Source organism: Populus alba, chromosome 11 (genome assembly GCF_005239225.2).
Source record: "Populus alba chromosome 11, ASM523922v2, whole genome shotgun sequence".
Lineage (NCBI taxonomy): Eukaryota > Viridiplantae > Streptophyta > Magnoliopsida > Malpighiales > Salicaceae > Populus > Populus alba.
In genome coordinates, this window is record NC_133294.1 from 17,157,009 (window position 1) to 17,221,764 (window position 64,756).

Sequence of the window (64,756 nt, forward strand, 5' to 3'; positions counted from 1 at the left end):
CAATAACATTTTTTTGAAGGTTTTAATCCTAGAGTTTTGATTTTTAAGCAAAACCCTTTTTGAAAAAATCATGTTAATTCTTTGATAATCAAAGTGAATAGATGCTAGATTATGGATCCTTGTATGAATTTGAATGAAACCTTGCCTTTAATTGCATGGAAACTTGTCTAGATAGAGATTTGTGTTTGTTGGGTTCTTGATGAATGTTTATTGTGTTCTTCACAATTTGAGTGCTTGATCTGTTTTTCTATGAAAATTCTTATGTTTTGTGATAATTTTCAACTTTTTTTTTTCCAGTTTAAACCTTTGTTATGGTTTAGTTTTTAGGTCAAACCTTGGTTTTTGATTCGGTTCATAGTTGAATCAGCTTCTTTGGGTCAACCTGTTTGGTTTTGTTTTGAGTTAAGTGCTTAAGGTTTTGTTTGTTTGGACAACTTTTTGTTAAAGGATTTTTTTTTCCTAAGAGGGTGTTAGGAAAACACACCATTAAGTTTATTTTGGAAAATTTATGGGGAAATAAAAGATGGTTTTGCCAAACATGGCCTTACATAAACAAATAATAAAAATAAAATCAAAAATGTTTTTTTGCTTGTTGCGTAGAACAAAATCCTTACAAAAAAAATTGCATTTTATTTTATATAAAGGAGATAAAATATTTTTAGCATTGTTTTAGAAATTTTTTGTGTTTTATTTTTTTTAGCATTTTTTTTAAAATTTATAGTAAGTTTATAAAATTCTTTAAGGATTTGGCCAATATTTCAATAACCCTAAGTATTTTAATTCCTGAAAATTAAAGGTCAATATTGTAGTATAAATATTGAACCTACTAGTAGGCTGATATTTAAGTAATAGGAGTTGACTAGAAAATTCTTAAAATTATTTTAGATATTTACCAATTTTCAATTATGAGTATTTTTCATCATAATATACAAGTTGTGGAAAGTATTTTTGTCTTCCAGGATATGTGAACCTTGTTAGAGCACCTATATGAATTCTTCTTATAAGAATTTACTTGGACATATGAGTCCGTAATAAATTCAAAATGTCAGATTTATTAACGAGCGTAAATCTTTGATCTAACCTATAAACAAACTACCGATTAGGAATCTATCAAGACTTTTAAACCTTATCTAGATCACACAATGTCGTTTACCTTAGGTATAGTATGCTAGGGGTGCTAATAAATTTCCTAGCCACAACAGTCTATTACCTTGGAATTTCATATAAGACCAGTCCATCCGGGTCTCTTAGTGACTCTAAACCGAACAACTAAATGATGACTCCTTAATCGTGACGCCGCATCACCGCACACACTCGTGCGCCAAGTTTGGTTCAAGAAAGTTTTAAGAAACAAATAAGTATCTCTCTCTTTTGTTATTTTTTATTAGGAAATTATTTGTGGAAGGATAAAGGAAGAATCAAGATTTTATTAAGACTTGATGATTGAATGATTTAAATTGATGTTTATGGTGCTAGTCCTACTTAAAATCAGTTTGATATGTTGTCTAGATTATGGGTTTTTGAAGAACAAAGGTTTTTTTTTTTTTTTTTGGATCTGCAGATTTGAAGACTAGCAAATCGGGATTCTAGAAATCCCAGTCAACTAGTTGGGTTGAACCGGCCGCCTAGTTGGTTGGTTATTCCCAGTCCACTGGTTGATCTAAACCAACTAACTTGTTGGCCTGTGTTAATGGTCGACTAGTTGGTAATTTCGGTCAATAGGTTGACCCAACAATAAAGTTTTTTCAGGTCTGTTAGGTTTGATCAATTTAAGTTATGTTCAGAATCGATCAGGTTAATCAATTCCACTTTATATTTATGTTTTGATCTCTAAGCTTAATGTTTTAATCTTTATGTTATTTTCTTTGAGTTATTCTTTAAGTATTTTTCATATCTGTTATAGGTTTCGTTGACATTTCTTATAACGGTCCTTAATAGTCTTTGATTCTGCATCTATTTGTCTTTTGCTTTTATTTTTGGATGAGTGAGATAATCTTTTAATATACATGTAATATAAATAAATATGTATGTTGATTATATGACGAGTACAACTAATTAAGTTTTTGAATATTTATATTTGTTGCTTTAGTTTTTGAGTACTCATCCATTATAGAATTTTCACTTGCATTATATTGAACTAAATTTTATTCGATACTATATACATTGCTTTGATAATTATATGAGTATCTATTATATCATAATATTGGTATACTTGTTAGTAACTTCATGCTAACGAAGAGTAGTTATTTTATGAGCACATAATATTTTATATACCTAGCTGGTGAGAGAGACATCAGTCTGTGACAACTGATCCTCCCACAATGGTCATTTTCGGGTGTCATATGATTTGTGACATGTATTCCACAACTTTATATTAATAAACTTATCATGTATATTTATATCAAGATATATCAACTTACAAACTATTAATATCTAAAAAGTGTGTTAAATGTTACAAACTATATCATCTAAGAATTCACCCCTCTATTTTTTTAAAATATTTTTTTAGGTTTGTAGTTTCTGTTACTTTGTTAAGTATTCATGCTTTTTCAGTTTTGGTCTTTATGCCTTGCTTGTTCCGCGAAGCTTTATTACATTGTTTTAATTAAGTTTGGATTTTGACAATTTAATAAGTATTATGAACTATTTGTTTTGCTTTATTTAATGATGATAACTTTTGAAGTGTTATTTGAATTTATTAGTTTGGAGGAATATAATATTTTAAAGGATTTTGACACGCTATAAAATTCTTATATAATTTGTTTTATGATTAATATCAATGAGTTGTTTTTATAACATCATTTCTATATTGTCGGTCATTTATCCGAAATGCATATCATGGTATGAAATGTCCATAGCATAAAGCAATCTTTTTCTATGCATAACAAAAACTAATTCCAAGAAGAAGCGTACAATGTTATGTATTCACAGAAATTTGTCAAGTCGGAATGTAGGATTCATCACCATCAGAACAGAACACAAGGCTAGCAAACCTCTTAACGTAAAGAAGCATAGACAAGTCGAAAACCTTGCTCTCCGATGCAGGAGAAATTATCCTTCCTCGAATTTTGACATTGTTATCTCATCTGTGGAAAATGCATATACTTCTTTAGGCTGAACAGTTGTTTTCAGTCAGATTTGTTAGGTAGACGTGGGGTTCTTCTAGAAGTGGAAGCTCTACTTCACTGCCTATTCCTCCATGGAAACTATAGCTTCCATCATCGGCCCACCTGCAACCTGTCCTTGTACATATTGAAGCCTGATTTGAAGAGAATCAGGAGTGGATGCTTGATCTCTCAACAATCTTAAACTAAATAAAATTCTAAAATCTAATTAAAAAAATCCAAAAGTAACTAGAAAGATTAAAAAAAAAAAAAAACAACTTCTTGTATGCTTAATTTAAGCTATAATTATTATTATTATTTCTAACATTTCAAATCTCACTTGCTATATATATATATATATCCTTGAAAGGAGGAGGAAGGCAGTTCGTGAAGTTAAATAATAATTGATAGAAGATGAGAAGGGACTAAAATATAATTTGAAGAAAAAAGGGACTAACTTACAACATCATCGAAATGACAGGGACTTGGTTATAATTTACTTAAAAAGGAAAGTCCCATAGGCCTGCGGAATTAACGTATTCCTTCACCAATGCAAAGTAAAACTCCTGAAGTTGTCCTGGTTATTTTCTGATTACTTTTCTAATTAGATTTTAAAATTTTATTTGGATTTGGATTTCCTAAGTTAGATTGATTTAGCTACTATATAAATAATTCTTATTAAGAATCAGTGAACTTTAAATTTATAAGTTAGAGTTTTCTTACGCTAGGATCACCATGAAGAGCCACGGAGGAAGAAGATATAGAGCCAAGCATGGTGGCAACCAAGCTCAAGATGCAGACTGGTCAATGTCTGTGCTTCCGGACGATATAACCGCAGACATTCTCTTGCAACTCCCCTTGAAAAGCAAAATTCAATATAGGTGTGTATGCAGGACCTGGCGCAATTTACTCTCGGACTCGTACTTATCTGAATTTCAACGTGAAAGAGCTCAGTCCATGCTTGTCCTTCGCTCGCCACCGTCATGTGTTTCCAGGAAAGCTGCAGCCCTTGCTCCGAACGATTTTTACGTGGTTGAGCTCGAATCAGGTTCAGTTCGCAATAACGTCATGAAGTTAAACACCAAAAACAATCTCCCTACCTGTCATGTCGAACTGGTGGGCTCATGCAACGGCTTGCTTTGTTTGTTTGATAAAAATTCGAAGAAAGTTTTTTACCTTTGTAATCCAGTGACGGGTGAACATGTCAGGACTCCTGCGAACTGCAAGAAGGAAAAACAGAGAGGGCAAACGATATTGGATGTGGTTTTTGGGTTTGGATTTAGTCCTGAAAGCAATCATTACATGGTTTTAAGAATAACCCGTAAGAAACTTACTTATCCTACTTCTATTCTGCGTTCAGAAGGTGAAATTTGCATATTTGGAGACAGTGAGTGGAAAAGTATTGGGGAGATTCCATTCCCAGATTGTAAGAAATTCTTTGGTGTTTCTCTGAATGGAGCTCTTCATTGGATTCTTAACCTTGATGACTATGGAGATGCTGATTTGATATGTGCTTTAGATATCGACAGCAAAAAGATTAGGCCAATGTCGCCACCGAATGGCTTCAGGAGGGATACTACAGAGATGACCTTGGGAGTCCTAAGAGATTGTCTCTTTATATGTGACAGTATGACTTTGTATAATCTTGACATATGGGTGATGAAAGAATATGGAGTCAAGGATTCTTGGACTAAAGAGATTGTAATTGCGAAGACCTCGCTTCCTTCGAATCTGCAAAATTCCTTTCTCCAGCCAATTATGGTTTCTAAGGACGGAGAGGTTTTGATTTCAAGTGATTCCAACGTTTTTGTTTGGTATGATCCAGGAAGTAAAAGTTTCAGAAAAGTAACTCTACCCAGCAGGGTTGGGTCCGAAGTCGAAGCAGTTTGTTCTGTTGCAAGCTTTGATTCGCTATCTGCCATCATGAAGAAAGAATGCAGAAGGGATCAATGCTCCACAGCAAGATAAGTGATCAGAAGATTATGAAACTTTGCTTTCATCAAACAAAATCTAAACCATGCTAGTGAATATCAGTATTTTTCGCTGTATCAACTATTTTCGTTTAATTCTTGCTTTGAGTTAGATTTTAGTGTTAGTGACTTTATATCTGGGATTTTACATGAATGACTTGTTGTCCAATGAAACAACTTGCATTAATGATTTTTAGACGAATTCTTGAACTTCTAGTTGCAATGAATATTCAATCTAGTAGAATAAAATATTTATAAATGTTTCCAGTCTATGATTTACACCTGAGAATTTTCAACTTTCTCTAGGCCACAAATATAGAATTTCCTATGATGAAACATTCTTAAGTAGGTAGGAAGATCTATCAGCTTAAAATATCCTTTGTTTTATATACAGGTGATGAATAATTTACATTTAAAAAGTGGTAAGGATTGCTGTCTGATTTGAACACATGATTGATTGGCCACAGTATTTTTGGTGACAGTTTCTGCTTGTGAAAGTGCTCTTGGCTTAAGCCTGTAACTAGCCTGCTCTCAATCCACAACCTCGTTGCTTATGGTTGAAATTTCTCCCTAGGAACATAGAAAAAGTTGGATTAAAACAAACCCTAGTATCAATTTATAAAGAATAAAGAGTAGTTTTGTTTTTGTACGAAGTTGATTAATAAGTGACCTATACATGGACTCTGTTTTTCAGCTGAACTAACTTTATAGACATGTGAAAAAAGCAATAAAAAACAACAGAAAGAGAAACACTGTAATCATCTGCCTGCTACCATTGAAACTGTCAAGTCATTCGACGAAGTGATTTCTTGTGCTTCCATAAAAGTTTCTGTATCTGTAGAGGCTCTGACAGAAGTAAAAGTGGGTTCCTTAGGCAATGGAATGCTTGTTGTGCTGCTCTCCAGCATGAGTACAACAGATGCCATTTTTGGTCTATGAAGTGCAGAATCTTGCACACACAACATACCGAGTTGTATGCATCTCAACACTTCGTTTTCGTTACATGAATCTCGGATGGAAGGATCAACCATCTCCATCGCTTTACCTTCACTCCAAAGATCCCATGCCTGCAATCCATCAGAAATTGGATCAGATAAGGGGAGAATTAGCAGTCAAAAACGTTCTGGTTCTGGTGAATCTCATTGTAAATGAACTTACATAAGCAAGAAGGATAACGTGATCTGTCATACGGAAGCTAGTATTCCTTCGGCCACTGACAATCTCTAGGAGTAATACTCCAAAGCTATAAACATCAGACTTCACAGAGAATAGGCCTTCCATGGCGTATTCGGGTGCCATATAACCGCTGCAAGATAAAACAAACGGTCAGAAAAATCATATTGTTGATTAGAGTAGAATACAGTTCATCTCATGGATTTAAAACTTACTATGTGCCAACAACTCTGTTTGTGTTTATTTCATTTTGGTTTGCCCCAAATATTCTGGCCATGCCAAAGTCTGAAATCTTTGGGTTCATTCCCTCGTCCAACAAAATGTTACTAGCCTTCAGGTCCCGGTGAATGATTCGTAGTCTTGAATCTCTATGGAGATAAAGAAGGCCTCTGGCGATCCCTTCAATTATTTCGAAACGTTTATTCCACTCTAATAGCCCTTGCTTCTCAGGGTCTGCCATTGTCATCATAGGAAATCAGAAACAATTAACGAGCCTGGTATAGATCATTATTCGGTGCTTTAACTAGCCTTTTCATTTAAGCACTTAATGTCAAGAGAAACTCACCAAAAAGGAAGTAATCCAGGCTTTTATTTGGCATATATTCATAAATCAGCATCTTCTCATCACCCTGAATGCTGCATCCCAATAATCGAACAAGATTTCTATGCTGCAATTTGGCAATCAGAATAATTTCATTCTTGAACTCCTGCAAGCCTTGGCCAGAGATTTTTGAAAGCCTCTTTACTGCTATTTCCTCTCCTCCAGGAAGCTTGCCCTGGTAATCAATACGAAGAATAGCAAGCTTTAGCACTAGAATTCATCTTCTCTTGTATTCTGATACATGTATAACATAAAATATTCACCTTGTAAACAGGGCCAAATCCCCCCTGCCCAAGCTTGTTTTCTTCAGAAAAATTGTTTGTTGCAGCTGCAACACAGTTGAAATTGAACATTGGCAAATCTGGACCATTTACTTGGCTCCCTTCTATAACAAGGTCACCAGGTCCAGAAAGATCTGTTGGATACTCTTTACTTCTGCTCAAATCATAAACTTGTAATTCATGATTTGTCGACATTGAAGTTGGGGTAGCTGTTGGCAAAACTGAAGAGTAAAATTCAGAAGTAAGAAACTCATATCTTGATCAAGATGCGAAGATATCTTAATTATAATTCTGGATTTCTTGAGAATCTTACCTTTGAGTTTCTTTTTGAGCATCCACAGTAGCCATATACAGATGGCTAGGAAGGCCAGTCCAGCCAAAACTATCAGTACTATCACATACGTAGACATCCTGCTGTGATCTATATTGAGGAAACAAATCAGAAGATAAATATATGATGTAACTTAAATAAAATCTTTCAAGATTGCACATGCTTTTTCTTCATCTGATTTTATTATATCCGTTGTGATGACAAACAAGTTTTACTATATGCCTAACTATAAGGATGACTCTGCATCTTAACCTTTTCGTGACCATGTTCCTGCATGTTGTGGGGTTTTTCTTTAGACAGAATGATGATCAGAAGAAGTACAGAAACTTGGATCATGTGTTGCAATTTAGTGCTGTCTTGGGGCCACCCACCATTGTGTTGCTAAACCCAGAAAGGGCTCATAGATCAGTCGATAGGCCTTGTTTGTTTGGAATGATAACAATATAATTGAAACTATAATTCTATCTTCATCTCTGTGAATTCTGACTATAAACTACAAAAATAAAGAAACAGCAAAATGAGAGAGTTCACTCTACCAAATTCAGAATATGCGAGGCGCATGTACAGGGTGTTCCCACTTTGGATATGATTCTGGACATCAGTCAAGTCCCCATTCCATATCATGCATTGAATCCCAGTGACGTGCGCATACGCCTTACACGAACAGTTATTCTGGCACCTTTTTTTGCAATCATCCGAGGAGAGTTGATACACATCTGCAAAATCAGGCAACTTCATGCACCTTACTGCTTTGAACCTATCTTCTCCACCATTACTAGTGTTCCTCGGGCACTGTAAAGGAGACCTTCTTTCACATCCTCCTGACCAATTTCCTAGTCTCCACTGATCTGGATGCCTTGGCTGAAACCCTTCTAGACATCTGCAGTTGGGAGATCCCGATGGAGTACAGACTCCAAAATTGCCACAGCGATTGTACTTCTCACACTCTTCAGAAGGCTGTGATTGTATTACTTGCCACGCCTTTGTACTTTTATTCCACCTTTTCTGCTCTTCAAACCCATTCCAAGTTAATTGAAACTTCATCAATTCAGAAGGATCTGATGGATTGTATGTCAAATAAAGCTTTCCATCGTTTTCACGAGTGGTCTTAAATCCATATCGGTAAGTGGTTAAAGCCGCCATTGATGGCACACCTGAGAATATCAGCCCATTCCAATGCCCACTTCTCCACCTTCTTCTCGATTGCTCCCAAACCACTATTTGTGGTGCTCCGCGAGGATCAATTCCCATGGTGAAGTTTCCTGGTGAAGGATCGCTTGTAGATTTCCATGAAGTGAAGGCATGAATCTCTGCAGAACCTATAAGCACTTTCATGTCTGGCAGATATGTATCGGTAGGATTATTGAAGCTTTGCCAATAGGCCTTATCTGTGTCACCAATACTATCATTGCTTGAGAGAATAAGATTGCCTGTAGTGTCAAGCATTAATGCTGTGTTACTAGACACAACTAAAGCATTACTTGACCAAACTGAACTTCCATTTCCATCTACAACCAACAAATCCCCATCTTCACCGATCCTCAAGACTCCATCAGTACCAGATATTGGATTGTCTCTATTAGCAACCCAGATGACAGCCTGGTCCTCAATCTTGGAATACCTAACACCAACATATCTTGAAGTGGAATTTCCAGGGCTAAAGAATCCCAACTCAAAGTTTTCATCAACTGATATCAAGGTTTCACCATCTTTAATCGATTGGCCTTTGGTTAGCGTATTATTCGCAGCATGGCAAGAGGGAGCTAGAAACAACAAGAAATAGGACAAGGAGAAGAAAAAAACAATAACAGGGCTCCTGCTCATGGTGATCATTCCTTACAACCTTTGAGAACTACAAAGAGCACGAGAAAATAAAGAACTAGAAACTTAGAAGAAGAAGAAACACACAGATTTTTTGTCATGGGCTTTTAAATTCACGGGAGGAGAATCCCCAGAAGGCAAAACATCTAGCTAGTGGTTTTGGTGGAAGCTGACTATAGCAAAGCTACCTAGGCTGACAGGTTAGACTTTAAAAACCTTTGACATGTGGAGCACCGTTGACCCTACAGAAACAATGTACCTTCATAGCAGAGATCGTTCCAATCTTTGACCTAGAAAGGAGGAGAATATTGGGAGGTATAATAGTCAAGAAAGTTCAATGCCACGTGCCATTGACATTAGTGGAGAATGACGACTACTTGCAAGGACACAATATTTCTTTTTTATTTCTTTTTAACTACCTCACGTGGTAGATGATAATTAATTATGATTCGGAATAATATATATATATATATCCTAAGTTCACATTTGATTTTCTTCTCCTTGTTTTGCATCAATAATATAAGATTTTGAGGGCAAGTTCACATTTGCTAAATTAATTAGAAATAGAATGTAACTTTGCACCAAACTTTACCTACCGTAAATAATAATTCAACATCCTCTTTAAAGATCCTTGCAATTTCCGACTTATAAAATACATATAATAGGATTTTTTTCATAGCCAAAAATTAAAAGATCGGAAAATATATCGTCAAGGATTTTGTATTTTGACCAGAAGACATTGCTGCCAAAGCCAGAGCCTCAAAGTGGACGGTTTCTTCCTTTCTTGGGTTAATCCTTCAGAAGTGAAGCTCATGGTACCGTCAAGTTGATGATGAAAGAAAAAGAAACCGAAAAAGAAAAGGTTTCTTTAGCAAATCCCCACCTGAAATATTTTTGTCGCCGGCGACATTATGAACGAAGCAAGCTTTGGCGGCTGAGGAGTGTTTATTAATTAGTTAAATATCTTGGGTATTAGGAGAATAAAGTTGTGGAGTCCATCGCAATTAATGCCCCTAGATTTGGAATGTAATGCATGGAAGCGAACCTACATGAGGAATATGTGGGTCCATATTCATCATGACCATGAAGTTTCCACGAAATACCTAACTTTCTTTATTTAAAAAAAATAAAAAAATAAAAAATAAATCAAGATTGGTTAAGTTAAAAAAACGGGAGATCTTATTTTCAAATGTTATTAAACTTCATCCAACATCTAAAAATAATTTTATTTTGATATTTTAAAAAAATTAAATCAAAATCATTTTATTTTATTTTTAAAAATCAAAACCAGATCAACTAGATATTTTTAAAATCCAATCTAGATTGGGTTCATAAATAACTTAATTTATTTGTCAAGTCAGGTAAAATTTAATGAATGAAAAAGAAAAGAAAAAGTAAAGTGTAATTTCCCCATTTTTCTCATGAAATTTTTATGAATTCCCCCCCTACACGATGTCATTTCATTGTATGGAATATCGATTTAAGTGGACGGAAAACAACAATAAACATACATGCGAGTCAATCGTGGATGCTTTTGAATCCAATTGAGAAAATTGATCATTTTTAGATCCATATGTTTTTTTTTTTTTTGCCTTTTGTTTTAAAAGTTGGTGGGGGAGGCATCCATTCTTCAACTTGTGTCGCCGATGCAACAAGGCATAGTTGAATTCGCAGGCGGACAACATTGGATTGAAAACAAACACGTCTTGGGAAAGACAATCAAATATGGGCAGCTTGTGTTCTATAAGTTGTAGGAGAGAGGAAAAAAAGTGTTGACCATCAGAAGCTTCCAAGTCGCTGCTGTATTATATTCTCAGAAGAGGATAAACTATTCTATTTTAATATACTAATATATACTTTAAAGAAATAATATTTACTATTCTTTCAAACAAATACTAATACTTTTAACCATATTACCACCAAATCCCAAATTAATCCTCCAAAAGTTTTGGAGATCAAAACCATTTCAAGTGGGTGTGTTGAAGCGATTGAAGTTACTTTTTGCTTTCATGTTATTTTTAAGTTGTTTTTTTTTTTATATTATATTAATTTTTTTAATATGTTTTTTTTTATATATAATTTTACCTAAGATGGTCTAATTCATGCTTACATTTACGTAATATTACGTAAGATTTCTTTAGTTGAAAGTAGACATATTTATGATTTTTGAGGTGTTTAAGAGTTTTAAAGTTTTTTTAAAAAAAATATATTAAAAAATATATTTTTATTTTTAAAAATTATTTTTTTAATCAGTATGTTAAAATAATTTCCTAATCATAAATTCATATTCCAAATTCCGAAGCCAGAAGACAGGATATTCCTCGAAGATGGCGTTTGAAGGCACACATGTTTTTCCAGGGTCTCCATGTCCACTACTTCAAGTCCAGAATTAGGCAGGGCATCTAAAACGTGTTTGCCACTATTTTTAAAAAAATTTAATAATTTTTATCTTGTTTTTTCTTTGAATTAATATATTTTTGATGTTTTTAAATTATTTTGATGTTTTAATCTCAAAAATAATTTTTAAAAAATTAAAAAATATTATTTGTATATTTTTTTGAGTGAAAAATACTTTAAAAAACAATTATAACTACACTTTCAGATACACTACTAACCCGACTAACAGCTACAATTTTTCTTAAACTTTTGAAGATAAATTTGGCGTTATTCATAATGGGAACCCCACCTTGTGCTCAATTCTGAGTCAAATCAGTAGGGAATTTGGAAACTAAAGCAGCGTTTGGGAACGCGGTGCAAACCGTGTTCCCACTAAATTTGATTTTTTTTTTTGCTAAAATAAAATATGATTTGTACTTTTTGGATCGTTTTGATGTGTTGATGTCAAAAATAATTTTTAAAAAATAAAAAAACATCATTGACATGCATTTTGACACGAAAAGTTATTTGAAAAGCAACTGCTACCACACTGCCAAACATGCTCAAAAACACCCAAAAACGTTTAGAGTTTGGAGATTGGTAAAATCTCAGTAACTGCTAATGTGATTCATGTGAGGGAGGGCAGGAGTGTCTAATTCAATGCTTCCATTTACGTAATTTTACCAAAGATTTCTATAGATGAAAGTATATATATTTCTGATTAAAAAGTATGTTAACATGTTTAAGAGTGTAATTGTGATTATTTTTTAAAATGTTTTTCTCTTAAAAATTTTTACCAATATTGTTTTTAAAAAATTATTTCAGAAATCAACACATCAAATTAAATAATTTGAAAATATTAAAAATATATTAATTTAAAATAAAAAATTTGATATTTTTTAAAAATATTTTTAAGACACAATATCAAACTAAAAGACAAAATATTCCTCGAAGATTGTGTTTCAAGGCATACATATCTTCCAGAGTCTCCATGTCCACTACTTCAAGTCCAGAATTAGGCGGTGGCATCTAACCCAACTAACAGCTACAATTTTTCCTAAACTTTTGAAGATAAATTTGGCGTTATTCATAATGGGAACCCCACCTCGTGCTCTATTCCGAGTCAAATCAGTAGGGAATTTGGAAACTAAGACACCCAAAAACGTTTAGAGCTTGGAGATTGGTAAAATCTCAGTAGCTGCTAATGTGATTCATGTGAGGGATGGCTCTGCTATCACGACTTTCCTATCCTACACATGTCGCTCCAAGGAAAAACACCAAACAGGTGGGAATCTCGGAATCGAGACGAGTACTCAGAAAGACTACAAGAAAGTTCAGAGTTCAGAGAAACTTTTGCTAGAGACAAACGTGATAAATGTTGGGGGAGGGCAAGAGTAGAGTTTGAGCATTTCTGATTCGGTCGGTTTTGGGTCAAAATAAATAACCAAATAAAAGTTTTTTTTTTAATTTTTTTTTGAACTGAACTAAACCGAAAACTGGTTCAAATCGACCAGTTTTCGGTTTGATTCGGTTTAGTTTTTTTCCTTTTAAACTGGTCAGTTCGGTTTGCTAGCTTGAAAATCTATGAAATGATGTTGTTTCTGTACAAGCTAAAATACACAACTTTCTCCCTTAAAAGTATGAAATCTAGGGATTGATTCTAGCTTCAAGACGAAGCAGAAGAAGTAGTTGCTACCGCTTCGTGGGCTTCTTCTTTTTCTTTTGAGTTTGCTTGAAACGTAACTTGAGAGTAGAAAGAACTTGAATAAAGCATGACAGATAGAACCGGTAGCTTTGAGCTTTCGATGACCGGGAGAAGGAAAATGAAATCAGGATTTGGCTAAGCCCACTGTCTCATTCTGAAGTTTTCCTCTATGTCGATGCAGCAAGACAGGGAGATTGTATCGAAAAAACTGATTTTCCTCTCCTCCCTAATTGAAGTATCAGATGAAAGCCTGGCTAGAGTGAATAGAAAGAGTGGATTATTAAACTCACTACCCGTCCCCCCTTTCCTTTCAGTAGCTGTTTGTGTGTGTGCCTCAGTGCCTGTATGGAGGGCTGTTGGTTAAGAATCTTAAAATTAGAGAAGGAGAGATGCAGAAAGCAAAACAAATGGAGGGGTTACTGTTATGTGTTTAGGGAATGCTCCTTTAGGTTTAGGGTTAGAAAAAGCTATCTATTTATATTGTTTTTTTTTTTTTTTAAAGCATGACTTGGTTGAACCGGTTCGGTTTGGTTCAATCGGCTTCAAACTTTCAAAACCGAAACCGAACCGAACTGGAATTTTTTATGATTTTTTAATCGGTTAATTCGGTTTTATTTTGTTCGGTTTTTTCAGTTATTTTTTTTTATTTTCTTGGTTTAATCGGTTTATCGGTTTTTTTGCTCACCCCTAAACAAGAATGTCAATGGAGGACAGAGAAAACTAGTGTGCAAGCCAAGTCTTCAAAACAGAGACAATAAATCATGTAACAACATAATAACAACATCAACAACAACAACAACAACATAATAATAATAATAATAATAAACAAGCAAAGTAAAATCATTATTCATGTAACAATGTAATTATCATTTCACATTTAAAAAAAAAAATCAATTGGAAATCTGTTTGCTATATATATATATATATATATATATATAAGGGTAGTTAAAAATTCAGGTAACCCAGCAAAACCCCGTTAAAAATCCAATTGGAATCTGTTTGCTATATATATTTACCAAAACGATAATACATTTAGCACTTTCTCATCGTTGGTTTCGTATAGATATTATCGGCTTAGTCATTCCATCTTGTCTCCTCGAGACCATATCGGCTTTGGCAAGAGACTATATTAATAACATTGAATCTACTTGCCTCATTGTGTAACCTCTCAGAGGAATAAAATATTTTGCTACTACTGGCCCTCTCTTAATTTCAGCACCATTTGTGTCATCAACGCCATTGTTTTCCAATCTTGTCTTAGATTGATTTCGCTAGACCAAGGTGCTGCCTAGCTCCAAGATGATCACATTGTCTTTTGACATTACTGCTTTAAGCTAAGCATGATTTAGGATTTTTTTTTGCTAAATGAAAACACATCATTTCTTAAAGGAGGAGGTACAGAAGCCATCATTTCGAATTTTTTTTTTTTAAGAAACAGCATTAAGATGGAGAGGACAGCCAGTCTGAGTTTTCCTCTGAGTAGTCGATATTTTCTTAAGTCATACCCAGGAATGTAATGTTCTATAAAATTTTACAATGATAAAATATATTAATATCTTGTTGAAAAGTAAACATGTTCTGAACTCTATCGGCCGTTAAGATCAGAAATCGTCACATTGTTAATTGAATTTATCTTTTGGTTCTGTGTAATGGACTCTGTATCCAAAGAACTCTGCCTTTCAACAAATGCTGGTTTCTTTGGAGGAGGAAGATCCACAATTTCACTATTTAGCATGGAAGTGATGGTAGACACTGCCGGTCTGTCTTTCGCCACTTCTTGCACACACAACAGACCAATCTGTATGCATCGGAATATCTCCACCTGAAAACATGGATCTTATATTGCAGGATCGACCACAGCTGTAATGTCACCTTCATTCCACAGTTTCCAAGCCTGAAAATATAAAAATCCATCCAAGTAAGAGTTTGCAAGTTTAATAGTATCAGAAATTGAAAGGAGCTTTGCAGATATATCTCAGGCAGGGAGGTGGACAGACATACAAATCCTATAAGACTCAAAGAATGCTCATTGTCATAAAAACTAGAGTTCCTTCTTCCGCTTACGATCTCCAGCAACAACACTCCAAAGCTAAATACATCTGATTTCTCTGAAAATCTTCCTTTCATTAAATATTCAGGGGACATATAGCCACTGCATGAGGATCACAGATTTCTGAGCTCAAAGTTGCAAAACGGTAATAGGAGTTAAAATGAAAATAAATAAATATATACTTACTAGGTTCCAACGACCCTGGTAGTATTCACTTGATCTTCATTGCCATAAAAAATCCTGGCCATTCCAAAGTCTGAAATTTTGGGATTCAGCTCACAGTCCAATAAGATGTTACTTGGCTTAAGATCTCTATGAATAATTCTTAGTCTAGAATCTCTGTGAAGGTAAAGAAGACCTCCACAAATCCCGTTAATAATGTCGAAGCGTCTTTCCCAATGTAGTTGTCCTTTCCTGAGTGAATCTAAGCATATTGTATCCAGAAAAAATCATCAGAAAACAAGGGCAAAGGAAAATGAGTCAAGAAAAGCAGTACCTAAACAAAAGAGGGCAGTTGCTCTAACCAAAGAGAAATGCATCCAAGCTTTTATTCGGCAGGTACTCGTAAACCAACATCATCTCTTCTCCTTCAACACAGCAACCGAGAAGCCTCACAAGATTCCTGTGTTGGAGTTTAGAAATCACCACGACTTCATTCATAAACTCTTCGAGCCCTTGACCAGATGTTTTAGAAAGTCTTTTCACAGCTATTTCCTGCCCATCTGGCAATTTTCCCTACAATGTCACATCAAACCAATAAATACCTATTTGCTCTAAATAACTATAGAGCAGCTTTAGTTCCAGAAGAATTACCCTGTATACTGCACCAAAGCCGCCCTGCCCAAGCTTCTTGGATATGTCAAAGTTGTTTGTAGCAGTTTCAAGAATTTGTAATTTGAAGAGGGGTTCAAGTTTAACTTCCCTGACGTTTTTGGGCGACTTTCCACCAAAAACTGTTCCTTGTGCTTCTCTCGTTTTGAACGCTAAGGTCTCCTCACTTATCAACTTCCTTTCTGAATTCAAGTGGAAGTATCGTTATTATTTGTGAATGTTGTTTTTCTTTACTTGTTAAAATTGTAAAGTTTAGAAGTCCAGTAAGCTAATAAGATGTAGCATATTACCTCTATGTGTACCCATCCACTTCCAAGAAAAAAACACACAGATGAAGATGGCAATGGCTCCTACAATCACTGACATACTGATGATTACTTTCATGTTTCTCTTGTTATCTGCAACTAAAAAATTGTACTGATGGTTATTTGGCAAAAATGCAAAGGAAATATGAAAAAACTTATCAGTGTTTCCTCATACAGATACGTAAGTTTTTGTATGTACACTAGTTATGCACACCTGGAAAACGAAACACTAGTGAATGAAAATTAAAAAATATTGTAACAATTACCAAGTTCTGTATACGCCAGGCGAATGTTGAGATCTGTCCCTCCTTCAGAGAACTTTTGTATATCAATCAAGTTTCCTGTCCATGCCATACAGCCAAAACCATTGTAATATGAATAAGCGACACAGGAACAATTCCTCAAGCACTCATCTTTGCATTCTTGTTCGGAGGACGGATTTAACCGGTACTCGGCAAAGGTTGGCACCTTCATCATCTCTAGCTTCATAAATCCATCTTCTTTTCCCACTTCACTACCATTCTGTATTCTATCACACTGCAACAATGTCCTCCTAACACAACCGCTAGTCCAAATTCCTTTGTTCCATTCATCTTGATTTTTTGCAACAAACCCTTTTAAACATGTGCAGACAGGTGAACTCTGTGCATCGCAGCTTCCAAATGACCCGCACTTGCCATAAATATCACAGTCAGTTGATGGAGCTTCCCAGTCATACGTCCAACCTCCCTTCCCATAATCCCAGTATTGTTCTGTAAGTTTTCCATCAGAAGTCAAAACATGCGTTAATCGGGAAGCTGGGTCTTGAATTGAACTCAGAGTGAAAGTGCCATCTCCTTCATTTTGTAGAGTAAATCCACTTAGATAGACAGAATACATTCCTGGTATTCCAATAAAGTTCTGGCCAACCCATGGACCACTACGCCAAAATGGATGACCATTGTACCAGATGAAGAACTCAGGAATTCCTAATGGATTGACACCAGCAGAGAAGTTTCCAACTGAAGGATCAGATGAGCTTCTCCATGACATTAGCAGTTTCTTGTTCCCTGTTCTTGCGTTAGCACTAAGTCTCATCTTTGGTAAGTAAGTATCCGTAGGCTGCTCGAAACTTTGCCATACAAGCTTTTCTTTCGGTCCAGCTTTCAGCTGAAGGTTTCCATCATCAGTAAGCTGTGCAGTTGATTGATTGAACCCAATTGAAACATTTGATGACCACAGAACCTCTCCCTGACTATTCAAAACCACAAGATTTCCATCTTCAGATATTTTCATCATCCCAGAAGAATCGTTCATTGGGTTGTTTCTGTTGGCCACCCATAGTACTTGAGTTTCTGCTGGTATATTACTGTACCATATTCCGACATATCGATATGTTGAATTAACTGGGCTGAAAAATCCCAGTTCGAACCTATTGCCGGCAGAGACTATAGCTTCTGGATCTTTGATGGGTTGAGAAGGAGTAATGGTATCTCCTGCATCACCATAAAAGGAACTGGAACATGATAGAAACAGAAGAAGAGCTACTGCAGCTTTGCAGTTTCCAAGTGCCATAACTTGTTGATGAGAATGGAAGAGCAATAAATGGCTACATGACTTTTCAGAGAAAGGTTATGAACAAGAATATTTCTCTTCTTGTCCTTTTTCTTAAGTCCAATCAAGACTATGTTTGACAATTAAAAGTGTAATAATTTGAAATAAATGAGTTGGAAAATACAATAAAGCCCTTGAAGGCTTAAAAGTTAGAATAAATGAATGAGGGGTATAGTAATAATTGGATAAATAATTGATAAATATAAATAGAAAAAAGAAAAAGAAAAAGAGGGATCTGAAAATTTAAAGAACAAACCGTGAGAGAGAAGGAGGAAGAAGAAGAAGAAGAAGAAGAAGAGAAAAGAAGGGAAAATAAGGGGAAAAGGAAGAGATTGGAAGGAAATAAGTTTAAAGGTAAGATTTAGGTTGTTAAATGTATAAATATGTGTTATTGAAGTTTAAATTTTGGTTTTGATGAATGTTAGGGTTTTGAAAATTTGTGTTTTGGGTTTAATTGATGAATTAAATTAAATGTTAGGGGTTGATTGTTGTGGTTAATTGATTATTTAGTTGATTATGGAAGATTCTGATGATTTTGAGTTATAGTTTTGTTTGAATGATGAATTTTGAGTTAGAAATCAGGGGAGAACAGTAGGTTTCTGTTGAAATTCTGGATTGGAGGTTGAAGATGACGACAATTCAATTTGGTCCCTCAATTTTCAAAAATTACAGTTTAGTCCCTAAATTTTGGAAAATTACAAATTGGCCCCTGGAGCATATTCCAAGATTCTGAACAGAATAACATATGAATTATGGGCAGAATTACTGTATAGTTATGAAATTTTAAATCTTTCAATTTGGTCCTCCAATTTGACAAAAATTACCATTTGACCCTAAAAATTTGGTGAAATTCAAGAATGGTCCCTAGAGTGTAATGAGATATCCTGGACAGAATTGAGGATTGATTATGGTCAGAATTTCAGTATATTCATGGATTTATGACAAATTTTAGTTTGGTCCTCCATTTGATGAAAATTACAATTTGACCCTAAAATTATGGAAAAATTCCAGAATGGTCCCTGGAGCATAATTAGAGGTTCTGGACAGAAATGTGGATGAATTATGGAAATAATTTTACTATAGTCATGAATTTATGATATGTTTAGTTTGGTCCTCCAATAAGACAAAAATTACAATTTGGCCCTAAAAATATGATAAATTCTAGATTAGTCCCTAGCTGTAGTATTAGCTTTTCCAGATTAGTTTGATGAATAATTAAGGGTTATTTAGTAAATTATTACCAATTTTATTAGTTGTTTTTATTATGGATTAGATTTCAGGAAAACCGTTAAATTTGGGTTTTTAAGAAAAATTAACTAATTAGTTCAAAACATATAAGGTTATGGAATACACCCTTAGTTAAGTGTATTAAATAGGTTAAATGTTCTTTCGAGTCGTTTTTGAATATGTCTCCTTTGTATTTAGATAATCCTGATATTCTACCAGTGGGGCGTTAGTAGGATTTTCTTTGGTATCAGCTTTTGAGTGCTGTTTGCTTTTGAGTCAGGTGAGTGGATAATTTTTCATATGCATGAAAAATATTATAAATATTTGATTTGTTAATATGAATTGAATCATGTTCTTGATAATATATATGTTGATTATTATCATTGTTATGATAAAGCATGATTAATTATTGAATTTGAATTCTTGATATGAACCAACATAAATTTTGAATTGACTTCTGAATTGATAGCTCCTCATTTGATTGATGTCATGAGTTGAGCTTTGAGATATGAATATGTTTGTTAGATTATGATTATAAACCTATTGTATGTCAGTCAGAATACCCATGCTAACAGGGTAGTGTTAGTCTTTGTGTACATCGTATCTGAACCCTAGTTGGTTAGGGGAGTTACCAACTTGTGTGGACTGATCATCCCACAATACAGAGCCTCATGCTCATTGCATTTTGATTTTCTAACGAGCTTTACCATATAATCTTCTTGTTATGGCCTATTTAAGAAACCTTCCTATAAGAACCTAGAGCCATAATTGTATATATAATTCTCATTGTTGTATTACCTCGTGTGTGTGTATTGAATGTTATCTACTCACTGAGTTGATGAACTCACCCTCTCATTATTTATCTTTTCAGGCTTATAGCTTAATAGCGGGTTACTTTTGTTGAACCTTCCGAACCTGCTTTTTGGCTGTAATTTGTACCTTTTCCTTTATGTCTAGTTAGTGCTCCAAAACTATGAAATTATATTAACTCTTGTATTAAGACAATTGAATTATATTATGAAGTTAGTTTTGTTGTTAGTGTTGCGTTGAACTCTGATTGAGTTAGGAGAAGTTTGTATGTAAGTTTGGGTTCGCATAGGTATGGAACCTTGCCTATGTGCCGGTCATGGATCCGGGTCGTGATAAACTTGGTATCAAAGCTTTAGGTTAAAGAAACAATAATATAATTAATTTCATAATAAGTGGAGCATTAGGATTCGTATCGTTTTGTTGTTTTTTTTGAAATTTTGAATTCCCATCAAACATGTCTTCTTCCTTGTGATAATATGCTTTCTTATAATTCTGTGATAATTATCATGTTATTGTTCTAACATGACTTAAGTGCTCTCACTTTTATTTTAGAAAATGCCGAGGAATAGACGAATAGTTGATACTATTAGAGTAGATGATGATCGGGATGATGTCCCTATTATGCAGTTGAGAACTGCAAGGCAGAGAAGGAGGCGCGATGCACTCGTGCCTCAACATGTTGAGGAGGTACCTCCACCGGTGGAGGAAGAGCCTCAAGAGATAGAAGAGAAAAATATGGTTGATGAAACAAGTGTGGGGGTAGTTGACCCTGAGCCTATTACGGAGTTTCAGCAACTTAGCCAGGTTTTGCGGACCTGGATAGAGTTTACTATGGAGAGAGATAGAAGAAGGGATAGAGATGTACCCTTGCATCCCATACTGTTCAGGGAGTTAATATGTCGTTGAATGACTTCATGAAGTTGGCACCTTCTATTTTTACTAGGATAGATAGTTTAGAGGATCCTCAGAGGTTCCTAGATGATATTTGGCGACGATGTGAAGCTTTGGGATGTACAGACCATCGAGTTGTGAGTTTGGCATCGTTCAGGTTGGAAGGAGATGTGGTGATCTCTTGGTTTGAGTCTAGGAAAAGAGCAAGACCAGTAGAGGCTGAATGGACATGGAAGGAGTTTAGCTCCATGTTCTTAGACAGGTTTCTCCCTTAAAGAGTCAGGGATGCTCGACTTTATGAGTTTGAGAGGCTATCTCAGGGGAGCATGACAATGGATGAGTATGATCTGAAGTTCACTCAGCTGTGTAGGTATGCAGAACATCTTCTACCCACTGAGGAGTGGAGGGTGAAGAGGTTTATTACAGGACTCAAATCCTCTATGTATATGGTGATGGTGTCACGGGTGTTTCCATCCTACTCCTCAGCTGTTGATAGCACCAGGTTGATAGAGGAGCGAGAATTAGAGGACATGACTGCAGGCCAGTCTAAGAGGCCTAGAGAAGAGAGTCAGTCTTTTAGGCAACATGGATTAAATGCAGGTCCTTCTAGGGGACAAAGTGGCTATCAGGGCTCATAGGTTCAAAGGAGGTTTAGATAAAGACCGTCAATCAGTGGCTCAAACGGTTAGAGTGGCAGTAGTGGTACTCAGAGTTTAGTTCAGATTGCACCTCGTAGTTCATTTGTTTCACCTAGGGATAGTTCTTCATGTCAGCACTGTGGAGAAGGTCATACTAGTGCAAAGTGCTACAGAAGAACTGAGGCTTGTTTTAGTTGTGGCTAGATAGGTCATAAGATCAGAGAGTGTCCGAGGAGATAGTTGTCCATTTCGGGGTTATCTGCTTCAGTCCAGCATCCTATTTAGACACCATTGACGAGCTAGTTTGTGGTTCATGGGGGTAGAGGTTTTGGTGGCCATGGTCAGAGAGGTCGGGGTGTAGGTGATAGAAGTCAGATACAACAGGGTCAGGGGCATGCCAGAGTTTTTTCCTTGACTCGGTAGGATGCTCAGGCATCCAACACAGTTGTTTCATATATTCTTCTTGTTTGCTCTTTTGAAGCAAAAGTTTTGTTTGATACGAGTGTAACTCATTCATTTGTGTCTCCATATTTTTCCATGAGGTTAGATAAACAACCAATCTTTTTAAAATCCCTAATTTCAGTTTCTACTCCCTTAAATGAATTAATATTAGTGAAGTATGTGTATCTGGATTGTGAAATAGAGATTGGAGATAAGATCTTTATGGGAGACTTAAATATCTTTGATATGGTTGATTTTGATGTGATTTTGGGAATGGATTGGTTGGCAAAGCATAAGGCTTTCAGTAGATTTGTTGGGGTAAGAAAAATAATGTTTGATCTAGATGAAGAAGTTGGGTTAGTATTTCAAGGAGATAAGATTGGATCTCCATCAATTATGTTGTCGGTTATCTCGAGGAAAATGGCCCGAAAAGGGGTACAGTGCTACCTAGCATATATAATGGATGTAGAGAAAGAAGTTCCTCAATTCGACCAAGTCCCTATAGTAAGGGAGTTTATCGATGTCTTTCCCGATGACTTACCTGGATTGCCTTTGTATAGGGAGATTGAGTTTTGTATTGATTTGGTTTCAGGTACCGAACCAATATCAATGGCACCATATAGAATGGCGCCAGCAGAATTGAGGGAGCTAAAGGAGCAACTGCAGGATTTGTTGGATAAAAAGTTTATCCGACCAAATATGTCCCCTTGGGGAGCCCTAGTGTTGTTTGTGAACAAGAAAGATGGGTCATTGAGGTTGTGTTATAGATTATAGGCAGCTGAATCGGAGTGACAATTTCAAAAATGGATACCTACTTGTAAGAATCCCACATCGAAAGCGAGCGTCCAGAGCCAGTGGCCTTATAAGTGCATGCTCACCTTGACTAGTAAGACGCGTTTTTTGGGGCCATGCGTTGGCTACTAACGAACAAACCCGTGAGGGGACCTGGGTGGAAGCCCGAGAAATGGGTGGACTGGGAGGCCCAAAAGCGGACAATATCTTGCAAGTGAGGTGGGGTGTTACATTTGGTATCAGAGCCGAGGACGACTCGTCTTAAGGTGGGGGGATTGTAAGATCCCACATCGGGAAAGCAGAGCGTCCAGAGCCAGGGCCTTTATAAGTGCCATGCTCAACCGTTGACTAGTAAGACGACTCGTTTTGGGGCCATGCGTGGCTTGCCAAGATACAAAACCTGTGCGGGGGACTTGGTGGAAGCCCGGGAATGGGTGGACTGGGAGGCCCAAAGCGGAACAATATCTTGCTAAGGTGAGATGAGGTGTTTACACCTATTCCCTTCGCATAGATGAATTTTTTTGACCAATTACAGGGAAGCTCAATTTCTTTTCTAAGATCGATCTTCGATTTTGGCGTTATCATCCAGTTAGAGGATTAGGGAGGCAGACATTTCAAAAGACAGCTTTAGTAACTTGGTAATGGTCATTATGAGTTTTTTAGTGATGTCTTTTGGGTTGATGGAATGTAACCAACAACTTTTATGGATTTGATGAATAATGTGTTTTGGCCAATTTATTGAATCGAATTTTGTGATAGTTTTGTTGAATGATATTTTGGTGTATTCAAGGGTCTAGAAGGGGAGCATGAGCCAAACATTTGAGAATGATGCTTCAAACTGCTGCGAGATCGTTAGTTGTAATGGTGCAAGTTCTTAAAAGAAGTGAGTTTTGTTGGAGAGTTATTAGCATTATCTTGGGGCATCTAGTGTCAAGGAATGGGATTGAGGGTGAATCCTTAGAAGATTTGAAGCAGATTAAGTAGTGGCTTAGGCCTACTTCGGCTACAAGAGATTAGAAGTTTCGTTAGGTTTGGTCGCGCTTACTATCGGAGGTTTGTGGAGAACTTTTCTTGAATTTTTGCACCCTTGACTAAGTTAACGCAGAAAAATGTTAAGCTTCAGTGGTCTGAAAGCTTGTGAGAAATAAGTTTTCTTAAAGGTTGAAAGAGAGATTAACTTACAGCGCTTATTCTTAGTAGTACCATTAGTTCTGGTGGTTACACAGGTGTATAGTGATGCTTCGAGAGTGGGGGTTAGGATGTGTTCTAATGCAACATTGCAAGTTATTACCTATGCTTCACAACAAGCTGAAGAAGCATGAACAAAACTATCCTACACATTGATTTAGAAGATGGCAACTGTAATTTTTGCTTTTGAAAGATTTTTGGAGGCACTCACTAAGTGTATGGTGAAACTTGTGAGATCTTACAGATCACAAGAGGTTTGAAATACATCTTTCAGCAGAGGGAATCTAAACCTGAGGCAGAGGAGATGGATTGAACTGACTGAACGGATTAGATATGATTGTACCATAACAGTAGCCACCCGAGTAGGGCAAATGTTAGTTTGCCGATGCTTTGAGTAGAAAATCATCAGGGAGCTTAGCTCATATTCAGAAGGTAAGAAGACCTCTGATTAGGGAGTTACATGAGTTAGTGGATGAAGGAGTCAGATTTGATCTTAGTGAAGCTGGAGCAATGATTGCTCATTTTCAGGTTAAGTCAGATTTGTTTGATAAGATAAAAGTAGCTTAGAAGAAAGATGATTCACTACTCAGGATTTAGAAATGAGGTTAAGCAGGGTAAGGCTTGTAGGTTTTTGTGATAGGTGATGATGATGTATTGAGATATAGGGATAGGCTTTGTGTACCTGATGTTGATGATTTGAGGAGAGAATTGATGGTAGAGGCACATCAGACAGTTTACACAATGCATCCAAGTTCCACCAAGATGTATAACGACCTTAAGGTGTGTTATTAGTGGAATAGGATGAAGGCTGATGTAGCAAATTTTGTTTGTAAGTGTTTGACCTGTCAGAGGGTAAAGAGTAAACACTAGAAACCTCCTGGATTGTTGCAACCATTGTTGATTCCAGATGGAAATGGGAAAGGATCACAATGGACTTTGTGACAGGATTGCCTAAGAGCCAAGAGGGTTATGATTCGATATGAGTTATTGTTGATAGGTTGACAAAATCAGCCCATTTTCTGTTAGTTAAGATTACTTATGGATATGCAAAGTTGGCGGAATTATTTATTAATAAGATTGTACGGTTCATTGGAGTGCCAATCTCGATAGTGTCAGATAGAGGTCCACAGTTTACATCGCGGTTTTGGGTGAAATTCCAAGAGGCTATGGGTAGTAAAGTGCAGTTGAGTACAACTTTTCACCCTCAGACCGATGGTCAGTCTAAGAGGACTATTCAGATTTTGGAGGATATGTTAAGGGCTTGTGTTATGGATTTTGGAGTTGGTTGGAGTATGTTCCTATCATTAGTGGAATTTGCTTACAACAACAGTTATCAAGCTAGCATAGAGATGACACCTTATGAGGCTTTGTATGGTCAGAAGTGTAGATGACCAGTTTGTTGGTTTGAGGTTGGTGAGAAGAGGCTAATGGGATCGAAGTTGATTCAGGTTACCTTAGAGAAGATAGAGGTAATTAGAAAGAAGCTTCAAGTAGCTCAAAGTAGACAGAAGAGTTACGTGGATATAAGGAGGCGTGACTTAGAGTTTTCAGTGGGTGATTGTGTGTTCTTAAAAGTATCACTGACAAAAGGAGTATTCAGGTTTGGGAAGAAAGACAAGTTAAGTCCTCGATTCATTGGACCATATGAGATTCTAGAGAGAGTTGGGCAGTTGCTTATAGGTTAAGTATTACCACAAACTTGCCTGCTATTTCATCCAGTATTCATGTTTCCATGCTAAGGAAGTATAATGTCAGATCCATCATATGTGTTAGAGGTTCATCCCATTGAATTGAGAGATGATATGGTTTATGAGGTGCAACCTGAAGCTGTAATTGACCGACAAGTGAGGAAGCTTAGGTCGAAGGATATAGCTTCAGTGAAGGTGAAATAAAAAGGTCATTCACGTGCCTATGTGCCGGTCATGGATCCGGGATTCGGTCGTGATAAAAATAAAAAAACTTAATGTTTTCTGTTAATTTCCAAGTGCCATAACTTGTTAATGAGAGTGTTTATGTCATATTGTTAATGACATTAAACATGTTATATCTAGATTGACCTTCCTTTTGAGCTCTAGTCGATCCCCCGCTCCAAACTTAACATTGATTGACCTTTCCGGTGCTACCTAGACGTGCATTCTTATTTAAAGTAAGCTGTATTCTTAGTCTAATGCTGGACTGTTCATGTAATATTTAAGTAAGCTATGTTCTTGGTCTGTGTTGATTGTGCATATATATTTAATGGGTGCTGATTAAATTACCTTACTAACTTTAAAATGCCAATGAATTTTCTCCATATTTTAATTTTGGCCCTCCACTTTAATTTTATCTTTCTAATTCAATTGAAAAACTTCTTCACATAAATTACGCAAGATAGTATCAAAATCAAAAAAAAAAAAAAAATATGGGGATGAAATTGAAAAAAAAATGAGAAAAAAGAGGTGATTCTCCCTCTTTTTTTTTTTTTTTTGCATTTCCCTCCTCTTCTTCTTCTTCTTCTTCTTCTTTCATTTGCTTTTCTTAATTTCATTCTTTAACACTTGCCTGATTTAGAATTCATTTTTATAAATTGTTTCGATTTATTTTTTTATGAAGTTATCATAATCTCAAATAAATATCTTGACATTTGGTTTGTGCTCGATTTTACAAAACTCTATTTTTGTTGTGTATTATTAAGTAAAAAATAATTAAAAAATAAAGCTTTAATCTTAGTGGAGGTCATTAACTTGATTGTGAATTTGGCATGTTAACCTTGAAGTCAAGGTCAATCCAGTATCTAACCATTTCAGTAATAAAAAATAAAAGATTTCAAAATTAACCTATTGATTAGATTAAATTTAATAATAATATCAAATAATTTTATATAGTATACATTCATTTTTTTTTAAATTTAAGTTGTCCTTTCTAAATTATTAATGTTTTTTTTATTATTATAATTGAGATTTTTTATAAAAGCTAGTCCAACAAGACTTGGCTAACAAATAAAAAAAAATTTGCGTCAATATATAAAGAAAAGAAGGAAACAAAGAAAATAAATCTCTGTCCAAGACTGAAAACTAAAAAATATGACTGTTTGTCTGTTATAAGATATCTTCGGACCCTGGATTTCTTGTATAAAAAAAAATTATTGTTTGTAGAACTTAACTGTGGATTTTTAACTTTTATATGGTCTAATTGGAATTTTCATGGAATCCTTTATCGACCGTAGACCATCCAGTTGATAAAGAGTTAGGCAATTTCTAGGAAATAAGCTATTTCTACAACTCAAGTGTGGAACAGCAGTTGACAAGTCAAAAGACCTTGCTGTTTCATTATCAACAGGGAAACTTCGCCATAAAATGATTCCCTTGCAAGACTGGATTCCCATCGTCTCAAACCTGTGCAATGGAGTTTCTGACTCTATTTGAAACATTTGATGAGCAAAGAATCTCTTTATGACCATTCAAAACTACAAGATTTCCATCTTCAGATATCCTCACCGCACCCGAAGAATCAGCGATTGGGTTGTTTCTGTTGGGAACCCATTCTGGTTTCGTTGCAGAAACATTATTGTCCCATATTCCAACATTGCGATTTGTCAAATTAACAGGGCTGAAAAATCCCATTTCAAAGATATTGCCTGCGGAGACAGTTTCAGGATCTTTGATGGGTTGAGATGATGTTATCGTCTCTGTTGCAGCATCATAAACTGAAGAAAAGCAGGACGGAATGAGAATTAGGGCTCCTACAATTCTGCAGTTGCCAATCCCCATAACTTTTATCTACATCTGCTGAGCTTCCATCTTGGTTACAGGACATTACCGTTGCAGATTGCGTGGCAGTAACTTCTTCTTCTGTTGAGAAAGATTAACGTTTTTTTTTTTGGGTAAATGAAAACACATCATTTCTTAAAGGAGGAGGTACATAAGCCATCATTCCGAACATTTTTTGAAGAAACAGCATTAAGATGGAGAGGACGGCCATTCTGAGTTTTCCTCAGAGTAGTAGATATTTTCTTAAGTCATACCCAGCAATGTAATGTTGTATAAAATTTTACAATGATAAAATATATTAATATCTTATAGAAAAGTAAACTTGTTCTGAACTCTATCGGCCGTTAAGATCAGAAATCGTCACATTGTTAATGGAATTTATCTTTTGGTTCTGTGTAATGGACTCTGTATCCGAGTAACTCTGCCTTTCAACAAATGCTGGTTTCTTTGGAGGAGGAAGATCCACAATTTCACTATTTAGCATGGAAGTGATGGTAGACACTGCCGGTCTGTCTTTCGCCACTTCTTGCACACACAACAGACCAATCTGTATGCATCGGAATATCTCCACCTGAAAACATGGATCTGATATTGCAGGATCGACCACAGCTGTAATGTCACCTTCATTCCACAGTTTCCAAGCCTGAAAATATAAAAATCCATCCAAGTAAGAGTTTGCAAGTTTAATAGTATCAGAAATTGAAAGGAGCTTTGCAGATATATTGTGATGTTTTGTATTAAAAGGAATGAGAAAAGGCAACAAAGCCCTTGGTGGCTTAAAGAGAGGGTATAAATGATTGAGGGGTAGTGTGGTAATTGACCAATGGTTGATAAATATAAATAAGAAAAAAAAAAAAAAAAAAAGGATGATCTGATTTTGAGAGAAAGAGAGCTACGGGAGAGATAAGGGAAAGAGGAAGAAGAAGAAAAGAAAGGAGAGAAGGAGAGGAAGGAGAAGAGAAGTAGAGGAAATAAGTAAAAAGGTAAGATTTATAGTTTTAAGTGTATAATATGTTAAATTTCGGTTTGATTAATTTTGAGAGTTTTGAAGTTTGTATTTTGAGTTAATTGATGAATTAATTTGAAGGTTAGGAGTTGATTATTGTGGGTATTTAATGAATTAGTTGATTTTGAGAGATTAAATTGAAAAATAATGATTTTGAGTTATGATTTTGCTTAAATGGTGAAATTGTGTTAGAAATCAGGGGATAACAGTAGGTGATCTGTTGAAATTCTGGGTTTGAGGTTGAAGATGACGAAAATTCAGTTTAGTCCCTCAATTTACGGAAATTGCAGTTTAGTCCCCAAACTTTGGAAATTTTACAGATTGGTCCCTGGGACATAAATTGAGGTTCTGAACAGAACTGAGGATGATTTAAGGGCAAAATTCCAGTATAATTGATATTTTCAGTTTGGTCCTCCAAGTTGACAAATTACGATTTGACCCCTAATATTTTGATAAAATCACATTTTGGACCTTGGGGTATAATTCAAGATTCTGGACAAAGATAAGGGCGAATTATGGATAAATTTCAGTATGGTCATGTATTTACAATTCGGTCCTCAATTTTGGTAAAATTGTCGTTTTAGTCCCTAAACTCGGGAGATTAAGCCCAATTTATTTTATGCATTGGTATCTTTTGTTTGATTTGTTTTGAGTATATTTCATATATTTATTGTAGGTTTTCCTAACGATCCTTAATCGGTTTTTCGGGTCTTTCGTCCGACATTCCTTTAGTTCTATATTTTTCCGGGTGAGTGGAATAATCTTTAATATGCATATAATATAAATAAGTATGTATGTTGATTATACAATGAGTACAACTAGTAAATTTCTTGAATATTTATATATGTTTGCTTTATTTTCCGAGTACTAATTTATTATTGAATTTTCACTCGCAATCTGTTAAAGTAAATTCTATTTGATATGATATACGTTTCTTTGATGATTATGTGAATATTTGTTATGCCTTGATATGGGACTTGTCAGTACTCCATGCTAACGGAGAATAGTTAGCCTGTGTGCACATAGTATTCTGTTACCTAGCTGGTGAGAGAGGCATCAGCCTGTGGCGATTGATCATCCCACAGTGGTCACGACGGGTGTCATCTGGTCACCGACGGGTGTCATCTGGTCACCTTCGGGTGTCATCTGGTCACCTTCGGTGTCATCTGATCTCTGACATGTAATCCACTAACGTTATAATAATATGTTACGTTATGATAACTATATGTTACGTTATGATAATATGTTTAGTAATATATGTATATGTATATGTATATGTATATAAGATAAATCATCTTACAACTTATTAATATCCTGAATATCTAAAATGTATATTAAATTGTATTCCTCACTGAGTTGGTTGAACTCACCTCTCATTTTAAATATTATTTCAGGTTCTTAGTTTCTGGGCCTTTGTTCAGTGTTTCCGCTTCTTCAGTTCTGGTCGTAATGCTTGCTGTTCGCGAGGTTTTCCTTCAGTTTTGATTTGATGTCTTAGACGCTCCAACTGTTACCTTGTTTTAATTACATTGGATTTGACAATGTAATGAGTTATTATGAATTATTATTTTTGTTTTAATAACTATCTTTGTTTCATCAGTATTTGAATAATATAATATTTCTGAATATTATGAGTCGGCTGCGTATTTTTGAAACAAATTGTTCTTTTGATATGTCGTTCTGAGCTTAGCGTAGGTGAGTGTCTTTCGACACCGCTCCTACGTGCGTCACGGATCGGGAATTCGGGTCGTGACATATATCTCAGGCAGGGAGTGGACAGACATACAAATCCCTATAAGACTCAAGAATGCTCATTGTCATAAAAACTAGAGTTCCTTCTTCCGCTACGATCTCCAGCAACAACACTCCAAAGCTAAATACATCTGATTTCTCTGAAATCTTCTTCATTAAATATTCAGGGGACATATAGCCACTGCATGAGGATCACAGATTTCTGAGCTCAAAGTTGCAAAACGGTAAATAGGAGTTAAAATGAAAATGAATAAATATATACTTACTAGGTTCCAACGACCCTGGTATATTTACTTGATCTTCATTGCCACAAAAAAATCCTGGCCATTCAAAGTCTGAAATTTGGGATTCAGCTCGTGTCCAATAAGATGTACCTGCTTCAGATCTCTATGAATTATTCTTAGTCTAGAATCTCTGTGAGGTAAAGAGGACCTCGACAAATCCCGTTAATAATGTCGATCGAAGCGTCTTTCCCAATCTAGGTGTCCTTTCCTGAGTGAATCTAAGCAAATTGTATCCAGAAAAAATAATGAGAAAACAAGGGCAATGAAAAATGAGTCAAGAAAAGTATTAGCTAAATAAAAAGAGGGCAGTTGCTCTAACCAAAGAGAAATGCATCCAAGCTTTTATTCGGCAAGTACTCATAAACCAACATCATCTCTTCTCCTTCAACACAGCAACCAAGAAGACTCACAAGATTCCTGTGTTGGAGTTTTGAAATCACCACAACTTCATTCATGAGCTCTTCAAGCCCTTGACCAGATGTTCTAGAGAGTCTTTTCACAGCTATTTCCTGTCCATCTGGCAATTTTCCCTACAATGTCATATCAAACGGATAAATAACTATTTGCTCTAAATAACTGTAGAGAACCTTTAGTTCCAGAAGAATTACCCTGTATACTGCACCAAAGCCGCCCTGCCCAAGCTTCTTGGATATGTCAAAGTTGTTTGTAGCAGTTTCAAGAATTTTTAATTTGAAGAGTGGTTCAAGTTTAACTTCCTTGACGTTTTCGGGCAAGTTTCCATCAAAAACTGTTCCTTGTGCTTCTCTCGTTCTGAACGATAAGGTCTCCTCACTTATCAACTTCCTTTCTGAATTCAAGTGGGAGTGTCGTTATTATTTGTGAATGGTGTTTTCTTTAACTTGTTTAAAATTGTAAAGTTTAGAAGTCCAGTAAGCTAATAAGACGTAGCATATTGCCTCTATATGTGTAGCCATCCCACTTCCAAGAAAGAAACACACAGATGCACGATAGCCCATGGCTCCTACAATCACTGACATACTGATGATTACTTTCATGTTTCTCTTGTTATCTGCAACTAAAAAATTGTACCTAAGGTTATTTAGCGAAAAAGTAATGGAAATATGAAAAAACTTATCAATGTTTCCTCAATACAGATACAGAACTTTTTTGGTATGTACACTAGTTTTTGCACACCTGAAAAAACGAAACACTAGTGAATGAAAATTAAAAAATATTATAACATTACCAAAGTTCTGTATACGCCAGGCGAATGTTGAGATCTGTCCCTCCTTTCAGAGAACTTTTTGTATATTCAATCAAGTTTCCCTGTCCATTGCCATACAGATATAACCATTATAAAATGAAGAAGCGACACAGGAACAATTCCTCAAGCACTCATCTTTGCATTCTTGTTCGGAGGACGGATTTAACCAGTGCTCGGCAAAGGTTGGCACCTTCATCATCTCTAGCTTCCCAAATCCATCTTCTTTTCCATTCTGTATTCTAATCATTCTGCAAACAATGTCAACCCTAACACAGCCGCTTAGTCCAGAATTCTTTGTTCCATTATCTGGATTTTTTGCAAACAAACCCTTTTAAACCGGGGTTAATTGATTGTAGTTGTTTTCATTACTCAATGTCCTAAATTTTGCAATGGTTAATTTTTCAAATAATTTTAATCTTTCAAAAGGCTTATGGTTAGTTACTGAATTATTGTTTATGATTTTGTGATTTTTTTAGATATTTGTGATATCTATTTTTTCCTTAATTGATCTTATCCATCAAAATAAAGTATAAGGTCCGATGTGATCAAAAATTAAGAGCTAAAATAGCAAATAGAATCAAATTTATAAAAGCTTAAGGGATTCGTGAATGCATCTCACCCCTTGCCCCGCGTACATGAATATAATGAAAAATTCTTTATTATTTATGCTTATCATTTTTTATTTTGTATTGTTTCTCTGTTTGAAGTAGAATTTTTTTTAATAAAAATAATATACGAAGATCATATAAAATAAATATGGTAGGGCCGAACCTTTTTCATCATGCTTGTGGTGGATAAGCCCTTTCAACATATGATAAGGTCGACCTCTCAGCGTAAGAGGAAGCCATGTTTCTTCCAATTCCAAAGTACTCTTCAGATTTTTGAAGATCAATCTCAACATTTTAATAATCTTCAAAACATGACTATCAAATTAAATAGCAACATAAGATCATATTAATGCTTAGCATCCTAGAATTACAAAAATTAAGATGAATGAGGCGACCTCTGTTTCAATATTTTAAAATTCACAAAACTTCAAATACACCCTTACTATATTGATTCTCAACTAATTTCAAGACAAATCAATCTTTTCAAAACAACTAAAAGAGGTGGAAAATTTCGTAGAAAAGAGAGACAAGTGTGCAAGCTTATCAGAATCAATGGAACTATAGTGTAACACTCACAGATTTCTCAAGGTTTCACTCCCGGCCCCTGAAGCTTAAAGAAGTTTTCCAACATGAACTTGCAATTATCTGCCATCAACCACCTTGTGAGTGTCCACATTATTAATGGAATACTTGTTGATGACTTTGATGAAAGTTAATATCTCTTCATTCAAGTGGTGTCTCCTTTCGGCAAATGGCGGCTGCGTTTGGAGCTGGAAAGAATGAGAAATTTCACTATTCAGGAATTGAAACGACAGTAGAAGAGCTGTTGGTACTATCTTCTGGGAACTCTTGAACACACAAGAGGCCAACATGTATGCACTTTATATATTTCCGCCTGTGAACTCGGATCGGAATACTCACTGGATCTACTAGAGCTGAAATGTTGCCTTCATTCCATAATTTCCATGCCTGAAAAGCGAAGTGGTAATAGAAATAAGCATGTCGCAGTTTGAAATTTTTTGTCTGAAACGAAAAATTCCAAGCTTTACATATTGACTTATGATGCATTGGGGACGACATACAAATCCTAAGAGACTCAAGGCTTGCTCATTCCCATAGAAACTAGTATTTCTTCTCCCGCTTACAACCTCCAACAACAAAACTCCAAAGCTGAAGACATCTGATTTCTCCGAAAATCTACCCTCCATTGCATATTCAGGAGCCATATAGCCACTGCACAACACCATTAATGAAAACATGAAGAAAGATTTTTTGACCTTACATGGTTTTGAATAGGGTTACAGCTCAATGCATGTGATGCCAGTAAAGGGAGGAACTTGAATATAGATAACTTAAAGGCTCTTTACAAGGTTCCAACCACCCTTCTAGTATTGGCTTGATCTTCATATGCACCAAATATCCTAGCCATTCCAAAATCTGAGATTTTGGCTTAAGTTCTTGGTCCAACAAATGTTGCTTGCCCTTCAGAATCTCGATGAATAATTCTCAGTCTTGAATCCCTGTGAAGATAAAGGAGACCTCGACAAACTCCCTCGATGATGCTGAATCGTTTTTTCCAATCTAGAGATTCTTGCCTCAGTGGATCTATATATATTCAAGCAAGAAAACAAACGAAATCACTCAAGGTTAAAAAATGAATGATTGAAGAAGGTAGTCTGATTCACATGTAATGCAGTTAGCATATAGGAATGGCAGTATTTCGAACCAAAAAGAATTGCATCCAAACTGTTGTTTGGCATGTACTCGTAGACCAGCGTCTTCTCTTCTCCTTCAAACAACAGCAACCAAGGAGTCTCACGAGGTTTTCGATGTTGGCAGTTTAAGAGATCACAAACAACCTCATTCATAAATTCTGCTAGCCCTTGCCCGGATGCTCTTGACAGTCTTTTCACAGCTATGTCCTGTCCATCTGGCAATTTTCCCTAGACAATCACACCACTTTACATGTAGCTGTTCAATTTCATTAACCATAAACGCCACTAGAGAAACAGCATTACCTTGTACACGGGACCAAAACCACCCTGACCGAGCTTATTCGACGCATCAAAGTTGTCTGTTGCGGAAGTCAGCCTCTCTAAGCTGAAAAGAGGTAGTTCCTGGAGTTTAACTTGGTCCATGCTGTCTCCAGGCATGTTCCCATCCAAAAAAGTTTGATGTGTTTCGTTCTTATCAGAACGCAACTTCTCCCTCCTCTCCTTTCTCGCTGAGTTAGATTCAAGATGCAAGTCTTAGTTGAAATTGCATGTTTTTCAAATCGTTTAGTTTGATTTACAAGAATATTCTTATTACCTCTATGTTTAGACATGAAACCTCCATATCAGAAAAGCAACAGAAGCATGGCCAAGCTGATTGTTCCTATAAACAGCAGTAACAATGACAGTGAACTTTCTGTCTACTGTTTCCATCTGCAAGTCAGATCTCTTTGAATTAACTTAACAGCAGATGACTTTAAATCATTATAAGCTTGCTAGGAAATCAGGCAGATATTGATAAAGAGATTTACCTAATTCTGAATACTCCAAGCGGATGTAAAGATCAGCCCCATCTGTGGAAAACTCCTGTAGATCAATTAGATCTCCACTCCATGACATGCATCCAATACCAGAATAAATATGCATAAGCTTATGCCATGAACAGTTTTGTCAAGCACTTGTTTCGGCATTTCATTTTTCATCCGAAGGAGACCATTGTGCAAAGTCCGGCACCTTCATATTACCTAGCTTCAAAAGGCCATCATTTCTTTCCTGCAGCTTCACTCCATTATTTTAGTCTCTCACACTGCAATGATTTCCTCTGACACAACCACTAGTCCAGTTCCTTTATACCATTCGTCCTGGGTTTTTTGGCTGAAACCCTCTTAAAACAGTTGCAAATAGGTGATTTCCGTGAATTACAGTTTCCCTTGAAAGCCACATTTTCCGTACAATTCACATTCCGATTGTGGAATACTCCATAGAACAGTCCTATCCTCCATGCATCCTCCAACGTGTTTCCCTCCATTTGCCTTCTGAAGTCAACACAAAGCTCGACAAGGAGTGATTAGCGAAGTTGAAAGTTAGATAAATAATACTTCACCAATCATCTACTAGATTGAGCCCAAAACAGTTGCAAAATTCATATAAGGAACTCCAATAAAGACCTGACGGCTCCATGGACCACTCCGAAATTGGATAAATTATCCCTTACATATGAACATCTAGGTATGCCTAGATTATTTAGAACCCAGCAGTGAACACTGACAAAAAAATGGATTAATAGGCAACGGACTGCTTCCGTTGCAAAATAACACTACACATCCGTTGCTAAAATAATTTAGGCAACGGAATCAGCAACGGCAAAAATCAGATGCAGATTTGTCGTTGCTGATTTTTTTATTAGCAAACGGGATTTATCCGTTGCTGATTTTGGCAGCAACGATTATCCGTTGCTAAGAAGTAGCAACGGATTATCTGTTTGCTCAGTTTAGCAACGGATAAATCCGTTGCTCATTTTTGTGAATCAGCAAAACGGGATTCCCTCCGTTGCTGATTCACAATCACCAACAGAGAATTTGGTGATTATTTTATTTTTTATTAATTAATTATTATTATTTATTAAAATGAATTTTTAATTTATTTATTTATGGATATTTAAAAGTTGTGGAATATATGCAACTAACATGAATTTAATATTAAAATAATTGTATCATTAATAAAAAATAGCAAATAGAAAAATAGATCTATTTTTCTTGCTATAAGAAACCGTCTGGAATCAATTATTGCCGAAAGAACAGAAACTGGTGGCAATCCAGCCAACATCAACAAATCTACATAAGCTCTGTATGGCCAGCTCTTCTTAAAAACGCCCACCGTTGCGATACTGAGTGGAAACACTATGGCCTGGCCTTCTAAAAAGTCTTCAGGCTTGGTCTCAGGAGAAGAAGAGCAAGAACAGTCTAGCCCTGTCTGATGCTGATACATCCAGTACATGTTCCAGATTTTGCATCCTGAAAAGCAGGGGGAAAAAATGATAATTAATCAAAACATGTTTAACAGATTTAATGACTTATAGGATTACAAAGAACTTTTCTTTAGTAGGATTATATACACAGTGAGTGAAATGGATATCTATTAAGATCTAAGAATTAAAACATAACCAACAGTGGATTTGTTAACGTGGGGGCAGATGAATCTTCGTTCTCTGTCTCTGGCGACAACAGAGGAAGCTTAAGTCTTTCAAGATCCTCCTCTTTCATGCCTACCGAAACAATTCCTGGATCGCATTCTTAATCAGAAATGACACCTTGCTGAGGACTTTGCAAGAGATGCTGCAATGATAAGGTTTCCTTCAATATCCCCATTTTTGATCGTCTACAACAATTACAAACTGAAAGATTGCAGTCATGGTTAACATTTAAACCCATGATTATTTATGGTTTAGATCATAATGGAAATTTTATTGGCGGTCATAATTTCCTGTCTTTTTTTTCTGCATTATTTCTCGAGCGCGAACCACGGCAGTATAATTGTTTTTGCTGACTTCAAAGTAGAAAAAAACTAAAGAGATCGTATTCGAAGTTCTTACAGAAGTAAGCAGAGAATAGTCGCAAAATATAGAATGACGGAGAGAAGATTACCTTTCCTCACGTTAAAGTATGGAGTGCCTGCTCCTGTTGCTTTATACCACGAGAAGTTCTAAAAGTCTCCGAAAGCTGCAACAGAACCATCAATTAAATGGAAATTATGTTAATGACAGCGTGCCTAATAATTAGCTAAATATACTTCTATCACCTTGAACTCGTGACCATGTAGGGAAACAGAGAAGGTCAGTGTATAAGCTGGCACAGTCCTATGAACTGGAGATGCTTCAAAAAAAAACCAAAAGCCCTCTTCTGGTTCTGAAATGGTCGACAATCTTTCCTCCACTGCGTACTTGATATGTATTCTACTAGCATGGGAAAACAAAGAAAAGCCCGCCTCTTGTTCTGGATTGTGTATATAATTGTGTCATTAATAAAAATAGAATAAAAATAATCAAATCAACAGCAAGAAAAAAAGAAACACTTGGACCTGCTACAGAAGAAGAAAATGCATCACAGGTTACCAGTTGCTAGACTCTCTACATTTTAACAGCATCCATACGGCTGCTTGTAGACACTTCAAAATTATAAGAAGTAGAGGCATTACAATGTAAAAAAGTTGAAGCAACAGGGTAGCAAGTTAAAACAGGGTATAATATTCAAGAGCAATTTGAGAGGGGCAAAAGAAGGAATTATTTTAGCCACAAACTTGCAAATGATTCATGAGACCGAGTGGCAAAAGCTATGCCTTTGACTGGAAAGTTCAGGAAAATAAAAACATTAGGGTTGTGACTCCGAGGAGAAAATGGGAAGCAAGGTGATAAAAAGGCCTTGCTTTGTTTTAAAGACAAATTATTATATGCATGAGGAGATGAGAAAATGTGGAGATAGAGCATTGGATCTTACAAACAGTAGTTTGAAAGAAAAAAAGCATCCCATTTACACAATGATATGGAAACGTATCTCATGGGGGAAAACAACTATCTACTGGCAAAAAGGAAAACGAAAGGGAAAGCAAAAATTATTATAGCTCAACTGATGGGGTAACATCAAAAAATTTATGAACCGTAACCCTAAAAATTGAGATTGGGGGTTTGATAATTATCAATTACACATGCATAATAGGTTCTAGATTCATGGTAAAACATTTCTAAACCCTATATTAATCGATTAAAATAGCCTAAAACCATATTCAAAGCATTGACAAAAAAAAAAGTTACCTGTGTTCTTGAGTTACAGGTGACCGAGATTGTTCTACAGGACAGAAAAAACTTGAGATTGGGAAAGTTAGGTGGAAAATTGTTAGTTGGCAAGTTAAATTGCAACAAACAAAAACAAAAAACAAACCCTTAATTACTTACCTGAACTATTAAAGAAAACCGTGAAACACCCAACCCGTTTACAAGGAGAAACCTTAAATCAGCATGTTCGATGGTGATATTAATGATGCGGCTCTGGTTCGATTGTGTTCAGATGAAGGAGAGGAAGATGAAAAAAAAAAATTAGCACCGCTGAAGACTGGCGAAGAAGATTAAATGTTTGGGAAAAGGAAAAACAAATCGATGAAGAGAGGGTGATTTTTCTAGCAGTTATGGATCGGTGTTGTTAGGTGAGACGAAGGAGACTGAAGAGTGGAAGATCATTAATTTGCATCTGTTGGTTTTGTTCATTTTGGTCTTTTGTTAATTTTGCATTTGGGTGTGGGGGGAGAGTGCAGGTGAGATTTACCAAAGCCAACGATAAATAGAAACGGCTCAGATTTCATCCCTTGGTAAATGTAATCAACGATGCTCGTAATTTCGGTTTTATATTATAATTTAAATATATTATTTTTTTAATTAGCAACGGAAAATCCATTGCTAAATTCAAGGTGAATTTAGCAACGGATTTTCCGTTACTAAAATCCGTTGCTGATATTAAAAAATTAATATATATACAATCCGTTGCAAATCCGTTGCTAAATTTAGCAACGGAATTATCCGTTGCTAAATTCAGATGCTAATTGGCCCTTTTTCTAGTAGTGGAAGGCTTCGCAGTGGAGGATCAGTAGGGCTTTTCCGCGATGTTATAAGAACTCTCTCAACCTGTTCTTTTATTGGCACTTAATTTCATATTGGAAAAGAATGTATCGGAAGGATGTTGGAAGCTCTCCCACTTGATTTCTCCGTTGTTGTTATCTCGCAAAACAAGGTTTCCAGTGTCGGAGAGCTGTGCACTTGAATTTGAACACAGAGTTTGAAAACGTTACTTGACCAGAGAATCTCTTTGCTGCCCATTCAAAACTACAAGATTTCCAAATCTTCGGATATGGTCAAAATTCCAGATGAGTCATTGAGAAGGTTTGTTTCTATTAGCTACCATAAGTCACGGCAGTCACCACAGGAATCTCATTAAACCAAATTCCTACATACCGATTGGTAGAATTGACAAGGCTGAAAAATCCCAGTTTGTAGATACTGCCGTAAGAGACCATAGCCTCTGGATCCTTGAGGATTTGAGTTGATGTGATGGTATCTATGGGGACTGATAATCTCTAACACAAGAGAAGAACTAGGAGAAGAAAGAGCTATTGAAATTTTGCCTCTGCCAATTCCCATAACTTCTAATTTCTACTTCATGATGAGCATGAGATGCTTCCTATTAGGCTTTATTTTATTTACTTTAATTTCTCATTGGCAGCCATGTTCTTATCCGCGTAGTACTGTCCTTACATGGGTTGATGATTGACGTTTCTGTCAAAAGTTCAATGTACAAACACTGTCGTTTTCGCACAGATTGCATTAATTCTATATCCTTCCCAAATCCATTCAAACTTCCTATATTGGGACTTTTGTAAGAAAGAGGCTGCTCATCACAAAGGCCAAAATAGACCAGGGAGGCCTATTGGTAGTTTCTAACATTGAACAGCGCAAGAAAAGTCTCTCCTTCCACAATTTGTTATATTTAATGTTTTCTCTTGTTCTCTCCTGTTGCCATCAAGACTTGTGAATATAAGACGACAAAGTAGCGTCTATCAGTGCCTAACTTGTCTAGAGAACACATAAAAATGTCAATCTTTCCATCAGCAGTAGATCATGATGCAACTGGAGCGTTTCCTGATTCGTGAACAGATGGGGCTCTTAATTTTAGCCTTCTTCCTTAACTTCGATCTCTGCCTCAGGGGGCTGTAGGTCTTTGAAAGAATCCGCTGGAACTAGTGAGCAAGGGGCCTTGCTGCCAGAGCAACTAAACTTTATGAAAAACGAAAGTATTAGCAGAAAGATCGATTGCCCCACTCTTATGCTAGTTGAAAAAAAAAAAAAAAAAAACGTATAACGGAGACCTAATTGGGAATGCAGATAATCGAGGGACTAACATAAGGTTCCTTCTGGTTGTTTTTCTCAAATTGAATTCTATTTAGTCCCAGAGCGGGATGCGATAAAGCACGGTGAAATATTGACCATTGAATCCATGAAAAACGACACATAACTGAAATTGATACTAATAGTTTTGATCACGTTGACATCAATCTCAATTCCTCCACAGCACTTGTGATGGACAAGCTCATTTTCAGTTTTGGTGCATGCATGCACAAATGTTACATTGTAAGTTCCGGAGTGCAAGTAGATGGATTTATGATTATAAAGCCACCTAAATGCATCTTATCCAATATTCCACAGCCAGGAGGAGCACAATAGTTTCTTTAGATCGGTTTTTGAAAGCCCATAAATGTAATATCCACTTCAGTACGACAAACACTTCATGTCCAGAATAGAGTAGTGGCATCTAAATCCGACCAACACTGCCTGTGGAATACGTACCTATCCTTCCTAATCTGAAAAGCTTTCCAGAACAGTTGAATTATAGCCAGCAAACCCATTATAGGAACATGGTCTATAAAATCTAGCTGTTGAAATTTTTGAGCACCATCCAACAATAGAAATCAAAATTTGATTCTTGTTTTTTGCGGACGAGTCATTTGTCGCAACAACGGACAGTTTTCCTGTTAATGCTGTTCAAAATCTGCACCTGACTTGAAGAAGATGGAAGAACAATGTATATTGAGATGAATGAATGATATACAGGACCTTAGGTCATTGTATTTTGTACAGGCCAAGGCATTTCCTATGAAGTTAGGAATGGGAACTACAATACAGGAAAAATCAGCTACAATAGTAGGGACTCAAAATAGGAAAATAATATGTTACTGATTTATCTATTTTCTATATAAAGATAATGTCAACCATTATCTTGTAACACTCCCCTCAAGTTGGAGGAGTGCGATAGTCCTGAACTCCCAACTTGCGAATCATAGGGATGAAACTTTCCTTTCGCCAAAGACTTGGTCAGGGATATCCGCCAGCTGATGTGTAGAACTCACATATCTCGTGATCACTGAACCGGTCTTGATCTTGTCCTCTAATGAAATGGCAGTCCATTCTCAATGTGCCTAGTCCGCTCATGGAAAAACTGGGTTGGCAGCTATGTGTAAGGCAGCCTTGTTGTCGCAAAAACAATAGGGGCTGCTTTCATGAATGTATTGCAAGGCCCAAGTCTTTCAATAATTGACGCAGCCAAGTCAACTCACAGCAGGCTCCTGTCATTCTTGGCGATATTCGGGTCTTCGGCGGAAGACAGGGAAAACTGTTTTTCTGTCTTTTCGCATCTCCAGGATATCAAATGACGGTCCAGAAACACACAATAGCCTGTGGTGGATCTCCTAGTGAGCGGGCCAACCTGCCCAGTCTGAGTCACAATAGGGCTGCTCTCAACCTCGAAGTCATTATTTCGATGAGAAAAAATAGGGCTTGACCTGGTGCACTTTTCAAAATATCGACAAACACGAAGTGCTGCTTCCATGTGAAGCTTTCTGGGCTCATGCAGTAAACCTACTCAAACACATGCACTGGCTAGGTATATCCCGGTCCTCGAAACTGTTAGAACTAAATCATCTGCAACCAATCTTCTATAACTTTTACTCGGGTTCTTTTCAAACAAAACACCTGGTCTGATAATTTTAAACCTCGTTCCATAGGAAGTCGTTAATTGGGGCAGCCCCCAACAGACCCACATCCTCAATAATTTCCAAAGCATATTTACGTTGACAGATAAAAATAACCCTTCTTGGATTCGCAGAACTTCTATGCAAGTGAAGTACTTTAATGATTACCAAGGTCTTTAAGATTAAACTGACTAATGCAGGATTTTTTAGTGTCAACAATGCTAGCATGATCATTTCCAGTTATTAGAATGCGTCATCCCACATATATCAAAAGTGCAGTAAAGAGCTTGCAATCGTGTTTTGGTGAACAAAGAGTAATCGGCTCGAGTTGGATGAAGCCAGCAGAACCCATGGCCTCCCGAGAAATTTTGCAAACCACTGCCTAGACGCCTGTTTCAAAACCGTACAGCGAAACTTATGTAAACGGCCAACACCAGATTATTCTCCCCCTCCTGTGGGCTGAAGGCCCAGGCGGTGGAGACATGTAAAAATCTCTCTTCCAAATCGCCATGAAGAAAGGCGCTTATTCACGTCCATTTTCGGATGCAAGGACCTAGACACCACGGGCCTGCAGCTAAGGCAAGAAGGCAGCGCACTGAAAGAATCTTCGCTGTTGGAGAAAAATGTATCCTGGTAATCTATGCCTTCCAACTTGGGTGAACCCTTTTTTGCTACCAACCGTGCTTTGTGTGCCTTTCAACTGACCCATTGCTGATCGGGAGCTTTGAACCCTTATAGACCCATCGGCAAGCCAATTGGAATTTTACCAGTGGGAAGTTGGTCAAGAGTCCAGGTGCGCGGTTAGCTTCGTAAAGCCTGCCAACTCAAGAAGTCATGGCCTCTCCTTGCCACTGCGCCAGGTATGAACAACTGCCTCTGAATAGGAACTTAGGTTCACTGATGGTCCGATCGTTGAGCAACCAAAGGATCTGTAATTGGGTGTGTAGTCGGTGAATATGAACAGAAGGTGGTTAGACAGGAGGATGCCGGTGGAGTTCCTTTGGTTGGACCCCAGCGACCAAGAGAGTGATTATGTCAGTGTAAACATTGTTGCAGGATGTGGTGTTAAATAGTGGACGAAATCTTTGAGCTTGGGATCGGTGAACAGTTCTGGCGACTTGAGCGACGGAGAGGAATCAGGGGGCAGGCAAATGGGGGTTATTTGGTGGAGTGGGTTTGATGAGTGCTCCAAGAGATGGTGAGCTGAAGGAGGTGGCTGTGGGAGTGGTGAAGGTGACGGTGGGTCACGAGGTGAAGGGGACATGTGTGATGGCGTCAGTGAAGGAGATGAAGATGGGGAATTTGGTAAAGGTGAGGTAAGGTGATTTGGCAGGTAAGTGTCTAATGTGGAAGGAGAAGAATTGGCGCGCAAGGGATGTCACGGGCCATAATTGGGATTAATAGGGCCGGTTTCGGAAATTTGTGGGGCCAGTTTCTGGTGGGGCTTATTAGATGGGCCTGGATAGCACTGCATAGCCGGAAAAATGGTTTCATGAAATCTGACCCATCGCGCACTAGTAAAAATTTTTTTATGTGACAAATCAAACAATTTGTATGCTTTTTGTCCAACGGGATAACCAATGAAAATGGAAGGAATGGAACGCTGATCAAACTTATGAGAAATGCGCACATTAGTAGCATAGGTTAGACAGCCAAAAACACGGAGATGAGAAAAAAACGGGTTTTTTTTGAAAAAGAGAAGTTCAAAAGGAGTTTTTAGAGAAAGAACTGGAGAAGGCAAACGATTGATTATGTGGACGGCGGTAAGAGCACATTCCCCAAAAAAGCGGTTAGGGAGATGTGCTTGAAATTTTAAAAGCGCGAGCCACTTGTAAAATATGACGATGTTTACGTTCCACAACCCCATTTTGTTGCGGCGTGTAGACGCAAGAATGTTGAAAAATGACCCCATGATTTTGAAAAAAAGAACGTAAAGAAATAAATTCTCCACCGTTATCACTTCGAAATGTTTTTATTTGAGTTTCAAATTGGGTCTGAACAAAACTAAAAGAAATTTTTTAAAAAGTGATTGATGCTTCATTTTTTATGTCGCATCATAAAAAATATCCAATTGTTGAAACGAGAAAATCATTCCACAATGGTAAGAAAATAATGAAGCACACAAAGTCAGTAAGGGAAGGGATGTCGATAACGACCCCAAATATCACAATGAAACTTATTTCAAAAAGGTTTTATTGAAGAAAATAAGTTACTAGGGCACTGAAAGGTAAACGACTCTGCTTTTGGCCAAAGGACATTATATGACAAGCATATATTTGACTCGAATTGACAAAATCTAAAGAATTCTTGGCAATGAAACTTAAACAAGGAGATGATGCATTGCCCTAAAGCGATGATGCCAGAGATCGGTGGATGAAAATGGTGATTGCATGTTAGCGCAGTTTTGTGGTGGGGAGGCGGTGTTTTATGTTTTATATTCGTGCAGACAAGTGCTGCGTTAGATGACTATAAAGCCGTCTCTTTGTTTACCGCAAACCAATCATCCTCCTCGTACCAGATCCTGCAACAATACAAATAGGGGAAAAAAAGTTATTTGAGGCAGTTCAGGCCTCTCGTCAAACCGACTAACTGAGTATCAGGTATCAAACTTTGAACAGTAGGAACACAAGCACATTATGCAGATAATAAGCAGAGTTCAAAGGTACGCGATCCTTTGGCGCAATATTGACTTTCTCATCCAACTGGGAGTATTACCGAATGTAATGAACAACTTTATTTTTATACGGAATAATTTAAGTGACGAAGAAATATGATCCGTCGCCGCCCCGTATCAATGATCCAATCGCGGGAAGTGATTTTAAGACAAAACCTGGTTTGGTAACCGCATTTGCCTGAGATAATAGGAGTCACTCATCATTCTTACTAACAAGTGAACAAAAAGTTGTTTTAAATTGATCCTCCGAAATGCCCCATGACACTGGCTGCCATCAACACTTTGGGATTTGGTCTCGGTAATCGCTATTGGCTGGAGGCCTGGCCCAAGAACTTTCAGCCACATGATTCACTGCCCAGGTCCTGGCCAAAGAACTCTCTGGCATATGATTCCCCGCAGCCTGGCCCCTGTTGTTGAAGCTGCGTGAGCCCGGCTGGAATCTTCCTCTCGGATGGCCCATTGGATAACCATTTAATTCATAACACGTCTGGACCCAGTGTCCTTTTTCTCCACAGTGGGAAGCAATGTGGTCGTTCCTCCTACCTGCGAAAGTCCCCTGTCTCCGTCTGTCTTGGTTGAAACTTCTGTTTGTCTCTCCTGCGACCGTTGTTTCGTTCGTGCGAACCGTTATGAAACCGGTTGAATCGTCCATCTGTCTGGCTGGGTTGGGTCTTCCTCGAACAGCCATTGAGCTGCATCTGTTGAATGGTTCAATTGTGGCCATGCGATGAAGTGAGGATTCGCTGTTTCTCTTCCTGAGAAATTGAAGAATATGCCTGCCGTGAAATTGAAGGGAGAGGATTCATGAGGAGGATCTGCCCGCGAATAGCACTGTAAGAATCATTCAGCCCATCAAAAATTGCATTAACTTTTGTTGATCCTACTGCTGTGCCCCCAATGGGCTGTGTTGTCATAGGATGCTAATTCATCCCACAGTCCTTTCAGTCTGGTATAATAGAAGAAACAGACAGTTTGTTCTTGCTTGAAATAAGCAATTTCTCGTTGTATCTCGAAAATTCGAGGGCAGCATTGCTTTGGGCAGAATCTCTCTCATTAAGGGTCTTCCCAAACCTCATGGTGCAGTAGAGTAATAAATCACACTGTGGAGATGTCTGGACTGAGTGCATTTGATAAGCCATGAATGCACCATATCATTACACCCGAGACCCATGCCTGCATAACCTTCGGGATCAGTTTCTTCGGTGTGAAGGAAATTTTGATTGAAGTTGTTGACAAAACCTAATTCGTTCTTGGAATTTAGAGGCTAAAGTCATAGCCCTCTTTCCCAGGTGGAATGAATGTATCTTCCGTTTAAGAGGTTTGGAGACTAAAAATTCAGACCTGGGTGATCGGAGTGATGAGTAAAGAAAGGATTTGAGATGTTTGATTTTGAGGGATCTGCAGGGGCAGCAGGAACGGCTGCCTTGATTGTTCATGCCTGTGTTGGCTGATAATTGATTTTTTTCTGTGGACAGGTGACTGGGGAAAGTAGATACTGGGTAGGGGTCCAATGTAAGTGAAGGAAACGGTGGATCAAGGAAAGTTAGGAATCTTTGAATATGCTCTGAGATTACCATGAAAACGATGGCAAAGAAACAATGTATATTGAAATGAATGAAATGAATACAGACCTTAGTCATGTATTTGTATAGCCAAGGCATTCCTATGAGTTTAGAGAATGGAACTACATTACAGGAAAAATCCAGCTACAATTATGTGAGGAACTTAAAATATGGAAAATAGATATGTACTGATTATCTATTTCTATAGATAAAGATAATGTCAAGACTTTATCTTGTCAACACCTCACATCAGGAATACTTTCATTGCCCAAATTACAATACCTACAATTTTCCAATCTTAATTTTTTAGGAAAGACTTTGGGAACTAAAATACTCATGACAAACCTATGTCAAACTTCAACATTGAGAAAAGTCCAGCTAGATGCGTAATGCTGATACATGAGGGAGGACTCTGCTAGTCCACTAGTTATCTAATAAATTAGCTTCATTCAAGGAAAAAAATAACTTAAGAGGTGGAAAATTTTGTAGAAAAGAGAAAAACCAAGTGTGCAAGCTATCGAAATCCAATAGAACTATGGGTTTAGCACTGTGTAGATTTTCTCAACGTTTCATTATTAAAGGGGGTTCCAAATCTTGTCTTTAAGTGCCCATCTTTTGTTTTCTTTTGTTATCAAATTTCTGATTCTACGTGGTATTGCCCTATGTTATCTGCTAACTAGCTAGAGCAAATATTAAATAAATAGGTGAGCATAAGATTTAGCTTCTAATTATACAGGCACACTGAATGTGTTTGGAAAGCTAGTAAACAAATCATTAAAACCAATCAAAGCACAGGTAGCACAGCACTGACAAGAAGATGTGTCTCCTTGTGGATATGTAAAATAACCTCTTGGAACCAAAACCCATATTACTCTCGAGAGGCATGTTCGGATTTTCGGATTCGCCTTACATACAGACACAGAAACAACATTTAACCGTTTTTGCTCATTTCAACAATGATAATTCCATCGACTTAGCAGTATACGGTTACAACAAAAATAATTGAGACAGGAACTTATTATCTGCCATCAACAATTGTGAGTGTCCAGCACATTATCTGGAACTATTGTTGAATGGCTTTGATGGAGTAATGTCTCTTAACGCAAGTGGCCGTTTTCCTTTCAGCAAATGGGGGTCTGCATTTGGTAGTTTGAAACAGAAGAAATCTCACTATTCCAGCATTGAAATGACTGTAGATAAGCTGTTTGGTCTATCTTATGGAATGCTCTTGAACACACAGTACGGCGCCAACATTGTAATGCATCTAAACTATTTCCTCCTGTGAACTTCCGATCGGACTCTTTATATTACGGGATCTACCTAGAGCTGAAACATGTTTGCCTTCATTCCATAATTTCCATGCCTTCAAAGCGAAATATAGTAATAGAAAGAAGCATTGTTTCGCCTCTTTAAAATTTGTCAGAAACGAAAATATTCAAGCTTTTACATTATGACTTATGATGCATTGAGTTGTATGGACATCACAAATCCTAAAAGAACCTCAAGGCTTTGCCTCTTTCCAATAGAAACTAGTATTTTCTTCTCCCGCTTACAATCTCTAAAACCCCAAAGCTTGAAGACATTCTGATTTCTCCGAAAAATCTACCACTTCCATTGCACTAGCGTTTGTTTTCAGAATTTATATTTTTTTCATTGTATTTGATTGAAATAGAAATGATACAATTTATAGAGATATTAAACCTATGTCAAAAATAGGAAGCTATGTAGTACGAAGGAAATCTGTAAACTGTATTACAAGAATCAATTTTCACTAATTCAAGGAACAAATATTAGAATCTTTACACCTATACATCCTAATTAGATGAGATTAAATCTCAACACTTCCCCACAAGTTGATTGCATAGATGTCACACATGCCCAATTTATCTAAAAAGCTTTGAGAACACTTGATTTGAAGACTGCTTTGGGTGAGAATGTTCAACCAATTGATCCTTAGATTCGAATCTTAGGCAACTCCCACAATTTTCGCCCATCCCAATTTCTCCTCAATGAAAGACATCTGTTCTACCTCAACATGTTTTGTACGATTCATCGTTGAATCTGGGTTATGGGGCAATCATCACATGCTGCTTTAATTATCATAGTATAGTTGAGTTGGTTGCTTAGATTAAGTAACCTAGATCCTGTAAGAGAAGCCTTAGCCACACATGCTTCACCAAAGTCAAGGGCCATTACCTCTGAAATCAGCTACTGCGCTAGGGCGCGAGCAACAACATTTTGATTTCTTGCTTCTCCATGTAATGAGATGACCTCCTACAAAGGTAAAGTAATCAGAAGTAGATCGCCTATCATCTATAGCTTTCAGCCCAGTTAACATCAGTAACTTTTCAAAAAAGAGACAAACCCATTAAACTTTCAAAAGAGACAACCCAAATTATGAGATGATGAATGTATTAATCAACTTACAACAGTAAGGACAATTCTCCCCAAAACTCCACTAGGAACAAAAACAGATAACAAGAGAGAACGAGCAATTTCAACAATGTATCTATGTGTTCTTTCAGCAACTACATTTTGCTCAGAAGTATCTGTACATGAAGTTTGGTGAATGGTTCCATCTAAGGCAAGCAGTTGATAAAATTTATTAAATGTGTATTCTCCACCCAAATCACACTTACAGCAGAATGTTGAGTTTTTGATAAGAGCTCGAAAGGCTACATATATTCTCAAAGATTCAGAACAATGTTTCATTAAATAACCAACAATAACGAATATGATCATCAATAAAAGAAACATAATATCGAGGCTCTTCTTTTGTGGTAATAGAAGAAGGTCCCCATACATCAGAATGAATCAAGTCAAATGGTGAAGAAGAAACATAAATACTTCGATTTAAAGGTAAAACAGAAAATTTTATCAGTTTACATCCACTAAAATAAAAAATATCATAAGTTTTCAAATTTCCTAAAACTCCTGTGGATGCTAAAAATCTCAAATGAGAAGACGAAACATGACCTAGACGAGAATGCTATAAATAAAAACTAGAAGATGATGACTCAAATGAAAAGAAGAAAAATTAATAGTAGTAGTAGCAGCAGCGACAACTAGCACTTTTAACTCATCCAAAATGTATAGTTCATTCTCCTTACGACTTGTCTCAAACAGCTTCTGAGACTGTAGATCTTGTACACGACAACAAAAAGAGGAAAAAATGACTAAATAATCACCAGAATCACTTAATTGGCCAACAAAAGCAAGATTCAATTTGAGGTTCAGAATAAGATAAACATTAGGAATAGACAAATGAGGTGTGACAACAAAATCAACACCTATTAAGGGCATGGGAGTGCTATTAACAGTCATAACAGGAATGGAAGGTGAAGGGGATATAGAGGTAAAAAATAAAGAATCTAGAGACATATGATGTGAAGCACCAGAATCTAAGACCCATTTAGAATGTGACATACCTAAGGAACTATGAGGTAGCTGACCTACAGAAGAAGAAGTGGACATTTCTTGTGGTTGTAAGGAGAGAAACTTCTAAAATTGCTCAGCTAGAGTACTAGGATCAGTGAAAGGGCCTGATGAAGCTACTACTATAGTATTGTGATGTGCTGGTTTATAACCTTAAGGTGTTCTATGAGCATTAGATTATAACTGGTCGTCATGCTTTTAATTTTGTTGTCTCGACTTAGGACACTAAGCCTTCCAATGACCTTCTTGCTTATAAAAACTGCACTCGTCGAAGCCATAATTAACAAATAAAAAGAACCAGAATGCAAAAGCAGTGAAAAAGTACTAGATTGCAGAAACTAAACAAATACCTTCTCAAAGTTATACGATTACTCCAAAACACAACACAAATTGCAGAAACTAAATGCAAATATCAAAATGCAGAAGTTGAAGGAAAGAAGAAATACTAGATTTTGCAGAAAACAAAATATCATTAAAAAAATTAAGCCTTGTTCCATAAAACCAACTTTGATACCATGTTAAATTAATTCAGATTAACATAAAAGAAAAACAAACATAAAAGAGAAGGAGGTTGGAATTCTCATTAATCTGTTTATTCTGAAATACTTAAATTAACTTAAATACAAAGAGGTTATATATAGGTTAAACTAAAAATACTATTCTACCCTTAATAAATAAAATATTATTAAATGTATTATTAACACATATCAAATAGCTCAAACTCCTAATTAGGCTTTTATATGTTATAGAATTATCTTCTCTATTTCATTATTCCCTTGACATTTTCTCTCCACACTCAACTGGAGTATTCACTTTTGCACAATCCTTCATTTTCAAATTCTTGAGAATCTCTTTTGTAAACTTCTCTTGGTTCACAAAGATTCCATCTTCTCCTTGCTTGATCTTAATCCTTGAGTAGTACGTCATAAGACCAAAATCCATCATCTCAACGTCCTTAATCATTGCTTGCTTGATGTTTTTAATCATCTTTGGATTGTTTTATGTAAAGATCAAGTCATCCACATATAAACATACAATAAGAGTATCGCCACTCTCTTTTATTTATACATAGATAGCATATTCATGGAGGCATTTTACAAACTCATTATTTAAGAAATAATCATCAATACGACTATACCAAGCCATGAGGTTTGCTTCAATCCATACAAGGCTTTATTTAACTTTAAAACCTTATCTTCATGTCTCTTCACTTAATAACCTATAGATTGCTCAATGTAGACCTTATCTTCAAGAAAACCATTTAGAAAAGATAATTTGACATTCATTCGATAGATTTTCCATCTATATTGGGCAGCTATGGAAATTATTAATCAAATGATCTTCAATCTAACAACTGGAGCAAACATTTCATCAAAGTCAATCCCGTGCTTTTTACTATAGCCTTTTGCCACTAACCTTGCCTTGTAACTCTCTCCACTTCTTTTTTGGCATTCTTCTTTTTCTTATAGATTCATTTGAAACCTATTGGCTCCTTTCCTTTTGGTCTAGGAACCAATTTCCATATGTCATTTTTCTCAATCAATAAAGTCTCCTCATCCATAGCAATTCTCCATTTTTCATCTTTTATTACTTCTTCAAACACTATAGGATCACATGTAGTAAGGTAACAATATAGTGTTACTTCATTATCAATAGGATTAGTTACCTCATATAAGTCATCAAGGCTCATCATCTTTCTTGGTGGACTAGGTGGGCTGCCACTTCTAGAACTTCCACTAGAAGAAGAAGATAAAGGTAAAGTTGAGTTCATTGGTGATTGTGGAGATGTAACAAGTTCTTAATGATCTTCATATCTCTCATTCTTTTCATCAAGAATTGATAGAAATTTATACTTCTCACCATCACTGATTTGCTTTATACGATCAACCGGTTGACTTATTGAGGCTACCTCGACTTTCCTTTTCAAATCTATATCTTTCTCTTCTTCCTCTACCTCTTTGGATATATCCAAAACCATCTTACTTCTCTTTTGAATAATACTATTTTGAAAAAAAAAAAATTGTTTGTGCTCCTAAGTCTTCTTAAATATCATTAACTCTTTCTTTAGGAGCTTGTAGTTTTCTCACGAGTCCTTGAATTGTAATAAAATCCATATTATACAACTTCTCTATGGCGACCACCACATAATGGAACCTTTTTTAACATCGAGCATAAAATCTTTTCTACCACTCATGTTTGCTCCATCTTCTCCCCATATATCTTTATTTGATTGTATATGGCCAAAACTCTAGCAAAGTAATCTGAAATAATCTCTAATTCAAGCATATGTAGCTCTTCAAAATCACCTCGTACCTTTGTGACATTGTTAGCTCCTTGGTTTGATTATTGCAAAACTCACCTCATACCTTTCTGACATTATCAGCTCCTTAGTTTGATTATTACAAAACTTCTCTTGCTTACTTGGCAGTGGTTGTATTAGCTACTATCTCAAAAGTGACATTATCTAAATATTGGTGGATGATTGTGAGTGCTTTCCGATCTTTTCTTTGTGCGTTTTGCATAGCCTCCTGCTTTCACATGAACACACCAAATTTCATAATTTTTCTTTGTCAAATGAGGACATTGAAGTGGAAAGTTCGTATTAGTCATGTCAAACAATAAAAAAAAAAAAAAAGCTTTGATACCACTTGTTGGAATAAACTCTAGGTGTGGTAAGAGATAATCTTAAAAAGACAAAAATAAAGAACAAGAAAAATTTGAGAGAGAAGATGTTTTTGTGTGAAGTGTTTTCTCAAAGATATACTCTGTAAGCTTTTTTACATACTTCTCTCACGTTTTGATTGCAAGCTTATTTATATGCATAAAGTCCTAGACAATCAACGGATTAAATTTGTTAAAGAACCATCTCAACTCAATAGCTTAAGCTATAGGTAAGGTTCAAAGCTATGATTTATATTGTTCTCTAACACACCTCCTCAAGTGAAGGCCCTTTAGGCTTGAAACTTGCACATGCCCATATTATCACGTGCTTGATTTTTATCAAATAAATGGGGGTGGTGAGATTCAAATTCTTGACTACTTGGTCATTTAGGCTCTGATACCATGTCAAAGAACTATCTCAACCCAATAGCTTAAGTTATAGGTAAGGTTTCAAGATATGATTTATATTATTCTATAATAAAACTAACAAAAGAAAAAACCGAAATTGATAAGGAAATGTATTTTGCCAACTTAATCGGTCGACCAATTCATTTAATTCAATCGGTACTACCCAACTAATAAGTCATTTTATCATGATATTGATTCAAGGACGAGTTCTTTGCAAGTAACTAATAAGAGATGTCTAGATGGACAAAATTGACAGACAAAAGCCCTAAAGATGTCTTGTAGTGGCAAACGCGCACTGGTCCTTTAGAGGGCCATAGATTTTGATTCAGGTACCCGATTACCTCAAATTGTAGAAAAGCAAACTATATATATACATGATTTGTCTGCAGAGATTACGGGAACGTAATGAATTACAAATATTGCGGAGATCATGAAGTGAATAAATGAGAAGGATCATAGCAGAGAGATCCCAGCAGGTGATTTCTCAGCAGAGAGATCTCAGGAGGAGATCTTTGCATATCTCTTCACAAATCACAAAGCTTATGTAGAGGCACATAATGTTCTAGACCTAAGGCGTCCGAGGTTGTTTATGAGGTTGAAATCGATTCTAAAGACCTACCTTAACCGCCTTTCATTGCTCCTATTTCGGAAATTCGACTTTTCTTTCTTTTCCTTTTATCTCAACATTAATTTCAGACACTACTTATTTATATACTATTTAGACCGTACCATATTCCAACACAGCGTTTTGAGGAATTAACGGGGCTGAAAAATCCCGCTTTAAAAATATTGCTTGCCGAGACATTAGTTTCAGGCCATTGGGAAGTTTCCTCTCCGTAAATGATATTTTCTTCAAAATGCAAGAAGAATATAAATACCACAAAACTGACAGCCTGATAGCAGCCTGATGAAGTCATAGCAAGCATTGTAATGGACTGTGTTAATGTGTAACAGAAGAGTAAACATGTTCTGAACTCTATCGGCCTTTAAGATCAGAAATCGTCACATTGTTAATGGAGTTTATCTTTTGGTTCTGTGTAATGGACTCTGTATCCAAGGAAATCTGCCTTTCAACAAATGCTGGTTTCTTTGGAGGAGGAAGATCCACAATTTCACTATTTAGCATGGAAGTGATGGTAGACACGGCCGGTCTGTCTTTTGCCAATTCTTGCACACACAACAGACCAATCTGTATGCATCGGAATATCTCCACCTGAAAACATGGATCTGGTATTGCAGGATCGACCAGAGCTGTAATGTCACCTTCATTCCACAGTTTCCAAGCCTGCAAATGTTGATACAATCATACAAGTAAGAGTTTGCAAATTGAAAGGTGCTTTCCAAATATATCTCAGGCAGTGTGGCGGAAAGACATACAAATCCTGTAAGACTCAAAACATGCTCATTGCTATAAAAATGAGCGTTCCTTCTTCCGCTCACGATCTCCAGCAACAACACTCCAAAGCTAAACACATCCGATTTCTCTGAAAATCTTCCTTCCATTAAATATTCAGGGGACATAAAGCCACTGCATAAGCATAACAGCTTTCTGAGCTCAAATTAGAGAAACAGTAATAGGAGTGAAAATGAAAAAAAAAAAAAAAAACTACTTACAAGGTTCCAACAACCCTGGTAGTATTCACTTCATTGCCGCCAGAAATCCTGGCTATTCCGAAGTCTGAAATTTTTGGATTCAGATCGTGGTCCAATAAGATGTTACTTGGCTTCAGATCTCTATGAATAATTCTTAGTCTAGAATCTCTGTGAAGGTAAAGAAGACCTCGACAAATTCCATTAATAATGTGGAAGCGTCTTTTCCAATTTAGTTGTCCTTTCCTGAGTGAATCTAAACAGATTGTATCCAGAAAAAATCATGAGAAAACATGGGCAAATGAAAATGAGTCAAGAAAAGTAGCAATCTGCTTCTCCTGCTTGAAACTAATGATCTATGAAATTGAAAATGAGTCAAGAAAAGTAGTAGCTAAACAAAAAAGAGCTGTAGCCCTAACCAAAGAGAAATGCATCCAAGCTTTTATTCGGCAGGTACTCATAAACCAACATCATCTCTTCTCCTTCAACACAGCAACCAAGAAGTCTCACAAGATTCCTATGTTGGAGTTTAGAAATCACCGCCACTTCATTCATAAACTCTTCGCGCCCTTGACCAGATGTTCTAGAGAGTCTTTTCACAGCTATTTCCTGGCCATCTGGCAATTTTCCCTACAATGTCACATCAAACCAATAAATACCTATTTTCTCTAAATATCTAGAACGCACCTTTAGTTCCAGAAGAATTACCCAGTATACTGGACCAAAGCCGCCCTGCCCAAGCTTCTTGGATATATCAAAGTTGTTTGTAGCAGTTTCGAGAATTTGTAATTTGAAGAGTGGTTCTAGTTTAACTTCCTTGACGTTTCCATCAAAAACTGTTTCTTGAACTTCTGACGATAAGGTCTCCACACATATCAAATTCCTATCTGAATTTAAGTGGAAGTATCATTATTATTTGAGAATTGTTTTTTTCTTTTCTTGTAAAAATTGTAAAGTTTAGAAGTCCAGTAAGCTAATAAGACGTAGCATATTACCTCTATGTGTAGCCATCCACTTCCAAGAAAAAAACACACAGATGCAGATAGCTATGGCTCCTGCAATCACTGACATACTGATGATTATTTCCCTGTTTCTCATGTTATCTGCAACTAAAAAATTGTACTGATGGTTATTTAAGAAAAGTGTAATGGAAATATGGAAAAACTTATCAATATTTTCTCTTCCTAATACATAACTCGATGTATCTATACTAGTTATGCACATCTGATAAACGAAACACTAGTGAAAGGAAATCAGAAAAAATTATTATTATTACCAAGTTCTGTATACGCCAGGCGAATGTTGAGACCTGTCCCTCCTTCAGAGAACTGTTGTATATCAATCAAGTTTCCTGTCCATGCCATACAACCAAAACCATTATAATATGAATAAGCGACACAAGAACAATTCCTCAAGCACTCATCTTTGCATTCTTGTTCGGAGGACGGATTTGACCAGTACTCGGCAAAGGTTGGCACCTTCATCATCTCTAGCTTCATAAATCCATCTTCTTTTCCCACTTCACTACCATTCTGTATTCTATCACACTGCAACGATGTCATCCTCACACAACCGCTAGTCCAAATTCCTTTGTTCCATTCATCTTTATTTTCTGCAACAAACCCTTTTAAACATGTGCAGATAGGTGAATTCTGTGCATCGCAGCTTCCAAATGGCCCGCACTTGCCATAAATATCACACTCAGTTGATGGAGCTTCCCAGGTATACTCCGAACCTCCCTTCCTATAATCCCAGTATTGTTCTATAAATTTTCCATGAGAAGTCAAAACATACGTTGCACGGATAACTGGGTCTTGAATTAAACTAAGAGTGAAAGTGCCATCTGCTTCTTCTTGTACACTAAATCCTTCTAAATACACAGAAGTATACATTTCTGGTATTCCAATAAAATTCTGACCACCCCATGGACCACTACGCCAAAATGGATGACCATTGTACCAGATGACGAACTCAGGAATTCCTAATGGATTGAGACCAGCAGAGAAATTCCCAACTGAAGGATCAGATGAGCTTCTCCATGACATTAGCAGTGTCTTTTCCCCAGTTCTTGCGTTAGAACTAAGTCTCATTTTTGGTATGTAAGAATCCGTAGGCTGCTGGAAACTTTGCCATACAAGGTTTCCATTCGGTCTAGCTTTCAAGACAAGGTTTCCATCATCAGTAAGCTGTGCAGTTGACTGATAGAACCCAATTGAAACATTTGATGACCACAGAACCTCTCCCTGACCATTCAAAACCACAAGATTTCCATCTTCAGATATTGTCATCATCCCAGAAGAATCGTTGATTGGGTTGTTTCTGTTGGCCACCCATAGTACTTGAGTTTCTGCTGATATATTACTATACCATAGTCCGACATATCGATATGTTGACTTAACTGGGCTGAAAAATCCCAGTTCGAACTTATTGCCGGCAGAGACTATAGCTTCTGGATCTTTGATGGGTTGAGAAGGAGTAATGGTATCTCCTGCGTCACCATAAACTGAAGAGGAACATGATAGAAACAGAAGAAGAGCTACTGCAACTTCGCAGTTGCCAAGTCCCATACTTGTTATTGATGAGAATGGAAGACTAACAAATGGCTTATTGACTGTTCAGAGAAAGAATTCCATGAAGAAGAAGATCTCTCTTCTTGATCTTTTTGTTCCCAGTCATGAGGTTATTTTTCAAATAGAAACTAAGTTAAGCAATCAGAAGTCATAAATTTTTATGTTATCTGTAAATTTCCATCTATAAAGAAAGTGCAAAAATAGTGATATTTCATCAGGATGGACCTGGTCGACTAGCTTGTGAGATCGATAGCATTTTTATTTTTATAGGATATTATCACAATACATACACTTGCCTCACCATGATTGACATGTTCCTGGCAGGCACTATCAAGAAGCTTTTGATATTCTTATTTGAAAGTAGCTTTATTCGTACTTGGTCTATTTTGAATTTGCCTGCAATATTTATGTTTCTAAGAAAGAGGCTATTTATGCCCTTCAGGTTGTGGCCTAGCGGCGTTAGGGACTTGTTTTTTTTCTCTGCATTCAGGTTCGATTCTTTTTGTACAGGCATGCTATCCCCGCGGTATCTCACCTATCCACTGGGCTTGTAGGGTGTTTAATAAATTCAGGAATTAGTCGTAATGCGCGTATACTGACCCGGATATTCATGAGTTATTAAAAAAAAAAAAAAAAAAAAAAAGATTATTTATACCAAAGAAGTCTGAAGAGCCAGACTGGTGTAAAGACATTGCTTTATCATCACATTAATAATACAATACAGTTTCAAGTAATACTCCATGAGACTCCAGTTATGGATTGTATTGGATTGAAAACTTTTTTTTTTAATTATTTTATATTTAATGACATAATAATAAAAATAAATATTTATAAATATAGAGTATTAATTAAATATTGATTTTTGTTTAAAATTATGATAAATTAATGAAAAATATATCAAAATAAATTATTATGATAATAAATATAAAATTAATAAAATATTAAACAATAAAAACTAAAAAAAACTTGTAAAATATAGTTTTTTTAAAAAAAAAATTTGAAAAAAAAAAACCAAGTTGCTTTGCACAAATGAATGGGAAATCTAACGTAATTTTTCTTCTTAAATATTGTAGTAAAGGATCTAGTGCAAATCATATCCATGCTAAATCAAAACCAAACCAAAATCCAGCATAAACACCAAATTTATTGGTCTTGAAAGTGAAAACTGCCCTACTGCGAGTAATAATACAAGGAAAAAACCAACAGGGTAACAAGAACAATTAATATAAGTAACAAAACACGACTGACTGACTGAATCTTTCTAAACTAAAACGTCAAAAGATACAGATTATACACAAACTTAAACCCACAACTCCAGAGATTATACTTAATGCAAAAGAATACAGCAGCAAGCAATTGGCAAATAACATCAATGCCATCGAACCTATATAGTTATGACATTGACATTTTAACATAAACAAATGAAGTGAATTCATAGAAGAGGTGTAAGAAGCAACGGGTCTGGTTCTTGAATCTTTCTTGCTTCTACCGTCCTACTTGATTCCACTCCACCCCAGCTGGATTTTATTTTGTATTCCTTAATCACAAATGAAAGCGATACCACTTTTTTAAAATTATTTTTTATCTAAAAAATATGAGTTTAATTTTTTATATATTTCTGAATGATTTTGATACAATAATATTATAAATATAAAAACATTATTTTTATATATTTTTTCAATTAAAAAATACCATTTATTATAAATAAAAAAATACAACATGGTCTAAGTCAATTACAACAAGTCAATACTAAGATTATGTTGTGGATGCTTCATAATCTAGTACAAATTAATTAGAATTAGAATTTGAGCATGCTAGTTTTAACTAGTGTTTTTTTGTACTTTACTCAATAAAAAATAACGTATGCATTATATATATATATATAAGATTCTTCTACATTTTTATATGTAGATAATATTATTGAAAATCTATTTAAAGAATATGATTAATAAAAATATTTGAGATTAAATTAAAAGTAGAGTTCATTTTAAAAAAAAAAATATTTATTGAAATTTAATCTTTTATATAAATTCTTTAATATGAAATATTAATGTGTCAAATAAATTATGGATGAATAAAAAATTAATCTCAAATAATTATTGATTAGAAATTCAAAATTCTTTAAAAAAACTTCATTTATGTTAAAAAAAATAATTTTCTTGGTATTTATAAATTAGGAAGTTGAGCTCATATACGACAATCTTCTGAGTTCTTTTTATTCGACGTTATGTGGCCCCTACAGACTTCAGCCAGTTATTGTAGCAATCTTTTGACTTTTTTTCCTACATCAAAAGCTAAAAACCTTTGACTTCTTTGAACACAGCACTTCCCTTAAATATTCAGGGGACATATAAACCACTGCATAAGAACTGTTGTTTAATTCTTAGCTCAAACCATTGACAACTCAATACAGTAGAAAATAGGAAAGAAATGTCCACTTCATAGCATTCTCTTGATCTTCTCTGCCACCAGAGATCTTGGCCATCTGATGTCTGAAATTTTTGGATTCATCTAGTCATGCAACAAGATGTTACATGGCTTCAGATCTCCTTGAATAATCCTCCGTCTAGAATCTCTACTAAGGTAAAGAGGACCCCGACAGATTATTTGGACCATGTGGAAGCGCCTTTTCCAATCAAATTGTTTTAAACTTAATTGATCTACATAAATTGTTCCCAGAAAAAATGAAAACTGAATGGCAATTGTGACCACCTGAATTTGAGCATATGACCGGCACAAACCAACAGGCAGCAGAAAATTAGAAAACGCCGATAGAATATTCAATCGGTGAGTAAATACCATTTCATCAACCATTTACGTCGCCGAATGATTTCCCGACGCAAACTCATCATCAAGAAACGTTTTATCAGGGATTTACTATCCGTGGGCATTTTTGTTAAATAAATTACCAATGATATATTATATTGCTTTTTCCATCGACAAAAACTAAATATTGCTAATAAAAGAAATGAAGGAATTGGCACCATAATGTTTGCCACTAATTCCTTTAGAAAAATCTAAAATTTCTAAACCGTTTTGTAACTTTCCAAGAAAACATTGCCTATATTTATGATGGAATCACCTAGCTATGAATAAAAAAACCCTTCGATGATTCCTTCACAGGTTTATCATTCTTTTTTAGTTATTTAGTTGTTAATTTAAAAAACAACAAAAGTCACAATAAAGCCAAAAACACTATATCAAAATTTTATTAATTTTAATATTCATTAAAAAATAATTTTAAAACAATAATTACATCGCTACATAAATAGAGGTAGAAGTGGAGGTGGACTGAGGCAAATCCTTAGCCAAAAGAACCAGAAGGACGAGCAAGATAATGTAAAGACATGTATTCCATCGTTTTCTTTCAATTCCAATTTATGTTATGTCAATGCTAAATAGTATCGATCTTCCTACTCCTAAGAAATTAGAATTTAAACTTGATAGAATTTAGAACATAGTTACATTTTTGTTGCTTGTAAACCTAGTTGATTATTGTAAAAGACATGTGATTTCACTAAGCTAAAACCATAAAAAAATAAATATAGAAACAAGATAAAAACATAATAATTATTCTCTTGCTTGTCTTGACTTTCCTTTAAAGCTAGATAGATTGAAGACTTCAAAAGCAGGGTAGTTAGATTTGAAAACTAGATGTTTTGTTTAGTAGCTCATCGCATCCACAAGTACCAAAATTAGTAAAAAATATAAAAAAAAAATTCCATAGTCTCCCATTTCAAATTCTTTAAGTAGAGAAGTGATTTGATCTTATATGCCATAAAACGACGAATTATCATCAATTTTACTTCTTTAGTATCAAAATCGGCATGCGTTTAGCTAAAAAATAGGGTCTAGATTAATTTATACAATTAATGTTCCACCATTAGTTTCTGTTGGAAGAAACTCTAGGTGTGGTAGAAGATAATCTTTAAAAGCAAAACTTAAGAACAAGAAAAAATTAAAAGAAAGGATGTTTTTGCATTAAGTGTTTTCTCAACAATGCATCTTATAAGCTTTTCTACATGCTTCTCTCAAGTTCTAATTACAAGCTTATTTATAGGTATATAGTTTTAGAAAATCAAGAAATTAAACTAACAAAAAGAAAACCTAAACTGATAAAGAAAAGCTTTTTGCCAACTTAACCGGTCGATTGATTCTTTTAATCCAACTGATTGACCAACTCAACCGGTAGACCAGTTACTCTGTTTTTCTAAAAAATTAAAATCTAGTTTACTTTCAACATTTTCCTTTAAACTTGATTTCTTTATAACTCCCAGCATAACTCTTGGCAAAAACATCAAGTTTGAGTGGCTTTGTGAAAATTGTGCGACTTGATCTTGGATCTTTACATACTTGACTTCAACTTCTTTATTTGTAATGCAATCTCATAAGTAATGAAATCTTGCGTCAATGTGATTACTTTTGTCATGAAACACCGAATTCTTTGCTAAGACAATGACTGATAAGTTGTCCACATAAATTTATATAGGCTTCTCTTATGGCATTCACAACTCCTTCAATAATTATCCTAGCCATATGGAATGACAAACACATGTTGTAGTAGCAATATTTTCAGTTTCACAAGTTGTTTCTCCCATGTAAAAAACAAAACTTATAGTGCTCTTTCTATCATCCATATCTCTAACTCAATCACTATCATTATAACCTATAAGTTCAAAGCTATTAGAGTATCCATAGAACAAGCTAAAATCAACAGTACCTTTGATATATTAAAGAATTCCCTTTAAAGCTTTGAAATGTATCATAATTGGTGTCTTCATAAACTTACTTACAAGCCTGACTCCAAAAAGAATATTAAGACGGGTGCATATCAAGTATCTCAAACTTCTAATTAGGCTTTCAAATATTGTAGAGTTCATCTTCTCTACTTCATTATTCCTTGTTATCTTCTCTCCACACTCAATTGGAGTATTCACTTTTGTAGAATCTTTCATTTTGAAATTCTTGAGAATCTCTTTTGTAAACTTATCTTGGTTCACAAAGATTCCATATACTTCTTACTTGATCTCAATCCCTATGTAGTATGTCATAAAATCAATATTCATAATCTCAAACTCCTTAATCATTGCTTGCTTAAAGTCTTTAAACACCTTTGGATTATTTCTTGTAATGATCAAGTCATCTACATACAAGCATATAATAAAAATATCACCACTCTCTTTTATTTTTACATAGATAGCATATTCATAGAGGCATTTTACAAACTCATTATTTAAGAAATACCATCAATACGACTATTCCAAGCCTTGAGGCTTGCTTCAATTCATATAAGGCTTTGTTTAACTTTAAAACCTTGTCTTCATGTCCATTCACTTAATAACCTATAGGTTGCTCAATGTAGACCTTCTCTTCAAGAAACCATTTAAAAAAGCTAATTTGACATCCATTTGATAGATTTTTCATCTATGTTGGGCAGATATGGAAATTATTAATTGAATGATCTCTAATCTAGCAACTGGAGCAAAAAATTTCATCAAAGTCAATTTCATGCTTTGATTATAGTCTTTTGCCATTAACCTTGCCTTGTACCTCTCCAGTTCTTCTTTGACATTATTTTTTTTCATTTTAGATTCACTTGACACTTATTGGCTTCTTTTCATTCGGTCTAGAAACCATTTTCCATGTCATTTTCTCAATTGATAAAATCTCCTCGTCCATGGCAATTCTTAATTTTTCATCCTTTATTACTTCTTCAAACATTATAGGATCACATGTAGCAAGGTGACAACATAGTGTTACATCATCATCAATAGGATTAGCTACCTCATATAAGTCATCAAGGCTCATCATCTTTCTTGGTGGACTAGGTGGGCAGCCATTATCGAAATTTCCATGAAAAGAAGAAGAAATGTGAAGTGGAGTTCATTGGTGATTGTGGAGGTGTAACAAGTTCTTGATGATCTTCATATCTCTCCTTCTCTTCATCAAGAATTGGTAGAAATTCATACTTGATCTCACCATCACCGGTTTGCTTCATATGGTCAACCGGTTAACTTGTTAAGGTTGCCTCGGCCTCATTTTCCAAATCTACCTCTTCCTCTTCTTTCTCTGCCTTATCCACATCATCCACCTTCTTGGATATATCCCGAACCATCTTACTTCTTTTTTGAATAGTGTTTGGAAAAAATGATTGTGCTCTTAAGTCTACTTGAATATGATTGACTCTTTCTTCATGACCTTGTAGTTTTCTTATAAGTCTTTGAATTGTAATAAAATCCATATTATGCGACTCCTCTATCACAACTACCGCATAATAGAATTTTTTTTTGCAACGAGCATAAAATCTTTTTTACCGCACATGTTTCCTCCATCTTCTTCATATATCTCTTTATTTGATTGTATATGACCAATACTCTAGCAAAGTAATATAAAATACTATCTTATTCGAGTATATATAGCTTTTCAAAGTCACCTCGTAACTTTTATAGGCATACCTTTTCTAAAATTGTCAGCTCTTTGGTTTGATTATTGCAAAACTTCTCATGCTTACTTGGCAGTGGTTGCATTAGCCATTATCTCAAAAGTGACATCATCTAGACATTGTTGGATGATTGCGAGTGTTTTTTTATCCTTTCTTCATGCCTTTTGCACAACCTCCCTTTGAGGCGAAGTTAACATACTCCTGCTATAGGCTCCTCAAAACCTTTTTAAATCGTTTCTCACATATCTTGGGAACCAAGTTTTCACATTAATACACCAAATTTCCTTTGTCAAAAGAGGACATTGAAGTGGGAAGTTTTTATTAGCCATGTCAAACAATAAAAAACAAGCTTTTGATACCATTAAAGGATGTTTTTGAATTATGTGTTTTGTAAAAAATATACTTTGTAAGCTCTTCTACATACTTCTCTCATGTTTTGATTACAAACCTATTCTATACAATCAAGTAATTAAATTAACAAAAAGAAAACCTAACTAATAAGGAAAAGTATTTTACCAACTCAACTGATCGACTGTTTCTAAATCAATCGATCAATTCATTTAATTCAACCGATTGATTGGTACTCGATTGGTAGACCAATTCCTCTGTTTTTTTTTTAAATAAAATTTAGTTTGCTTTCAAGAGTTTCTTCCCAATGAGCCGTTTTTAATTAACACTTATAGCAAGATACATCTGAAGAAGTATGATCCTTGTACAGTTATCAAGAAGATTACTATTAAGACAACATGAGAATCTCAAAAGACTTTTAATGTTTTAGATATCCACCGGTACTACGCACTAATAATTCATTGTATCATGATATTGATTCAAGGATGAGTTTTTTGCAAGTAACTAATATGAGATGTTTAGTTGATGAGTTTATGGATAAAATTGACAGAAAAGCCCAAAAGATGGCTTGAAATGGAAAACGCGCACTGGTCCTGCAGAGGGCCATAGATTTTGATTCAGGTACCCGATTACCTCAAATTGTAGAAAAGCTAACTTGTATTTCTATGTATTGTTATTACCTTTAAATAGGCATTACAGAAGATGCAGCATTGATTCTTACTATATATATATATACATGATTTGTCTGCAGAGA

The 64,756-nt window shown here is 35.8% G+C and overlaps 3 protein-coding genes, 1 long non-coding RNA gene and 2 pseudogenes across 5 annotated transcripts; 1 reads left to right on the forward strand and 5 right to left on the reverse strand.

The window, feature by feature from the left end:
• Positions 1-5,332: 5,332 nt before the first annotated feature.
• On the reverse strand, positions 5,333-9,338 carry LOC118031469 (G-type lectin S-receptor-like serine/threonine-protein kinase B120). Its single transcript, XM_035035906.2, has 8 exons — positions 7,997-9,338; positions 7,443-7,550; positions 7,112-7,350; positions 6,813-7,023; positions 6,463-6,700; positions 6,233-6,380; positions 5,848-6,141; positions 5,333-5,644 (listed from the first exon to the last, which is right to left on the reverse strand). Exons 1-8 carry the CDS (start codon positions 9,291-9,293, stop codon positions 5,606-5,608), a joined length of 2,574 nt encoding a protein of 857 aa, XP_034891797.2. The 5' UTR covers positions 9,294-9,338; the 3' UTR covers positions 5,333-5,605.
• A 5,420-nt stretch (positions 9,339-14,758) lies between these two features.
• On the reverse strand, positions 14,759-18,144 carry LOC140956133 (G-type lectin S-receptor-like serine/threonine-protein kinase At1g11330). Of its 2 annotated transcripts, XM_073412535.1 has the most exons (7): positions 16,815-18,144; positions 16,534-16,647; positions 16,226-16,425; positions 15,937-16,147; positions 15,599-15,836; positions 15,364-15,514; positions 14,759-15,256 (listed from the first exon to the last, which is right to left on the reverse strand). In XM_073412535.1, exons 1-7 carry the CDS (start codon positions 18,100-18,102, stop codon positions 15,200-15,202), a joined length of 2,259 nt encoding a protein of 752 aa, XP_073268636.1. In that variant the 5' UTR covers positions 18,103-18,144; the 3' UTR covers positions 14,759-15,199. The 2 variants fall into 2 exon arrangements, with proteins under 2 accessions (XP_073268636.1, XP_073268637.1); XM_073412536.1 differs by lacking the exon at positions 14,759-15,256 and having other exon boundaries at positions 15,410-15,535.
• A 9,977-nt stretch (positions 18,145-28,121) lies between these two features.
• LOC118031470 (G-type lectin S-receptor-like serine/threonine-protein kinase At1g11330) lies at positions 28,122-32,391 on the reverse strand (annotated as a pseudogene).
• On the forward strand, positions 28,601-30,336 carry LOC140956130 (uncharacterized). Its single transcript, XR_012171195.1, has 3 exons — positions 28,601-28,860; positions 29,560-29,631; positions 30,278-30,336. It is a non-coding gene; the product is annotated as an uncharacterized lncRNA (long non-coding RNA).
• Positions 32,392-33,544: 1,153 nt separating the features above from the next.
• LOC140954270 (G-type lectin S-receptor-like serine/threonine-protein kinase At1g11330) lies at positions 33,545-35,122 on the reverse strand (annotated as a pseudogene).
• Positions 35,123-53,938: 18,816 nt separating this feature from the next.
• LOC118031517 (G-type lectin S-receptor-like serine/threonine-protein kinase At1g11300) lies at positions 53,939-57,308 on the reverse strand. The gene is made up of 7 exons (XM_035035951.1): positions 55,919-57,308; positions 55,638-55,751; positions 55,351-55,529; positions 55,062-55,272; positions 54,667-54,898; positions 54,430-54,580; positions 53,939-54,337 (listed from the first exon to the last, which is right to left on the reverse strand). The coding sequence occupies exons 1-7, from the start codon at positions 57,207-57,209 to the stop codon at positions 54,029-54,031; spliced, it is 2,487 nt and encodes an 828-aa protein (XP_034891842.1). The 5' UTR covers positions 57,210-57,308; the 3' UTR covers positions 53,939-54,028.
• Positions 57,309-64,756: the final 7,448 nt, after the last annotated feature.

Excerpts from the sequence above, each read along its gene's own strand:
- LOC118031469 (XM_035035906.2), bottom strand. The coding sequence starts at position 9,293 with ATGATCACCATGAGCAGGAGCCCTGTTATTGTTTTTTTCTTCTCCTTG. Across the intron at positions 7,551-7,996 it reads CCTCGCATATTCTGAATTTG|ATCACAGCAGGATGTCTACG; the intron begins GTAGAGTGAACT and ends TCCTCAATATAG. Across the intron at positions 7,351-7,442 it reads GCTCAAAAAGAAACTCAAAG|TTTTGCCAACAGCTACCCCA; the intron begins GTAAGATTCTCA and ends TTTACTCTTCAG.
- LOC140956133 (XM_073412535.1), bottom strand. The coding sequence starts at position 18,102 with ATGGCACTTGGAAACTGCAAAGCTGCAGTAGCTCTTCTTCTGTTTCTA. Across the intron at positions 16,648-16,814 it reads CCTGGCGTATACAGAACTTG|TTGCAGATAACAAGAGAAAC; the intron begins GTAATTGTTACA and ends ACAATTTTTTAG. Across the intron at positions 16,426-16,533 it reads GTGGATGGGTACACATAGAG|AAAGGAAGTTGATAAGTGAG; the intron begins GTAATATGCTAC and ends ACTTGAATTCAG.
- LOC118031517 (XM_035035951.1), bottom strand. The coding sequence starts at position 57,209 with ATGGGACTTGGCAACTGCGAAGTTGCAGTAGCTCTTCTTCTGTTTCTA. Across the intron at positions 55,752-55,918 it reads CCTGGCGTATACAGAACTTG|TTGCAGATAACATGAGAAAC; the intron begins GTAATAATAATA and ends ACAATTTTTTAG. Across the intron at positions 54,581-54,666 it reads ACCAGGGTTGTTGGAACCTT|TGGCTTTATGTCCCCTGAAT; the intron begins GTAAGTAGTTTT and ends ATGCTTATGCAG.